A 72,089-nucleotide genomic window follows, 5' to 3' on the forward strand; every position below is an offset into this window, starting at 1 on the left:
GATTCTTCAGAAATCACTTTAATATGCTAAATTTGCTGCTTAAGAAATTATATTTTTCTGGATTCTTTGATAAATTGAAATCTCAAAGCATTTATTTGAGATTTAAATCTTTTGCCACATTATAAATGTCTTGACTGCTACTTTTCATCAGTTTAATGCATTCTTACTGAATTAAAGCATTAATTACTTTCTAAAAAGCAAAATTTCTCAGACTTAAAATTTTAAATGGCATTGAAGCTTATGTCCAAAAAAGCAAAACCAAATACTTAGAATACAATGAACAATACCTTAATGACAAGCAGCACCCATTTTCTAAAGTTGAGATATTTATCCCATAAGGCCACAGGAGAAAAAGATATATGGTAAATTAAATCAAATCTGTGCAAATAGCACATATAAATAAATAAATAAAAATGCATTATCAATTAATAGTATATATATATATATATATATATATATATATATATATATATATATATATATATACACACACACACACACACACACACACACACACACACACACATATATATATATATATATATATATATATATATATATATGTACATACACTAAAAGCCATACTACATTGTGAATATGACGATGATGGAATGGGCTGCATCAGTTTACAATAAAGCCTCTTGTGTTGCATGCATTGTGTTATAAAGAGCACAGGAAACAACAGGTTCAGAAAAGATAAGCGCTTCTACTTTATTACACTTCAAGGTTCCAGAAGATACCATTCTTCTAAATAGGGGGCGGGGAGGGGTTTACACAGCCCTCTCCTTACTGCTGGTAATTTCATTCAATTAAAACGAACATATTTGTTTACAGGTGCATACATCCATTCATCTGTATAAACACTCATACTGTTTACATGTTTCAATTCATTCATTCATTCATTCATTCAAGAAGACCAATCATCTGCTTGCTTTGAGTATGCATAAAACCAAACATCACTGGTCAGTCCAATATCCACCAATCATTGGTTTTCATTTCTACAGTATTTACAAAGGAGAACAAGTTTGGTTGAGATGTTGAAGGTTTGGCCACATAATCGTGGGAAGAGTGATGCCCCACACCCTGTATCGCAATACAACCGCGGGGTGCTAAATCGACAACTGCAACCTATCGAATGAAAGGTAACCTTTAGAACGGCCTATCAGGTTTCAGGAACACCACTTTTACAGCCAATCAGAACTAAGGAAAACACAAGTGTAACAGGTTTCCAAATGCAATTCCATCCGGAGTTAGTGGGGGAAAAACAGAACTCCCTGATGTGCATGATACATTAATAAGCATCTTTTAAAAAATTAAGGAAATTCTACAGAAGCGTACCATTCTCTTAAAAAGGTTGGATTACACATTTTACTATAAAAGCAAATATTCCCCACAAAAAGATTGAGCAGAAGAACAGTGGACACATTTTAAAAATATGTTGAGATTATACAGGCAAAAAAATTATAAAAATTGAAACACCAACCTTGAAATGTTAAATACTTTAACTGTTTAAAGACAACCAACATTTCTATTCATTCAATAATTTACAGATTGTTCATCATATATTTAATTTCAGCAGCAAACATGAGACATTGAGTTTATTTTTTTTTTACTTTTTTTTAAACCGGTTACTGTGAACTTACCATCGCCCCAGCAAGAGTTATTTTAAGCAAAAATAAATCTTATGAAATAAAAGATAAATCTGCAATGAAATAAAACTTTAAAATAGTAACTTTGACTGGCTTCCAAAGTTTAACAGCAGAATGCTTAAAAAAAAAAAAAAAAAAACTGCACTGCTGCCTGTAAAATCGACTTACACCACAAGGTTTAGATGTTTACGTGAACTCTTACTGCACTTGTTCAGTTTAATACAATCTGATCAGAAATGTTAGTTCAGTCCTGGGATTTACACACCCATGAATGTGAAGCTCTTTATTGAGCCCAACCAGGACTGTAAGGCCTCATTTGTGACGATAATGATAGAATAAATAAGTAAAAGTCTGCCCCTCATCATTCACAAAATCTCTGTATTGTTCATCAGGTAATAATTTAATGAAAAAATTAAAATTATGGTAACCATACCTGTGCATATATCATTGAAAACTAAAAATTAAGTGAAAGAAAATTTGTACCAAAATGTATATATTTCTGTGGATGGGTTCTGTTTGCAAGCCAAAAAATATCTATGAGATATGCTTTAATTACATTAGCATGGAAACAATAAACAAATTAAAAAAAGGTTTTAAATATATAATAATTTTTTTTTTAAAAGAAATGAAATAATTAAAAAAATGAATAGTACCAAGATGATTCATAGTTCTGTTTGGAAGCCATATATACTCTATATGAGATATACATTCATTATTAAAAATCGTTTATTGATTTTTGTGCGAAAAAAAAAGTTTTTAATAATAAAATAAAAATAGAAATAAAATGATTTAAAATAATAATAAAAAAAAAATGGGGGTGAAGTTCTGGAGGCCAAAATAAACACCACGGGATATAATATGACTAAGTATGAAATGAAACATGGGTTTGACAGACATCACAGTGTGTGTTTGGCAGCATGAGGGTCATTCACTGCTCACAGTGCTGAAACACAGTGTGTGTGTGTGTGTGTGTGTGTGTGTGTGTGTGTGTGTAAACTCTTGTAAAATCCTGAGGTGAAGTCGGGGGGTGTTTGAGGTTCTCTGTACTGGGTGTATGAACGTGTCTAACTGAGAGCTGTATCACAACATGTAATTCCAGATGGAATGGAAATATCTGGCAGAACTGACAGAAACAGGTACAATCAACACTGTTGGGTACTGTCGTACAAACCCAACACAATATGGCTGCTTCGTAAACTGCTTTGTACCAAAAAAAAAAATTGTCGTACACTGGCTACTAGTGAAGTAACATCATTTACATAAATATTATTAATGGGACATTGCTTGAGAGACTACACTACTGCAGTACCATTGGCCTTTATCTCAAAAGGTGCTGTTTTACCATGTTTGATGGTAGAAATTGATTTGTACCGAGTCTGTAACAGTTGAACAGTAAAGTCTGGTAATGTCTGAAGAGGGGAGCACAGTGAAAGTCCGCTTGAGAGAGATTTATGGTTAGTGGAATCCAGCATTTGCGGGATCCGGATACATGATGCTATGAGGTCTGATTGTCCATATGGTTTTGGTAGCGTCTGGGTGATAATGTGGGTCTGGAAGGTTAGTGAGTTTATCGAGATCATAGGTCCGGCTTTTGGTGAACAGGGAGAGATGTTGAGTCTTGACGCTTGAAGATGCGGCGGCTTTATACTCTTCATTCTGGTGGAAAAAAGGAGAAACGAACGTTAGTCAGACGATCAAAAGCTACAGACAACACAAAATAAACCCGAAAAGCACTATTTAGAGTAGAAACACACTGTTAATCTGCTTTTTTAGGAACACGCTCGTCTATAGCGTCCTCTCACACACAAAAACAAAGAAATCCTCCCTTTCTTCGTTTACTTGAAAACACCTCTCTTTCTTGGATCCTTCTTTCGGCCTGAGGAGTAACTGACCTTGACAACGGTTGATAAACAAGCATCATTGTTTCCCTGGAAACACTCAACACAAATTTGAACAGCTTGAGAGGAGCCAGAAGTTTATGACATCATTGCGTGGCACAAACACAGAGAGAGAAAGAAAGAGAGAGCACAAGACCTGATGCAGACAATCTGCTCTCTTTCTGTTTGCCTCTCTTTATCCATTCACAAGCGTATGTGAGCCTCATCCGAAAGTGGCGCTCCTGACTCCTGCCCTGTTCAATCGCACGTCTAATCCGCTCAGACGCACACAAACAACTACAAGCTCTTCTCATTATATAACACTCTCACTGTCTGTGATTAAAAGATCAGAATGTAGACAGTAAGCATTAGTGCACACACACCTGTTCACCATCAACTCTGAAAACAAAGTGACGGCATTAAGACGTCACTCATATGTGCTGTAATTCTGGGCTTATGATTGGTCGTGACTTCAGACACGGGTTTAAAGTCAACATGAAAAGACATGCGCATTTCTAATGTGATGTGAAACTGGATATTTGATAACCAAAATTGTGCGGTCACTTTAACTGTTGCTCTGTGAGATTTTGCAGCCGTACCAGATCATGGACTCAGTGAGTGGAATTCAAGACCAGACTCAGTTTAATTTGTTAACCGAATCATTCAGTTTTTGTGAAGTGAATCAAAAGATTCATTAAAAAGATCCAACTGAAAAGAGTGAGCCACACATGCTGTAAAGCCTACTTTGATAGTGCATTTGCATCTTGTATGCTCTCCTCCCTCATCTTTTTATTTATGCATCACAGCAGAAAGAAAGAAGTACAGAAAGTAAATAAGGTCAACTGTGACGTTCACTTTTATTAAGTTTACAAGTGTTTATATCCGTGTACATGTGTTCCTGTACAAACCGCTGCCCTCTTTCCATCCAGCTGACATTATTTTGACACCAGCTGGACCCTGGAATACACAACCTTGCCTGTATCAGAGTGAGCTTATTTGTTTAGACTGGTCTGATTATGTGCCCAAACCTTTTACCTGAAGCTGTCGTTGCTTTGGACACAGTGGTCATGATGTCATACATGAAAGAGAACTAGCCATTACAACACGGAACGACTGACCTGATTTGTTATTTACATTCAAAACAAATACAGATTTAATTCCCCACTTAACCTCTGAAACCAGTTCTGGGGTACTTTTCCATTACTTATTTTAATTGCACACAGAAAGCATGACAGTAGGCCCTGTGATGGAGCCGAGGAGAAGTAGGCCCCAGCACGGAGTTCATGGTCATGATTAGGCCCCAGTTTAAATGTACGGGAAGGACCAGGGCTGAGCTCAGAGCTGAAGAGGCAGTGGCTTGAGACAAACCTCAGCTATAAATACAGCACTGTGCAGCAGCAGAGCCGAGAGCCGCAGGTCTAATAGTGCAGCGCTGAGAACATGAAAGCCCCCTTACATCTCTGCAGCAAACCCGACGTCAAGCGTTTTTATAGTGCAGACATTTTTAGGGCCTCCTTTCTCTTTACTTAGAAAACCAGAGAGATGGAGAAAATTGCAGAGGGTGAAATTATAAGCTGCCGGACTGTGCAAAGACGTAGCGTGGGAAAAAAAGAGAGGGAGCACCACTCAGAAATGCCGCTACCGGATGTCACAGCATCCCGGAATGAGGGGCAGGAACTACTGGTAGTATTCTGCATTTCCAGAAGTCAGATTCTAAAATTCTGTACCAGGAATTAGTGCACCACAGCATGCATGATGTGTCAATCACAAAATCATCTTTATGATGTCAAAAAAGACAAGACTACAGAACTATATAGCCATTCATCTATGAACTTTATTCCAGTGTATGTTGCATCACATATGAACGAAATGGACAAAACTGCAGATAAGGAACGTGTTATAAATTAATTCAACAAGGATACATTAAATTGACCAAAAGTGACTGTAATGACATGTTTGATGTTACAAAAGATGTCTTTGTCCAATAAATGCTGTTTACCAGAATAAATTACATTTTAAAATATATTTCAACAGAAAAAGTTATCTTAAAATTGTAATAGTATTTCAAAAAGATTACTGTTTTTGCTTCTTTCAAAACAGTAAAAACTTCTCTACTCCAAACTTTCGAGTGTAGTTATACTAAATAAAAATATCTATTAATAAAGTACCTGGAAAACACCTTTTCAAAAAGGTAAAGTGTGTAATTTCTCTACCACAAGTGAATTACAAAAATGATGTTTCCAAACAGGTTATCCCAAACCAAATCTCACACCATTGTCTAAGCTCAAATTATATCTGGCCCAACTGGAGGACTTAAACAGACCATTTCCATTTGGGTCTGCTAATGACGACTGATATCTCATGATATCTTTCCCAAAGCTGGGACGTGTGCCTTTTTCAATGCCGCCAACATATAACATGCATCACATGCATGAGTTAAAATAAGCACATGTAATAGAAGCCCGCATTACAGCGTACTGTAACATCACACACACCCCACACTACAGTAAGTTATCTGCATACTCGTACAGCGTCTGAAGAAGCTCTGCAGAGAACCTTATAAGGCCACGAGTGAGGGGTGGTGCTCATCCACCATGAGCTCAATGAACTAACGTCATTCAGCCTTGTAACACACACACACACACAGGCATGCTGTGCCAGGACCTGGGAGAGTGGAGACATTTTTAGCCCGCTGAAACTTCCACACACATCCATCCCCACGCGCTGCGAGGGATACTGTTACAGATGTGTGCCACAGTGTTTGCGGTGATTCGACTCAGCTGACGTCAGTACACAGGTCGTATTCGCTGAGCGAGATCATTCAACGCTGATGCCAACACACACACACACACACACACACACACACACACCACAGGCTCTTGTTGAATCCCAGACTTCTGAAGTGAGAAGTGCTTACTTAAAGAGATAGTTCACATAAAAAAAATACTAATTGTCATTTACTCACCCTTCCAAACTCATAAAACTTTAGTTAATCGTTAAACTAAAGCAGTTTTTAGTGAAACCTGAGAAAGTCCTGGTAACCAAAATGTAAAAGATTCAAAAAGGTTATAAATGGGGATTCACCAATACATAGGCCCACAAACGATATCGGTCGATAAAAGCAATTAACCAAACTATTGCAATTGGCTAATTGTTTAAAAAAGCTGAGGATCAGGGTAGGGCTGTGCAAATAATCAAATGGGATTGTCATGCGCATCTCATCAGTAAAGTCAGTTCTGTGATTGGTGGTAGATCTCCAGAACCTGCTTTCAGATGGAGCGGCATTTACACACAGAGCCGTAGTTCATTGACAAGCTACGCAATATTGTGTTTAAAAATCGAATGCGATTCATTGGCGAGATGTGCATTTAAAAAATATATATATAATATAAAAAAAAAAAAAACGCATTCGATTTTTTGCACAGCCTTAGATCAGGGACGATTATATCCTGTAAATCTAAAGGGGCAGAGAAACGAGTCTGAATGTAACTTTTGTGTGAAGAAGACCTTGTGTAGAATTTAGGGCTGTCAAATGTTAAATAAATAGCTCAGTTAATGCAGGTTCAATTTGACCCTATGAATCACCCATAATTCAAGCCAAGGCTTCCAGGTCAGTGTTTTTTCTCTTCACTGAACATTATTTACAGCACAACTCCCATCCAATAGTCATAAAAAGCTTTGTGCTTTGTTACAGTGATAAGAAACAAAATATGTGCTCTAAAATTATGTAAATCTTTATCACAAATTCAAACAAAAAATGCCATTTTGATGCTCTTAAATGTGGCATGACAGATCGCTGAACCCATTCAAGACATTTTCTTTTTTTTACTGAAATGCACATCCAATGGACACTTTACTATCCCATGAGGCCAAGGGAGACGCCTGGTAGGTCAATGACAATGAAAACATAGCGAATACAGTAAATCTGGATTAAATTCATGCTATATAGAACATATATTTTTAGTAATTACTTGTTCAAAAGTAGTACCCTTGCCCACTCAAAGAGAATGTGATTTTGAATGCAGCCCATATGTGTAAGAATGTATGCGTCAATCATTGTGCAGATGTAAATAATAACCTAATGTAATATTGAATCATATAATGAAATCATATCTCTTTACAAGACTTGGATTAAATCACTCGAAACATATGGATTGATTTTACGACGTGTTTATAACCTTTTTGGAGCTTCTAAGTTTTGGTTACCTGGACTTTCATTGGAGGAACAGAAACCTCTCAGGTTTCATAAAAAAATATCTTAATTTGTGTTTTGAAGATTAACTTTATGGGTTTGGATCAACACAAGGGTAAGTAAATGGCAGAATATTCATTTTTGGGTAAACTCTTTAAAAACCAAAACACATTGACAACCCCCCACTCATACAGTAACAAAACGATGACTAGGAACTTCCCGGCTACCTCACGATTGGGGAACTTCACGTTCCCACAGCACTGGGGGAGACACCACACACAAAACCACATCAGAGGTTTCCACAACACACCATGAAGCAACACACCAATGCAGAATTTAGATGCAGTTTGATTATCAGAGAAAACGACTGATAAAAAAAAAAAAAAAAAAAGGTTGAAAACATTCCGAAACAAAATGGGGATTAAAATGTTGGTGTTTGTGACAAGCAAACAAAATGGTGCAGCCTCTTTAGGGGCCAGAGAAAAACAAAGCGGCTGTATCAGCTCTGTGTGTGTGATGTGGAAGAGACAGTCTGTGCCAAATACCATTCCCTTTAGCAAAGGAAAAACTTCCATCTCCCACACACACACACACCAGATGTTTTGCCTACTTCAGCAAGTTGAGACACACACACACACACATTGGGTTTCTCCTCCCCTCACCGCCGCACTCATCCTAGGAGCTGTAAACTACAAGACTCACAGCAGATTTTCCCTCTGCCCAAGATGGCCATCAACCGCTGGCCTCTTTTGATATGGATGTGAGGTGAAAGTGGCAGTTGCTGTTCGTTGTCTCGGACTCCATGCATTTTCCCGGACGTGAGAAACGGCAGATCTTCAAAGAACTTATCAGAGGAGGTTTATGGAGACCCACTTCACACGGCTCACAAAGGCTCTCTTTGGTTCGGTCACACTTTGAACATGGTTACATGTTTTGATAGAAGAATTTTTGAGGGGGAGAAAAGATATGACTTATGACCTTCACAAAAAAACATGGTAAAATAAAGTTCTTTTGGATATGGTATCCAAGCTACTTGCCACTGTATTACCATGATACTGTGTCCAAGAAACATCGAAATATTGAATATAATGAATCCAGCAAATATATATACAGTTAAAGTAGTAAGTTAAGTTATATATCAAGGTAATATTTGATACGTTCATGTTTTTGGACACAATATACAATGTTTTTAAGGCATTACCATGATGAAATACTAAGGAATATATTAACATACAAGGATATTATCGTTCAATGCCACAGAATGTTTTTGTGAGAAAAGACTTTGAAAGTGGTAGCTGATGTTCTAAAGAAATAAAGTCTTGAGACTGATACAAAAAGTACCACGTAAATACCATATTATGCTTAATACCATAACAGTAAATATATACAGGATTCGTTGAAGTTTGGCATACATGGAATTATAATTCTTAAAATACCCTGTGAATGAGTAAATTAATATGGTTATGACACTTCCTTACATTAAATTAATACTGTTACTTTTTAAAGATACATGAAACTGATCAATAGGGACGGCAGAGATAAGAGAAGATTTTTATTTTATATATATATATATATATATATATATATATATATATATATATATATATATATATATATATATATTATATGCTGCTCTTTTGAAATTTCTATTCATTAACCCTCTGAGGTCTAAGGGTATTTTTTGGGCCTGGAGAAGTTTTGTCATGCCCTGACATTTGTGCTTTTTTCAGTTGCTTATAAACATCTAAATGGCTAAAGTCAAATCTCACTGTAATTAGCACAAACTGGGCTAGAATAATATGTGTGCAGCAGAAATTGAGAAAAACACATATTGAGTTATGTGTGGTTAATGAAAAACTAAAAATATGTTAAATCAGTTGAATAAGGCCATAAAACACATACAGAACATTGGTTCCCGGGACTTTTGAGAACTGGAGCTTGAAGCCTAGAGTGGTTTTTTCTAAATTATGTGAAAATCATCTTGTTTACTCACTCACAGAAAACAATATATTGATTTAAATTTTCAAAGACACTTTTTTTTTGTAAAATTCATATGCGAGTAGGCGTCAACTATCATGAATATCATTGTGATTTACATCTGAGAAGACAAAGGCCCGCATAATGAGCTGCATAATGAGACTTTCAGTCAGGTGTGTGACTGAGAGGGAACAGTTACAAGAAAGAAAGGACAAAATAAATGTATATAATTTTATGTTTGTAGTTTATTTAGAATATATTTAATTATCCCACAACATAATTTAATTATATTTATATTCACTTGCGAGAGCAGTTAAACAGTTTAGGAACAATCAAAGCTGACTGTGAAACTGAATTTTTTGCATCATTACTCCAGTCACACAATCCTTCAGAAATCCTTTTAACAATCTGATTTTCTACAAAAAAATGTACATTTATTTGTTACATTTATATTATTTATATCAAGCTTTTGAATGGTATAGTAGTGCATGTTGTTATTGAAACTTCATAATGTTTCACTTGATTATACATTTAGTCAGGAATTATAGTTTGGAAAAAGTCTAACTAGTAAAATGTTTACACGTTATGTGAAACCTAATACAAGTATATAAATAAATAAAAAGTGACTTACTCATGTTTATGATCACTGCTGAATAAAGCGCTTCATTCTTTTTTTCTGAGGATATCCAAATCTCAAATCCTGCGGTAATCCACATCTTTTGGGGTGAATTATGTCTTATTCCTTTCATCGCGAAGCAAACAGTAAAATAAAAAAAAAACTAGAAGAACAGTCTCGCTGCATTGTCTTCAGTTGTGTGGGCGTGTTCTAGCCGCGCGCTTCAGTGAAACATTATAATCTGAATAGTGTGTTCAGCGTGGTCGCATCAGAAGATAATGAAGGGAGACATGAAAAACGGACATTGCGTTGTTTTCATATGGATTACTTTACCACAGAATATTTGTTACTTAGCGTCATTCTTTTAGAGATCTTGCCTGTAATATTTAGTGGTTGGACGATATATCGGCCAATATTTGGCATTTTGCAAATATCAGCATCGGCCAATAAATTTTTCTGCTTGGCCAATGTGTTCGAGGCCTGACTTTTATTTGACGGCGTGCCTGACTTTTATTTTGAATACGCTGAGAACAGTACATTCTCCCTCGTTCGCTCACTCTTTGTATGACTAATGAACATTTAATATCACAAACCTTGCCTCTAGCTGTGAAATCTTGTGAAGTGTGCATTTTTATCCAGCATGATCGTGTGTTGTCTGTATGACGGTCGGTCCATGTTAATTGAATGCTTTAAACGTTAAACTCGTGATTTCAAATTATGCTGCGCTTTATGCATTCGTCCCCTGTCATATTCATGTCATCACTGTGTGCTGTAAGTAAAATGAGAGTTACCCTGGCTTTATTTGAAAAATATGATTTCCAATGCACACAAAATTCCCAGAATACTGAGCGCCCTGTTGGTTACCGTGTTTACTTCCTTTTTAATTATATTTTTATTCAATATTTATTCTATATTTATTCAATATTTATTCTATTTTTATTCAATATTTATTGTTTATTTTACAAATTTATTTGTAATCCACTGTCAAATGATTTCAAATATGTCAAATATAATACATTTAAAAAAAAATAATAATCGGTTTTATTTCAGCTTTCGCATGATGTGCCCTTAAACAAAAGGCAATGGATAACAACGAGATTGAACACACGACTCTAAAACCATGTTACACAGAAAAAGGGGGTGAATAAAAGAGAAAGATTAAAATAAAAGGTAGCCTGCTTGAGGCGCAGGCATGCCTGAGTGGACTCACTTGATAAACTTTCCACGGACGCTCTGACCTCAGCGAAAAGGTCAGACCTCTGACCTCACACACACACACAGAGAGAGAGAGAGAGAGAGAGAGAGAGAGAGAGAGAGAGAGAGAGACAACTTCACAACAAATGTCAAACTGACAGAGACGACCTATAAGCACTCATGCAGTATGTAAGCCTCTCTGTGAAACATCCCAGAACATCTTTCGGCTTCATGCCAAGGTCATATTTACCGCCAGAAATGCAACACAAGCAAAAACAAATTTCAGTCTGTGAGTTTGCCACAGCTTCATTTGGATGGCGTCTACTATGTTGTTGTGGGGAGAACTGAGAGGAGAAATGATTTACTGCCACCCTCTAAAAGCAAATATACCGCCGTAAAGAAGAATTCAGAGTCGTAAATATCGCACATCACCTAAAACAAGTGCTCTCGCTCACACTGACCACTTCTCCTGTCATATCTTTATGAACTCTCTGTTCTTGCATTGGCCTTGCCCCAACCCTGACCAGAGAGAGAGAGAAAGAAATAAAAATGAGTGAGAGAACGAGTGTGTGTGGCTGGGGTGAAGTGAGGACATGAAGCTGAAGGATCCAACTGGGCCATGAGGAACTCGTCCAGACCAACGGAGCTGGGCGGAGTGGAAGAACAGTACTGCTTCTCTCTCAAACACACACACACACACGGGCTAAAAAACAGATCCAACTTACAAACAAAGACTCAGCACTTTTGCCCAACAGAACTACACAGAAATATGAAAGACACATAGAAACACGTACTAGGGATGTCAATATACTAAAATGTCAGTAGTCAATGCAACCAAAACTATAAACAACAATTAAAGCAATCACTAAATCATACAGGTTTTATACTTTTCTGGACCTTGACAGTGTAATTTACTTGGCAGTTAATGGGACGGTCACAAGCCTCCCGGTTTTCATCCAAAATGTCTTAAATTGTGTTCCGAAGATCAACGAAGTATTTACAGGTTAGGAACGACATTGGGATAGGTGATTAATGAAAAAATTTTCATTTTGGGGTGGAGTATTTCTTTAAAGCATTGAAGCATTTGACATCCTAACATGTCTTGACGGCATCTGAGGAGCGAGCACATCTAGCATTGTCAAAGAACAAAGTTTTATTAAAGCTACAGATAGAACAGGTTCCACTTTTACCTCATCAGTCCAGACATTGTGATCTCCTAAACAGACCCATTTGTCCCGTTCAAGAGACCATACCGTTTCAACTTGCGGCTGGCACCTATCAGTGCATGACAATGCAAAACACTCCACTTTCATTCAGTCAGTTCAAATGCCTGTCAAGCATCGGTGGAATAGCGGCACAGATCATTCCCTTACAAACCCATGGCTTACGTCCACCTGTTCGATGCCAAGTCTCGTTGGTGGGGGCTTGAACACTCTGATACCTGGCCAAGCTCACCACATCCTTCCATTCTGACCCTCACCCTAAATAGTCAGCAGCACATTAGCAGTGTGAGTACTCTGTGTGAAATTACTGACACACTTAGAATGACTTTGAAGAACAAAACGGGATGTGGGAGTTTATGTGGTTCTATATCTGGCGGATAAAGCTGAACGCAAAGCTCTGATGTGGAAATGATACAATAACCACATGAAATTCAACATTAATGAGATAAGCAAGAAGAGTAATCACAAGGATATTGGACTACACAACACTAGACAGAAACGGAGATATATTGTTACTTTTGTCGACATTTCTAAGAAGGCAAAAACATTTTTTTCTCCATTTATTTCAATTGAAATGAATAATTCACTCCAAATTCAAATCCTGTCATTACTTTCTCACCCAAAACTTGTACAACGTTCTTCAGATGAATACAGAAAAACAAAAAGAAGGGAAAAAAAAATTCTGAAGAATCTCTGCTAAGCTCCTTTACAGTGAAAGTAAATAGGAAAAAGCTCCAAATAGGACAAAAATGCATAATTCAAGACCTATAAAAACTTAACGTACGGTGCATATCAAACTGAATGAAGCCAAATGATATCTTTGTGTGAAGAATATTTCACAATTTCGAAGCTTACATTCAACGAGTGCTGCTGCTGACATCAAACCCTGGAAGTCTAAATCAGTTCCCTTGAGATTTTCCTATGTGTTTTTCAATTCATGAGTGAAATAAGGCCTGTGGTAAACATATTTGGACATTTTGTTGTACAACATAAACTGCACACACTCACACTACAATCTGATTTTTGTAACGTATATGTACTTTGTACATCTTAATTTCTACTTTTGTCTTTCTTTCATGGAACAAAATTATATATGTTTGAATTTTGAATAACTTTTCCATTTGAAGACATTATTCAATACACATTCTTAATTATAGTTACACGCGATATCAAATACAGAACTATTAAGTCTAAAGACAAAAACAGTATGAAACTAGACAGAACTATAATAGAATACTTCAAATAGAGGAATCCATGCATTTCACATTACTCAAATATTTCTCATTTCGTTGGCATTTGTGCTCTAAGCATCTGCCAATATTTGACCTTGGGTACTGTTAACAATTTGTATGGCTGAAAGGGGCAGGTTAACCCTATTAAGCAAACATTTTACTTGCTGTCTTAAAACACTTCAAAGCAAAAACTATTTCTTTGTGTTGTATGGATATAGATGATAGGGTTGTTCTACATGAAACACTGATTGGAGAAATTCTGGTTCCTCTTATACACAGCCTTGATCAGTTAATCTCTTAAACCCTCCATATTTCTCTCTCCTTTTCCTGCTGTGTGCCCCTTTCTACCTCTCGCTTTACTTCCTCTCCATCGCTACATATCTCTGCCTGTGTCTACTTTAACAAGCGGCTCTGTAAAACAGGCCCAAAAGCTGCGGTTACATTCCAACTGTGGAGCTACTCTCTCTCTCTCTTCCTCTCCCTCACACACACACACACACACACACACACACACACACCTCTCATTTTCCCGTTCACACGCATTCCAAGAATCTCATCAAAGAACAGAGCACCAGACCTGCCAACCTCATCCCACTACTGATGACCTTGACAGCGATCTCTAATTTAGCCATTTTTATGAACATGCATCCTGCCTGAACTCTCTTTGCTCATGTATCAACTAGAGATTTTCATGAATTTCTATATTCAGTTGTAATATAAGTTAATGATCAATGCATAAATACAGAAAATGCACTATTAATGCTGATCATATTGAGGCATTAGAAAAGATTTAAAAGTACAAAAAAAGATAAAAAAGATGCATAACTGCATCATTTGTACTATAAACATAAATAACAACAGCTCAAAATGTGTCATTTATTGAGAAAAAGTGTGCTTTTACTTTACTTTTAACTATACATTAATAATTAATATGTTTGCCTGGTCAAGGATATAATACATGGTGATTATTTTAAAACAGAAATTATAAAAAAAAAAAAAAAAAAAAAAAAAAAAAAGATTTACATTCCTTGGGATGATTTTCAGAATATTTCAAACTATTGGTGTTTTCTGAAGTATTTTCTGAAGATTGCTAATTACGTTTTTTATAAATGTATAGGTGTTACAAAATTTAACAAAAAAGGTTCAGAAATATATATAATATTGGCATTTTCTCTGTTAATAAATATTCAGACATGCATTTACACTACCATTCAAAAGTTTGGGATCAGTAAGATTTTGTTTTGAAAGAAATTATTATGTTTGTTCAGCAAGAAAGCATTACAATTTTTTGACAGTAAAATGACATTACATTGACATTTACATTGGTGAAATATATTAACACAGAAAACTTATTGTGGAATGTTATTGCAATTTAAAACATTACTTGTCTTATTGTATTTTTCTATTTATCAAGTGAATGCAGCCTTGGTGAGCATAGGAAACATGAAACAAATCTTACAGGCCCTAAACTTTTGAATGTGAATATATCATTTGCATTGATTTAAAAACGTTAACATGAAATGATCATTAATATAGATTACAGAATTTGGGGTACAAGTGACTAAGGCCCCGTCCACACGGAGACACGTTTCTGTGAATACGCACAAATTTTTTATCGGATAGGCGTTTCGTCCACACGGATCCGGCGTTTTTGCAAGGTGAAACCGGTACTTTTTGAAACCGGGTCCCAAAGTGGATAAATTTGAAAACGCCGTCTTTGCGTTTTCGTCTGGACGGCTAATCCGTATATTTTCTGAAATGATGACGTCATCAGCCCACGTCTCCCCCCTAGTCAGACAGCTCTACGTCACGTAACAGCAACAAAAACATGACAAAAACAGAACGATTGTCTTTTTATTAACTAACATTAACACTGATTAATAAATGTATAGTTCCATGTTCGTTTGTGTACCACGCGCAATGTTTATGAGCATAGTCCAAGTCTTCTTCTCTGTTTTTAGTGTATCTCTGTGGCAGAATTACAGCGCCACATACTGGTCTGGCATGTATACTACATCATTTTGCGGTTTCGTGTGGACGCGGATATTTCTTGAGACGAGGAAAAAAAAAATCGGCTTGGGGTAAGCTCCGTCTCCGTGTGGTCGGGGCCTAAATTAGCCATTCATAGGCTTCAAATGAATCAATGTCAATTAAACAATAGCCTAAATTCAACTCAAAACATATCCTGAACTGATGCTTTCGTACTACCCCGGATACCCAGGATTTCTTTCTTATCTGATCCCAAAGCTCCGCCCCAACCGATCATGCTGCTGCACAGTACTTGGCACTTCAAATCTCCTAAAGGATGCAAGAAAGGGAGGGAAAGACAACAAAGAGGAAAACGTGGTTGAATTGGAAAAGGAGGGAGTGAGAGGGAGAAGGGGACAAGAAGCCACTCTGAAGGGTGACTCCATCACGGTGGCCTGAGGTGGGCTGGGCTTCTAATCGTCTCACTCTGACCAAACCCACCAAAGAACTCTGTCACCCCGCCCCACCCCACCACTGCCCAATCATAATGTGGCTTTCTGAAGCCCCCGGCATCTCAGTCTGTGGCCCCTTAATTCACTGTGACATGGGGAAAAAGCACTGCGGCAATAGCATTACCATAGAGATGGGTGGCACTGGCACGGAGCCACACAGAAGCATGCCATGAGCAGAACATGTGTCAGAGGAGACAGATGAAATTAGGAACTGGAGCTTTAGATAGACATCATGCCAAAACTGACAACAGCACATGCAATAAATGCACCAAAAATAACCCCTGCATCAAGAACTACATCACAAAATGCACAAGTACACGTGAAAATAAGCATAGATAGTAAGAGGAAGTGTTTCCGTTTTTGCAGATGTCGACATCATCAAAGCTCATCTCCAGAGGAACACAGGGGGCTTTACTAAGGCACGCGCACACACACACACAGGGCTTCCCAGAGTCAAAAAAAAAATTGTTACGCAACACTGAAGCCCCTGTGCTCTCTCTCACCCCCCTAAATATCTCAAGCCAAGCTAAAAACACCCTCACACAAAGCGACCAATCCAAGCCAAGAAAGCATATGGGTACAGGTTCTCACCCCATCAAAACAAACGCCTCCTTAGACCACACTAGGGCAAATTTACTAAACAGTTGCGCAGAAACAGTCTGACTGAAATGATAATTCTGTCATCACTTACTTATCTTCATGTTGTTCCAAACCTGTATGACTTTCTATGTTCAGTGCAACACAAAGAAAACATCTCTGAAAATGTCTCTGTGTTTTTAGACCCCATTGACACTGTACGTACAAAAACTGTATTCTTACAGAATAACTAAATAAATCAGGCAGATTTTTTTGGATGAACCATCCATACCCATATCCTCATTCATTTTAGTGAAAACAACATCTTTATGAGCTAAAACAACAAAGACAAATAAGAATGGATGCAAATAAGAAAAGCTATTAGAAATTATTTCATTTCTGTTGACACATAACAACAGGAACAATGTCTATAAATCTATCCATATGCTATAAATTCTTAATAAATATGAAAAAATGGCATTGTCGTCTATAAATAAATGTGCACTTTAGTATCCACCTAGGTTTGTCACTTTGCACACATTTTTTCTGAAATTGATTACATTAATGTTTTGTTCCCTTAAATGAAACTGGTAATAGAAACTACTATCAATAGTAGTAGCATTGTCATCACTCGGGCAAGAAGTTTAAATGCATCATGGGAAACCCACACTGCTCTGCTAAAACCTGATATGCAATCATTGGGATACAAAAAAATACAAATAAAATACAAATAAATTCACATTTCGGAAAAAAAAGAAAGGGTGGAAACCCTACACTTGCTGAAAGGCAAGTAAATAAACTAAAACAACGGTAATACACAGTCAACCAGGCATGACACACAAACCCTTGGGCAAAGTGGAGAATGCACAGAAGTGGCAGCTCTGTAGACTTCTCACAGCGTTTGCTTAAAATCAAAGACATCTCTGAAGAGTTGACTCACATACTAAGTAAACTTCCATTCAGGAAAAAGACATCCTAGAAGCTGCTTAGTGACTCACAAATAGATATATGTGCTGTTTTTCCTTTTGTTGCATTGAGAACAAGTGTAGACATGCTAACCCTTTCTGCCTCCATTCACAAATATGTCCATTTATCAGCCTAAAGAGGGCCCAGTCATCAGTGGGAGGAAATCTAAACCCCCTCACCTCTCTTCTAAGATTTCAGTAAGGGATTTTCCACCAAAGACTCAAGCTACACAAACAAACGGGGGCTGTTTTTTATCATTAATAACATGATATGCATGTTATCAGTTGGCTTGATGACACAAAGACACTAAGAAATGTATAGCTCACACATGCCAATACTCAACCATTCTTAAACAAACACTTGGTCTTACCTTCTCTACTTGTGAGATTCCCTCTGTTCTCACCCGATTTCCGGAAGTTTATACTGGCGTAGGCACTGAGCTCTTCTATACCTTCGACAGCTCCCAGCTCCACTGGGCGAGATTGGAACGCATTCCAGTCTGGAACATGCTGCTCTCCATTCTGCACTAGGTCCAGATCAATGTAGTTCAGGCCGTTCTGGTCATGGTTTGTTAATGTGGGAATTGTGCCTGAAGAGGTTTCCCTTCGTCCATTGGTTACTGTAGATGCAGGAGGAGTGATAGAAGTAGCAGAGGCCTCACCAGGTCTTAACCACACGTTCTCGAAAGAGGCTGAGCTGTGGCGCTTTACTTCACCTGACTGACAGGTGGCCAATGTGTCAGCTGACCCTCTGGTTGTTGTGGAAGCAAATGTTTCTGAACTGTGTCGCCGTCGACCCTGTGGGTCAGCCCGGATTACTTTAGCCCCTTGGTTTCGCCCAGAATTGGAGTTTACACGTGTGAATGCACTAAGCCCTGACAAAGGGCCGATCAGAGACGATCTCCCTGGGGCACCACTTAACGCAGTCACATCATGATTGGGTGATACAGAACAAGAAGGGGCATCATCTCCATCTGGCAAGTCCTTGGTCATCAGCATCATTTGAGTATCAGGAAAGCTAGTGCAGGATGCTAACTGCATGCTAATGTAGTCATGGTCACATGTACTCTCACAGGGCAGTGGAGGGGAGGATACAGAGTTTGATGGAGTGATTATGGCATAGTCTGAACAGGAAGTGGAAATCTGCATTTCTGGGCACAAACGCCCTGTCTGCAACCCCAGCTGCATGTTCATGTACTCGGATGATGAAAGGTCTGATGAGGCCTCAGCATCACTTCCAGAAAACCCAGGTGGGAACAGCGATGCTAAGCTCGCCGAAAACACCTTGTCATTGAATTCAATGTTGACATACTCGCCAGGACTTTTGGGCTCAGCGGGAAAGGGACTCTCACGTGTTCGTGGAAGAGTACTTGCTTTGCTGGTGTCCAGTGACAGCCGTGTTGGACGTGTCAGCCTCCCGTTGCCCTCTAACCTTTTGGGTTTGACAGCAGACTGCTGCGAGTTGCCTTGACCACCCAAGCTGTCGCTGCTTGCTGAAGACGAGGAAGAGTCTGCATATGCCAATCGACTCGAGCGTAGTGATATCCGAAGAGAGCTCTGGTCCTGCTTTCTGTTGGGATGTTTGAAGGAACGGGGCAAAGAGAAGTAAGCGTACATTGGCCTGGGAGGATCTTCTACAGGGTTGAAAAAGCAGTCTGGAGGTGTACTGGTCGTTGAACAACTAGCTGAGGACATGTTTATGTAGTCTCCACAAGATGACACTTTACCTTCCATACTCTCTATGGAGAGCTTAGGGTTGATGCCATTAGTCCAGATCTTGCCATAGTTTGTTGTGCCATCTGGAGAGCAGCTGCCACTTGGTGACATCATCATGTAACCATTAGAGTCAACATGTGAGTGTTGCCGGGGGTTGATAATTTGTTGTGGTGCAGACACACTTTTTGGACTCATGGGCATGTAGTCACTGCTTTTCAATGTTGTAGTCGCAGGCACAATGCCTGGCAACATGGGCATGTATCCGTCATCTTTGAGATCTGGTCTACTGTGGTTTTTAGCTTGTGAGGTGTCTATACTTTCCTCTGGGTATGAATGTGTAGGCATGAAGGAGTGCCTGTGGGTTGACGACGATGATGATCCAGAGTGGCTTCTTGGGTATGTGGGCATCATTACAGTATATTCCTCTAGTGATGTAGCAGATGATTGTGAGGGACTCTTTTGATGGCATGGCATTGGCGGTGATGCACCAGAAGAATGCGTTCGCTTCCGGAAACATTTCTCCAGCTCGGGCTCCTCCAGTCTTGATGCCGTTCCCCTGGATTGACTTTGCAATTGGCTCCCAGTGCCAGGAAGAGAACCAGGCTTGGCCATGCAGATGTAGTTGTTTATCTCCTCCTCCCTGGCAGGAGGCGTGTGGCCAAGTGAGTCTGGAGTCACGCTACGGAAGGAGCTCCGAAAGTCGCAGGGGCTAGATCCATATTCATCTGAGGAGATGAAACCGCCATCACTTGGTGATCCAGATATGGAGGCACTAGAGCGGCGTGGAAAGAGGCAGTCAGATGTGGATCCGTGGCCGCTGGTGCTGCTGGATGACAGGCTGATGGGGCTGATGGCTGAGGGGGAGCACCGTGAAGTGGGCGTAGGGATTGATCTGCTGTGATTGAGTGGCGGGTGAAGTCTGGATCCACCCCTGTGTCGCTGCGACTGAGGTCGGGCTGTGCTCGGACTGCCATCAACAGATGCCGGTCTGGACATGGTGCCCTCCCCATCACTGGACGCTCTCACTCTGAATGAATGGCTGTGTTTGCCAGGTCTAACAGGAGAAGTGGTCGTCACACTCTCTGCCCGAGAGCGTCTGCCTAAGCCAACTTGACTGGGGGGAGGATTGTTGTTATGATGCCTCCTGACAGGCACTGAGATAGGGTTTGAGCAGTTGGAAGATGATTGACTTTTGCTGCGTGGCCTGAACTCCTCACTCATGGCTTTCATGGCTTCTAATATGGTTTCATGCATGTTCTGAGCCACAACCGAGTCATCCACTTGCATCCAAAACTCCCCAGGCCCGGTAACGGCAGATCTCCCAACTTCAATGAAAAAGAAATTTTCAGAGTGACCACATCTCCTAATGTTCATTAACTGCAGGACCACAGCGGCTGCATCAGAATTGAGTTTCACAAAACTGATAGTCTTATTGGTGAGGCATAATCTGTAAACACCTATCAAGTTCTTAGTGTGACCCAGACCCTTTGGTTTCAAAATAACCTGCCAGACCTCTTTGAAGGCAGGTCCCGGCGTGGCTTCGCTGTAATTATCCTCGCCATCTCCATGGCTCGCAGCAGTTTCGTAGACCTTACCTCTGTTATGAAGATCAACCAGGGCTTGATACCATGACTCCTGCTCTACCTCGCTGTCAGCAGCAATGGCAAAATATTCATCCTTGGTATAAAGAGCGACGAGATGTTTGTTTTTAGAATCCGCTCTTTTGTTGATGTTAAAGCAGCTCTCCAGCGGAATGGACTTTTTCGGTGCTCCAGACTTGTGTCTCCACTTCTTCTCGTTTTCGTAGTACTCCAATCGGGACGGTCTGGAGGCGCTCGCCACCCTCAGTACAAAAAACCTTTTGTGCATGCTTTTGGGTTTCCTTAAATAACCCACCTTTTTCACGTCCGAAAAGCATCCTTGCTCCGTGGTCGGACTTGCCATGGTATACAAAAAATAAACTATAGAAAAATTGCAGGATTGAAAGTCAAAGCGTTATGCATTTAACGACAATCTTCTTCAAATGTGAGCACTGAGATAAAAAGGGTTCCATTGAGTGAAAATTGAAAAACAGCACTTAAACAAGTCACTTTTATGCGCTCCGTCAAGCGCTTCAATTATAAAAGTTCATCGACACCGTGGTAGACTTAGATTTGTTTGTTTTGTTTTTTTCAGCAGCATTACATTGTTACAAATAAGTTTAAATAATCTATCGGACATCCTCAAAAATATTGCAAGTACCGGAAAGCACCAGGTTTATGATGTAAAAAAAATACAAAAGTGTGAAAATGACAAAACAGCGTCATTTTCAGTCCGGAGATCCGAATGCATTATCAAAACAAGCGCAGTCAGCAGCACACGACCCCGTTTACCCCGGAGATCAAAGCGTTGTCTGCAAAAATCCCAAAAGTGCGATTAAACAAAGCACGAGCGCAACGTATGCATCTGACCGTTATTTACAACGGAAACGTACCAAATCAATTTGAACCGCTGCATAAGTTCCTCCTAAAGTCGCTGAGTTTTCTTTTTTTTGCGAAACCTTAACAGACCAAAACAAGGCACCACTCGTGTATGTTTGTATGGAGGAGTCCAGACTGGGGGGTGTTGCAGCCTAGCATGTTACGAGACAACTAAGAATCCCGCCCCTTTTGGAACTGACCTCGTTTGATTGGAAGAGATCTACTGTCAATCATCATGGGGGCTGTGAGAGACATGTGATTCAAACGTACTGGTGGGGTTTTGGATTCTTCACAGTGACTCGACTCTTTCGAATTAGTTCACTAAAAAGATTCATTTTCGCGGATTGTTTCAGCGAACTTTTCTGCAGGATGCTTCAGGAAGCATACTCTTTGAGGATGCCAGTAAGAGAACGATTCGTTTACTTAAAAGATTCATTCAAATGAATCATCCACTGTATGGTTTTAGTTAGAGGCGGTGATGAAAAGACGCTATGTGAGAGTAATTTATAAAACACAAACTTGTCAAATAGAAAGTCGGTCATACTTTACACTGTTGAAGTTACTGTCTATTTACAAAGATACATATAGCGAAATAACAATATGTACTTCAGGTGTAATTGCATAGCGGAGGTGCTTTGAAGTACACAATGTTATTGTTATGATTACTATGGGGATTAATTATAGTTAACGTTACATAATGCGTGTAACATGCAGTGTAATAAAAGTGGAATTATTTCTTTACAGCTGGCGGAGAATCGGAAAGTTAACTGTCTGGATCACAGAACTGTCCAATGGTAGCCTATTTTCAACAACAACAACAACAAAAACAAGAAAATATATAGATATTTATTAACATCAATAATCATTTGAAACGAATCCTACATTTCAAAATATGGTAACATGCAACTGTTACCTTAAAGATTTATTTCTACCTATTTTAATAATTAAAATGACTGATGTAAATGATAAAATGAAATTAGGATAGATAGATAAATATTAAATAAATAAATGTACATAGGAAATTCATATTATATATATATATATATATATATATATATATATATATATATATATATATATATATATATATATATATATATATATATTATATTATATTATATTACTGTAAATAGGCATTTTTTAAATATGATTCTTCTTTGATCCGATTAAGAACCTTTAAGGTTGTATCCAAACTTAAGTATGTAGGATCCAAAATCCTGTAATAGTATTCTACACATTCCTTGTGTTTTATTCCCTATAATATCTCTGACAATAACATTACATCTTTGAAAATTAATTTAAATTAATTTTGTAAAAAAGAGTAGGCTTTAAATGAAAATTGTAGCTAGCATTTGTAATTCAGTTCATCCTGAACTGCCATATAGACAAATGCTCACTTACAAAGTAATTCAAATGGCACTGTAAGGACATGTATCTATCTGAAGATATAAACCTGCAAATTGTAGTTTTCTGTTTTAAGAACGCAATGAAAATCTGTTGAATTCATTGAGCAATACTGCCACCTGCAGGCAAAATACAAGGTTGAAAACGTATTTTTGTTCATGAAGTTATTTTTTGTAATCGACTTTAACTTGTAAAACGTGTTGTATTCATTACTGCTTAATTACGGCTGTAATAACATTACAGAAACTGAAATGCAATAGTCAATCTCTATGAATAGGTTGCAATATAGTGTTTATTGTTTTATGTATAACCTATGCTTAAACATTACATTGATTGTTTTCCTTTTCCTCACATAGCTTTGGAATTGGCATTTGCTGTTATAATAAATGTTGTGTTAAAATAACCATACGGTACATTATAGGTTATTTTTACGATAAATAATACTTTTATCAAAATATATAATAGGTTCCACAACATAACATGGGGCCTATTTCTTATGCATTAGTCATCACGTGGACTGTATTCGTGGAATTATTAGCCAGTTAAAATGTATGGAAAGGTCATACGGTTCACTTCTCGAAAAAACTACAAACGTCAGCAGCGATGAGGTCACGCGACCAGAAGCCCGCATTGCATCACTTCCGTGTTAACCACCTGACGAAACTAAACATGAAACCAGAAGCGAAAGTGAAATCTGGGGTGTCCTGTTGATAGGACTCGGGAACTTTCCCTTTACTCACACTACTACAACATCCATGGAACGTCAAGGATTCCAAACAGAAGCTTTTATTCAGATATTATGGTAAGTGATAAAAACCCACACAGTAATTTTGCTTTTCTAGATTAGTACATTAAGTTACACTTCAAAATAAAGAGCCTTAAATGGTGGGGCGTCAAACTGAGTTCCCGGACGGCCACAGCCCTGCAGAGTTTACCTTTCAACCCTAATTAAACACACCTGATCCAGCTAATCAAGTCCCTTCAGGCTTATTTGAAAACTACAAGCAATGTGTGGAATTGAGTTTGACAGTGCATGCATGATGTTACCCAGAAAATTCTCTTTAATTGACAGTTTAGTATGGAAAATATATCATTATTTATTTATTTTGTTTATAAAGAAAGAGATAGATTTCTCGTTTTGATAATTTTTTTCTTAAAGGCTATTGTGTGCACTACTTACCGTCCATGCTTGATAGTTTTATTACCAAATGAAACAAAATAATTATTGTTATGATGCAAGACCCAATTCCGACAATGTGGAATTTACATGTTGTACACAACTGCATTTAATTACCCTATGAAAAAAACGTTAGTCTATATGTTAGCTTTGGTGCTAACTATTTGCCAAAATATTTTTGGACAAATTGAATAAATACACTTAAAATTTGGAGAAACATTGGAATGATTCTTAACTAAATCCACAATATTTATGAGCGACAAGTAGTCTGTCAAGAAATGTAAACAAACTTTTATAATACTTTTGATAAAACCCTGCCTCTGTGTGTGTTTGAAGATGATGGTGATTGTGTATTTTAGATGCTAATACTCTACTGTGTTTTTTAGATGCGTAATAGACAAAGGGGATCCAATCTTGGCCTGCTCCTACTGGCCTGTCAGGTTTTCCAGCTGGGAATCGACAACATCCCACCTGTCACTCTTGCTGCGCTGGGTCTGAACGTCTATTTGTTCCTGCTTCCTGCCAAACCCCTCCTACAGGTACATGTTATTATAACAAACTTCAACACCAAAAATGGGTCACATCTGCTATCGAGTCAATTGAGCAAAGGCAAGGTAAAGGCAAGTTGTAGAAAGTTCTTAAAGGGTTTTCTGGATTGTCTGTTTCTGTTTTGCAGACGTGTTTGAGTGTTCAAGAGGCATACTGGCACAGAGACTGGAGTCGTCTGCTGCTGTCACCATTTCACCATGTTGACGACATGCACTTATACTTCAACATGGCCTCTCTCCTTTGGAAGGGCATTCAGCTGGAGAGGAAACTGGGAGGCGCCTGGTTTGCGTATCTGCTGTCTGTCTTCTCTCTGCTCACCGGATTGGTGTACCTGCTCCTGGAGACAGGACTGACACACATGACAGAAGACTCATCATATAGTTTACAGTGTGCAGTGGGCTTCTCGGGTGTGATGGATCAGGATGGATTGCACATGCTTTAAAATTATTGTTTTCAATTATAATATATTTTTAAATGTAATTTATTCCTGTGATGCAAAGCTGAATTTTCAGCATCATTAGTCTCAGAAATCATTCTAATTCTAATAAAAAAATTTTTATTGTCAAGTTGTTGATTCTTTGATGAAAGAACAGCATTTATTTAAAATAGAAATCTATTGTAACATTATAAAAGTTGGTGGTAAGAATAAAATATGGAGCGGACTGATTCATATATGTCTACTAAGAAATAATCATTGGAGCTGTTGATTCATTGATTCATTTCAGGTGTTCTGTTTGGGCTGAAGGTGGTGAATAATCATTATCATCCAGGAGGGGCCACATACATCATGGGGCTACTCATTGCTAATCGCTATGCCTGCTGGGTAGAGTTGGTCCTCATCCATATCATGAACCCTGGGTAAGCATGAAACACATTTCAAAGATCCTAGTTTAATTTTATTATTATTTTTGTATTATTTGTTGTAGGCCTAAGACCTGATTCACAGCTTGTATTAACAGAAAATCTCTTGCAGGACGTCATTTGTCGGACACCTGGCTGGGATTCTGGTTGGTCTGCTCTACACTAATGGACCACTAAAGAGTCTCATGAAAACCTGTGCAGGTATACACAACATTTTCAGTGTTTATTTTTAGTGGTCGACTGACGTGTGTTTTTTGATAGCCGTTTCCGATATCTTGGAAAGCAGGGGGCCGATAGCCGATATAAAGCAGATATTATTATTTTTTTAAATGTCAAATATCGGCCGATATATCGGTTGACCACTATTTATATTATAAGTGTGTTTGACCTCTTTGTAACTTCACTATGTTAATATGCTTATACAGTATACACTTTTATTCAGCATGGATGCATTAAATTGATCGAAAGTGACAGTAATGATATTTATAATGCTACAAAAGATTTATATTTCAAATAAATGTTGTTCTTTTGAACTTTCAGAGTCACGGTTTGCACAAACACATTAACTGTTTTCAACACTGATAGAATAAAAAATATGTTTCTAGAGCAGAAAATCAGCATATTAAAATTATTTCTGAAGTATCAAGTGACACAGTGTTGTGCCTGAACGCGTTCATTGAACGATAGTTCATGAAGTTGTTCATATTTTGGGCGAACATGAACTGAACGTGCTGTATTAATGCCTGATAAATGTTACTGTCAACTCGTTCATTCTGGTGTCTGTGAACGGCATGCTCTCTCAGGTTAACTTCGTTCAATAGGGTGCCAGATTTCTGTAGAGCTTTCCAGGCGAAAACCCGGCTAAAATACACCGTAAACGGGTCTTAATATGTAGCGGAAAAACACCCAATCTGGCAACACCAGCCACCAGTGTCGCACCGCCGTCTGCCGCATGCGTGACGCGTCATCAAAAAAAAAACAATAAAACATGGAGGCGACAGCAGCATGTAGCAAGAAGGCGTATGATAATTTAAAATAATTTTATGATGTTTATGACAAGGTCGGTGAGAATGGGAGACAAAGTATTAAAGCAACAATGCCGTCCCCTCAATGCCAATGTAAACCCTGGTTGGATAAGGATTCAAAATTGGATATGAAGATTAAATCTGACGCATAGCTTCATTGTTAAAACTGATAAAATAATTGCTGTCTCTGATTCTATATGGGCTGTGGCAATAATTTTGAAAAATAATAGCTCACAGCAACATGGAAAAAAAGAACTATGAACTAGTTCATTATTGGAACTTAGTGAACTTAGTTCAAAATTTTGTAGTTTGAACTATGAACTGAACTAGTTCATTTTAAAATTTGTGAATTGAACTTTGAACTAGTTCATGTAGAAAGTGAACTTTCCCAACACTGGTGACACAGAAGCCTGGAGTAATGATGCTGAAAATTCAGCTTTGTATCAAATGAATACATTTTTAAATTAAAATAGAAGCATAAGAGACTTTCAAAAACATAAACTTTTAATTCAGGATTGAATGCATCCAGCCACATAAACCAGAGCCATGACTCTGTCATTTCAGGCTTTTTGGCATCGAATGGACATTATGGAGGGCAACGAACATACTTTAACTCATCAGGTAAACAGTTTTGCTCTTTTTGTTTTATATGGAAATATTAATTTAGTTATAATGACTGCAACCTGATTTAAAATTTCTACTGTCCTAGAGGTGGCTCTGAGAACCAATAAAGATCGAGTGATTTAGGGACTGTTAACTAGACCATTGTAGCATCAGTCTGTCGACATCCTCATGATCTATAATGTGTATGTCTGTGTTCACAGGATACAGTGGATATGGCATGCCTTATCCTCCGAACCCCCATTATGAACAGCAGTCATTTATTCACAGGCAGTATGGCGCCCACTACAGGGAGCCATATGACACAGCAATGCCCTCTGCACCATCCCAGCATCCCTATACAGCAGGACTGTCAGAAGAGGAACAGTATGCAGCAGCTGTCAGAGCCAGCCTGAAGGACAGAGGTTAGGTGCTCAAAATGGCCAGTTTATAAAAAAAAAAAAAGGTTTTGTCACAAACAATTTTGTAAAGAAAATTATTATATTTTTGTTTTATTTTTACATACATAGAGCAAAACAGCAATAGATATTTAATAGATATTTGAGTTAGAAGTAATCAAAGTAATCTTTGATTGCTGACCACATGCAACACAGCTAATTCATTCCCACATGTTCTTACTGAAACTGAGGCTGCAGGAGCAGTCTGATTAAAGGAATAGTTCATCCAAATGAAGATTTAGTGAAAATGTACTCGCCCTCAGGCCTATCAAAGATTTAGATGAGTTTGATTCTTCATGAGAACAAATTTGGAGAAATGGGGCATTACATCACTTGCTCATCAATGGATCCTCTGCAGTGAATGGGTGCCGTCAGAATAAGACTCCAAACAGCTGATAGAAACATCACAATAATCCAAAAGTAATCCACACAACTCCAGGAGAACTGTTCCTTTAATTTTTTTACAGTACTAGATTTTACAATGTGTAACATTGTTATTTTTGTTTTGTAGGTATTCCTATTCATGGGACATATACCCAGTCTAACCCAACTCCTGAAGAGATCCGCTGGCGACGACTTCAGAGATTTAGACAGCTGAACAATTGAAGAACGTAACACATAATGATAATACTACTAGATTGTTCACATCAAAGAGAGCACTAAACAGCCAATTCAAGCTAGCGGAGAAGATTCTGTTGACTGGATGTGTCACTTAATATCTTTTATGATGTCATCAATGTGAGGTTTCAAAGACTGCTGGCTGTATTTCTCATTGCACATGTTTGTATGCACATTTGTTTTTGCTGTAAATGCTTTTCTTTGCATTAACGTCAAAAGTTGAACATTTATAAATTGAATATCCATGAACAATGGTTGTGGATGTGCCTTTATGTGTAACCTATACTTTGTTTCTTAAGTATATTGTTGTAAATAAACATAAATCATTCTTATTATGGTGCGTTCTTGCTGGTTTTCCATTTGTTCCATCACATAAAATATTTAGTAAACATTAAAGATGATTGTAATTACAAATATATAATTAAATTCAGTTTACATGTATTATTCAAATCACTGTGTAAGAGAGAATTTAGATGCATAATAATCCATTTTCATAGTACATACACAGTACACTTCTATTCACATAAAATAAAAAAATTACTTTGCAAAAATGCTTTAAATGAATGAAAACTGACAGTAAAGATACATACAATGTTACAAAATATTTCTCATGTTTTAACCTATACTTAAATGACTAACTATATCAAAGGCACAGAAGTGGTTTATAGAAGATTTAATAATGGTAACACTATACAATAAGGTTCCATTTATGTATTAACTAACATGAACTAACAATGAACAATACTTTTATTACAACATCTATTAATCTTTGTTAATGAAAATACAATTGTCCATTGTTATTGTTAACAAGCACAACTTTTGATTTTAATAATGCATTTGTAAATGTTGAAATTAACATAACTGATATTAATAGATGCGGTAGAAGTGTTGTTCATGCTTAGTTCATGTTAACTAAAGAACCTTGTTATAAAGTGTTACCGATTTAATGGAAAGTGCTGAAGGGACATTCAATTACCAGTGTATTCTTGCCAAAAATCTGAAGGTTTTAGAAATAATGATATATATGAACTTCCACCACTGTACCACTAGTGAGTGTACTTTATATAAAGTGCTCCTAAAACTCAAGAATACTGTATAAAAAACAACAACAAAAAACAGAGTAAAAACAATAAATGATGTAGTGATGTGAAACTCAATGCAGATTTTTTTAGGTGTCTCAGTTGGGTGAGTTTATATTCTTTTTACCAAGGTATTATTGCGCGTTATACAAATATCACAATTTATTAGACATTTAATACACAGTATGTTGAACCTGATTGTTAAAATGTAAAAATGCACGTGACACTGAACAAGATCAAACTTATTGGGAAAGAGTTTTAACAATCCTGTTATCCTTATGTGTGCATCCATGCACAGGCATAACAGTACAGTAATCAAGACATTAAAACGTCCCCAAACAGTGAATTTCATTTCTAACCACAAAATTAGACTAAAAGAATAACTTATTTTTATAAGGGAACGTTTTCATTCACTCTTAAATTTTTAATTTCCATCCAAAATAAAACCAAAATAAAATATCTCTAGCTAAATAAATACTATTGACATTTCATAAAAATATAAAGCTGTTCTGTCAACAGTGCAATCTTATGTACATACAGAAGAATATATCATGTTCAGAACAAAAACTGCTTAGGACCCCTTATGTGGACTGTAAAATACTGAAGGTGTTAGTTCAACGCTATCTCACGACCAATTCATACGTATTTTACGAGGTGGATTATTCGTACGAATTTGTACGACCTCACTCGTATGATTTTATACGACCCCAGTGACGGTTAGGTTTAGGGGCGGGGTTAGGTGTAGGTCATTCGTACAAATTCATACGAATTGTGCAAATCGTAAAATACGTATGATTTGGCAACAATCGTATGAATTTGTACGAGTGTTGTCGTACGAATTCGTACGAATAAGCCACCTTGTGAAAAATGTACGAATTGCCGTGAGATCGGGTTGGTTAGTTACATTTAATAGTTGGTGTTAGTTTAGACATATATATATATATATATATATAAAAACTAAACAGTGTCCAATAATGAAGAATGGGACTGGCAACAGACCTTTCAGAACACCAGAAGAAGAACTATTTTTGAGGATAACCTCGTTTAACAGTACTTCAAAAAAAGTAACTGGTTTGATTATAGTAGAAGTGTAGTAACCATGTTTTATTTTCATTTTTATGACCACAGTTTTACTACAAATACCATAGTTAAACTATGGTTCATGTAACAAAATCATGGCTAATTTGTAACTAAAATAACCATGATTCTTTGGTTTTATTTAGAGTAAAACCACTGTTAATTTTCTTAATGGACATACTGATAACATTGCTTGAGATGTATCTTTCAAATGAAAAAATTTTCCTTGTTTTACAAACCAACAGCTGAAAAAATGTTGTCTTGGTTTCCTCTAGTTCCTTAATTCAGTTAAAAGAGTTAAACAGTAAAGGGGTTATCACATGCAGGCAAAATATCAATTGTCTATTGTTAATAATGTAGCAATATTTAAAGCACAGCACACACAGAAGCCACTTTCAAAACAAGCAGCTGATTCCCTGAACCAGGAGCAAAATCTGCATGAAAAAAATCTCTAAAAATGATCAAAGAAATTCATTAATTTGTTAATACCTATACAGAAAAAAAAACTGCATTTACTGTACACTGACAGCAATAGCAATTTAGTTATCTGCAGCTAGCAGACGGTTCTATTAGATTTCACTGGATCATGTGAGTTTTGTTCTCAAAGTTCAGTATCCATGCTTTGTTTTGCTATAAAATGGTACCATAGAGCTAAACTAGCATTACAATATAGTGTTGATAATGTTTTGATGTGCACAAACATAATACTTGCTTATACAAGGAACTAAAGAGAAAATGAACATTGGTGTACTGAGATTTGTGCAAACGGTCTTGGTTTTTGCAAGAACCAACATGTAATAAAAATGGGAAGACATAAAGAAAGTAATGTTAGACTGAGCCATGTGGGAACAAATCCGGTGAAGGAAAAAGTTCACAGCTTCTAGTTGAACAAAAATGGTCACAAATGATGTCCTTTTTATCGTCTCCAAAATAAGTGACCAAAAGCATCTCAATCACTTCCACTCCAGTGACCTATGAATGTGCATTCTCAGTGCAGTTTTTTTTTTAGAAAACACAAGAGACTGTTTTAAGTCACGCAGACGCTGCATGTGCTGATGCTATCGAGCTGGTTTTCTTCAGTGAGAACAGTACTGTAAGGATCAGAATTAAAGGGCTCCATGTTCACTCTAGTCAGCCAGAAACTGTAGAAGGTGGGGGAATATTGGCACGTGCCAAGCGGACCTTGGCACTCCACAAACGGCTGACTGTGGAATTCCTGCAAACAGCTTCCTGTTGATGCCAGAGACGGTCCACCTCCCTCGTCCCCTGATCCTGTATGCTGGAACAAAGAAATAAAGTTGCATCATGGGATTTGTTCAAAATGTAAAGAGATACACGGTACCATCAAAATGTAACAGTAAAAACTGCAATATTGCGAAATATTTTTACAATTTAAAATAACTGTTTTCTATTTTAAAATATTATGATAAGTAATTTATTTCTGTGATACAAGGCTGAATTTCAGCATCATTTCTCCATTCTTCAGTGACACACGATCCTTCAGAAATCATTCTAATATGCTGATTTGTCTAGAAACAATTCTTAACATTACTAAACATTATTTTCATAAAAAAAAAAAAAAAGAAATCAGTGTTGAAAAGAGCCTAATAGATTCTTTTACTTTTCTTTTCCAGGATTAAGTAGAAAACTTCTGTATAATGATTCATGTTTTTACTGAAAGTATTAATTTTCTTACATACTGTACATAGACTAATGCTTATAGATTATTCTGACTGAAAATGATATCAGCATGCTGCAAACATAACAACTAGCAATGCTAGCATAATAAATCTTGAATGGTTCATGTTTAACCAAATGTCTTTTTAAATATATATTTTAACACCAAATATTTTCTTTATTTAAATGTATTAGTATAAAGAAATTTACTTCACCAAAATTAGGTAATTTAAGGCAGTAGGAATGCATCTAAATGGCTAAAAAAATATGAAGAGTCGTACTTCTCTTCCCTTACCATAAGAAATGAATATCCGACCCAGAGTGTTCTCCAATTGAATGGACACTCTGGTGTATTCCCGTCTTGACTGTGTAATGTAATGGCTGGCGATGACACCTCACACACCACACACCTGCTGATGTGTGGTTGAATTTCCATCCCCCTCAGGGTGGAATTAGAGGGAATGGAGGCATTTGTAGACAGCCAATAAGATTTGTCATTGCGGCTGGCATAATCACATCCATTCATATTACAGCAGGAGAATGGTAGTGTGCTGAACATACGTAAACAGGAACCTGCTTGGCCTGGTGAAAACACACAAAAATACGTTTGAACATTATTGTTATCAGGGTTATTATAATTAACTAAAACTCTAAACTGAAAGTTTTATTGTTGACTGAAATAAATATGATCTTTTTATATTTCAGCTATTGCCAAAGCAACACTTCTCATTTTCATTTAGTTTAACTTGATGCACTAAAAAAACTAAAATTAAAACTGAAATAACAATTAATTAAAACAAAAATAGAAATATTTAAAATAAATAAAATGACAAAAAAACACTTAAAAATTACTAAACTAATTACAATATATATTTTTTTAAAGTCCCACAAGATATTCTCAAAAACATTTTCATTACTTGAAATAAACATTAACTGAAATAAAATTAAATAATAATAATAAATAAAAAAATCCCCAGTCGATTTAACTAGTAAAATTTTTTTTTTCATTTAATCCACAAAAAAATAACTAAATAATAATTGACACACACACACATACAAACACACACACACACACACACACACATATATATATATATGTATGTATAAAGAAATGACAACAAATAACTAAAACATTAACTGAAGTTATGAAAAAAAAATTAATGATATAAAATAAAAAAATAAAAAATAATAGTATTTCAATGATACTAAAATAACTGGTTATTATAGCTCTGTTTCAAAACCTAGTGAGCTTTACCTAGACAGCATTTTATGGAATCATAGGTGCTTTTGAGTGTGATTGTGTTTATTAGCCACATACCCAGGTCTTGTATGTGTGCTCTTTCCTGAGCCTCCAGATATAGTAGACTGTAGCCGTTCCATAACTCTGTTAGACCCGAAGGACAAGTGGGCACAATCTCAGACTGGCTGTGTATCACCAAAAGGAAGCCAGAGGAAGACGGTCCAGGAGGACCCTCATCACCAACTGATCCTTGTGGTCCTGGCATGGAAAAATAAATTTATGGACAAATGGTTGGGTCGATGTGAGTCACTCTGGACAAAAACATCTGCTAAATAAATGAATGTAAATGTAGTGGATGAATGATGGCAGGAGGAAACAGGATACAGCAGTGGCACGCACAGTTGAGTCAATAATCACTGTAAGTTGTTAACAATATACAAAAACACACCCTGAGATCCTTTTGCTCCTTTCTCGCCGATCTCTCCAGGGTTTCCAGATAGTCCCTGTGGTCCTTCTGGCCCAGTAGGTCCAGAAATCCCAGAATCTCCTTTTTGTCCCTTAATACCTGAGCAAAAATAGGCAGTGTTCATCCAAACACAAACAATTCTGCTCATTTACTTACCCTCTTTTGCACTTCTGCACATTCAAACATTAATATTCTGACATCAATGTATACACACACACTTTATTACTTATATACATAATAAATTAAATTAAATTAAATTAAATTAAATTAAATATATATATATATATATATATATATATATATATGTATATATGTATATATATATATATATATATATATATATATATATATATATATATATATATATATATATATATATATATATATATAATTTTAATAGCAGTCTTGGCATTGAAGAAGTACGGTAGTGTTATTTTGGTATTACCATATTGACCCAAATATAAGACGACTGATTATAAGAAGACCCACCTTTTGTCAGATTTACCTTTTTGAAAACCAAATATCTTTTTTTCTCTCTCTCTTTCTCTCTCTCTGTAAACCACCTTTTTTCTTAAATTATTTTCATATTGCATATTTTTCCTATTTTAATTTTAGTTTTAAAAGTATGGTAAATACTGATAAAATGTACCAGCAATAGCCACATTTAAAAATATACACTTTTTTATATACCATAAAAACAACAGGTAGCCCATTTGAATTATATTAAATTTAGTCCATCCATCTCATAGTAGCCTACCGAAATTCTACTAAATGTAGAAGTGAAATCTTATTGTAGTCTTCAAATCTGGGTACTTATGTCTTATGTTTTAAAACCCCTTGCAGACAAAGTTTGGTCACATCAGGCTAAAGACAGTCACAACACGATTTTGTGGGTGTATTATGGGTGTATTTTATGGGTGTATCTTATGAAAATAAACATGCAGGGATTAAATTGAGCTGTACCATTTGGACCCTCAGTACCATTAGGTCCATTTTCACCAGCTTCACCAACCGGGCCAGGTGCACCAGGAGCACCAGGAGGACCCGGAAGAAGGGGACAAGGAGTAGGGGGAATTATGACAGTCCCAGGGTCTCCTTTAAGCCCTACACATAGAAAGATATAAGGTATAAATCATAACTTTTCTGATTCATAAGATGGTCAGCTTGAGGATCTGAAGGCTTCAATGACCTGGGTCCCCTATGTCTCCTTTTGGACCACAGAGTCCTCGGGGGCCACAATCGCCTCTGGTGCCAGGGAGTCCTGGAAGGCCCATAAGTCCACATTGTCCTCTTTCACCTGTGGAATAATAATAATAGAACAACCTGAATGACACAACTGTGAATTTAAAAAGCCTTTTTAATGCAATTATATATTTGTCCATTGTGTGGTGCTCTTGTATGGTATATTAGGACATTTGGTGAATGAGACAACAGGTAACAGGTGTGCATTGGTAGTAGAGAAGCACACAGTTTTTGACTGTTCAGGATCATGGTAATACAGTAGATGCTGACCATGCTTATTGAATTAGATGTGTTAGAATGAGCTGAACAGCATGTGCTGAATCTTAAAGGTATAGACTTGATATTCACATTCTGTGAACTAGAAAATGACACCACTCCTATTATACTAATACCAGCAGCTTAGTGAAACGCTAATACAGTGGCCCCAAAACATTTCGGACTCATAAGCCAAACTTTTAATGAAAGCTGTTTCCTTTACCTTTTGGACCTTTTAGTCCCTCGCACCCTGGGAGGCCACTGGGCCCACACGATCCTCTTTCTCCTTTACACCCTGAGTCTCCTTTACAACCTGGGTCACCACAATCCCCGCTCACTGTGAACACACAGCCTGCCTCTCCTTGCTCTCCCTTGGGCCCTGCAAACAGCAAAACATTCACCATAAGCATACAGTAATACACAATTCTATTTATAAACACGTAGCCTTCATAGGCACATTAAAGTTTGTCTTCCTGATTTGTCTCAGTTATATCCAACTTAGACCTCAAATTCTATTCGTACGCAACATTTGTGCCTCCAAATGTCCACACACACCTGGAGGTCCATCTGGCCCAGCACAACCCCGTTCTCCACATGGTCCATGTTTAGGAGTCTTACATTCTGGACCACGACAGCCTGGAGGACCCATTGGACCAGGGTCTCCTATGAAAAACAAGAAAAGTAGAAAGACAAGGCAGTGTGGATTAAAGTAGATCATGAACATCTGATTGTGCTGCCTGATTTACAATCTACAATTCTGCTTGTTAAAGGGGGAGTGAAATGCTATTTCATGCATACTGAGTTTTTTACACTGTTAAAGAGTTGGATTCCCATGCTATTTCTGTTCCAAAAATACTCCTTCCGGTTTGTCACAAGTTTCGGAATTTATTTTTCGAGTATGGCTCTGTGTGACGTTAGATGGAGCGGAATTTCCTTATATGGGTCCTAAGGCACTTCTCCCGGAAGAGCGCGCGCTCCCGTATAGCAGAGCACTGAGAGCACAATAGACTTCACTGATCAGAGCGAGAGCGTCGCGAAATGTCACAAAAGGAGTGTGTTTTTGGTTGCCAGGGCAAGACAACCCTGCACAGATTACCAAAAGAGAAACAGCATTAAGGGACCAGTGGATGGAGTTTATTTTTACAGAGCATCGACAGAGTTGTGCAAGTGTTTGTGTTTGTTCCCTGCATTTCGAAGATGCTTGTTTTACAAACAAGGCCCAGTTTGACGCCGGATTTGCACATCGTTTATTTCTTAAGGATAATGCAGTCCCAACGAAAAAGGGTCACGATCGTGTGTTGGAACCGCATGCGGTAAGTAAAACTGCTTCAAATATCTCTGTGTTGTTAACTTAGCTATCGGCGCGTAAGCACATCAAGTAAACAACATGCGATGTTGTCATCAAACTGCACTTTCCACATGTACAGCTTAAAAAAAAAAAAAAAGACGACAAAGTGGAACTTAGTCATTTTCCAAAACCGCTAAGCAAATATATACAGTTTCAATACATACCACATTGAGACGTCGTTGTTGATGCTGCTCTTGTTAAATTTCAGCCTCTGGATCTGATTCTGGATCATAAATATACGGATGAATCTTACTGTTAGCCATGGTTTGTTTTGGATGATGTTTTTTTTCCTCAAGGTAATGTCACAGCTACCAAACGCTCTCAACGCAAAAGCCTACTGGCGCTCGTGATTCTTTAGCTCCGCCCACACGTCACGCCTCCAGCCGGTCGTGTTTTTCCGGGAAAAATCGGTACAGACTATCTTTCTCTTATGAATATAATAAAACTAAAGACTTTTTGGAGTTATGAAGGATGCAGTACTACTCTATAGGTACTCAAGATTAACAGGATAATGGGTCTCATTCATGAAACATTCGTAAATATACGAGTAAATATCTGAGTGATTTGCGCGTAAAGAAAACTTCCCGAAAACTCTTCTCCTGATTCACAAAAACTTCGTAAACGTCAGATGTGATAGTGAAATGTGTGTGTGTGTTAATGAATTCCAATCAGTCGTAAATGGGACGCGCGTGCACGCTCACTCTCAATTACCATAAATCCCGCCTATTAAATCCGACTGACAACTATATATGAGCATCATATTATGACACCAAACGAAGGATTTCAACATGTCTTCTCAAAAGCGACTGAAAAAGAAACATTTCTCAGCTGCAGAAATTGAAGTTTTATTATCAGAAGTTCATTCAAAACGCCACATTTTATTTTCAAGCTTACTAGTGGCGTATCAGGTCCTAAAAAAGGAAGTTTGGCAGCATATTACAGATCCTCCCTTACGAAAAATTACCATGGTTTTATTATAGTAAAACTGTAGTAACCCATGGTTTTTTGGCGTATTGACTCCCATTTGTCTAACCACAGATTTATTACATATAACGTGATTAAACTGGTTAATATAGAAAAACCATGGTTAATTTGTGGTTACCATGGTTTAACTATAGTAACCATGGTTTTTTGGTTTCATTTGTAGTAAAACCATGGTTAATTTCCGTAAGGGCTATTACTGGCTCTCATAATAAAAGTTAAAAGAAAAACCGTATGTAATTAATTTATATAATATTTTTTTCAAAATGCTGTGTAAATATGTACCCGATTATGAATTAAAATGCAGCCGTATTAATGAGCAAAACGTTCAGACGTTAAACGCACTATTTACGCGTGGCTGGGAGCAGGTGTAGATTTATTTCGTACCAACTAACATTTGGAAAATACGAACGTTTTAATGAATCCGAAAATTTACGCCAAAACCACTTTACACGCGATTTACACACAAATTCGTTCTGCTCGTGTTTCATGAATGAGACCCATTGAGTGAAAACTAGCATTTCACCCCCCCTTTAAGACATTGAAATTAGCCAACAGTATCATAGAAACAAAGTGTACTACCATTCAAAAATGTTCAGTCGGTACACATTTCATTAGCGCATTTTTATGAAACTGAAAGGGAAGCCTCCTGTATAGTCATACAGCAATCGTCACTATTAGAAATTATTGAATAGGATTATGAGTTATGTACCTTGGCACCCACACATTCCATTGGGACCTCGAACACCTGTTTGTGATGGGCCTCGCAACCCTGGGTCTCCTGGAGTGCCCTTGTCTCCAGTCAGCCCTTTATTGCCCCTACAACCGTTTATACCCTGTCCTGAAGGACAATGAAAGAGAGAGGGAATGATAAGGATGTTTTCAAGCTGGCGATATCAAAACGAACTTCTGACAGCACAAACAAATTGCGAATGAATCTCACCTCGACACCCCTTTTCACCGTTGTACCCCTCCAGCCCATCCAGTCCATGGAGTCCTGGGGGCCCCGGAGGTCCTGAATATGATTTTTTTGTTGTTGTTTAAAATGTATATATGATTGTTCTAGTTTTAAAATTTGTGTCAGCATCAGTTTATTTGAACATAGCATAAGTATTCAAACCTCTAAGGCCAATCCTTCCTGGGTTTCCCTTAGGGCCCGGGGGACCTGGACATCCAGGGGGACCTTCTGGACCATGTCTTCCACAAGGACCTGGGGGCCCAACGACTCCTGAAAAGCATAAGGTGCATTAATATAGGTTTAAGATGTTCATTCACATCTATGTGCATATGTTAATTTAGAGCCTGATGTATCCATTTAACAATGGGTATTTTACCTGGAGGTCCAGTCAGGCCATTGTTCCCAGGTGGTCCAGGTGGACCAGAGCATCCCCTAGGCCCTTGTGGGCCAGGGTCACCGCAGTCTCCTTCACCACCAGGAGGAGCTATTGTGAAGAAAGAGACTGTTTCTACAGCTCTATCAGTTTCCCCATGCATTAGTGTATTATAGAAATATATATTAAAGTACATAAACAAAAGAGGACAATAGGATGAACATTACCTGACACGCCTCTGTCTCCACATGGCCCTCTCTCACCTATTAGTCCTGGCTCACAAATAAATTCACCTTTGTCTCCTATACAAGACAGTACAAGGAGGTTTTTCAATAAATATAACTTCAAAGGAGAGTTGAATGTGCAGATTGAATATAATAATAATACTGTGCACTCATTGTGTGGGTCATGTGTTGGAATATGTACACATACATTGTTCAGAGGTTTGAGGTCAGTATGACTTTGTTGACAGTAAAAACTCCTACTTTGTTCCAAAAGATTCTGTATTTTAAATAAATGGGGTTCTTTTAAACTTAAAAAAAAAAATTAGCATGGTTTACACAAATATTAAGCCGCAAAAGAGTTTTCAACATTGATAGTGATAAGAAACATTTTGAAGGGTTGTGTTGGTTTGAGTATGCAAGGTTTCAAGCATTGTACTGTATTTTACCTTTAGGACCATCAAACCCAGGGAAACCAGGGGTTCCTGGCAGACCACACAATCCAGGATCACCCTACAAAGAAACAAGCTTTAATGACTACGATTTACATATAGTTATAGTTCATTTACATTAGCCCTGTTTACCTACACATATACATACATACATATACATATATCTGTCAGGACAATCAAACAACAACAAAATTCAAATAATTTGACAAAAAGATTCATATTTAAAAAAAGACCTTCCACTCACCTGATCACCATTATCACCTGGGAATCCCACAATTCCCTTTGGCCCACGCTGCCCACGTGCACCAGGCACACCGCACAGCCCAGGAATGCCTGCCGGTCCACACTGGCCACATTCAGACCCAGGAGGTCCATTATGTCCCGCACACCCAGGTTGTCCAGGCGGACCTGGGTCCCCCTTATTACCTGCAAGTAAACCACAAGAAGTGGTGAAGTTTTTTTTCTCTCCCAAGGTTAAAAACCTTTATAGGATTTGAGTATCTGTTATAGATTTACCCCTTTCTCCACAGAAACCATTCTCTCCAACAGGTCCAGGTGGCCCTACCTGGCCTTTCAATAGCACTGGAGTTATGTCTCCCAGAGGTCCTGGAGGTCCAATGCATCCTGTGAAATACAAGAAACATTTAAGAACATGTATATTTAATACATTTAACTGCCATCATCACATTAGAACTGACCTAAAGCATGACAATATAGCATTTTATAGTGTTTTAAAGGTCCCCTTCTTCGTGATTCCATGTTTTAAACTTTAGTTAGTGTGTAATGTTGTTGTTAGAGTATAAATAATATCTGTAAAATTCTAAAGCTCAAAGTTCAATGCCAAGCGAGATATTTGATTTAACAGAATTCGCCTACAAAAAATGACCCGTTTGGACTACAGCCCTCTAGTTCCTGCAGGAATGACGTCACTAAAACAGTTTTTTTGACTAACCACCGCCCACATGAATTCACAAACAGGGGGCGTGGCCTTATTGCGCTCCGACGGAGAAGAAGGAAGAGCTGTTTGTTTTTTGTCACCATGTCATTTAAACGCTGTTATTTTCATCTTGGAGTCCAATCATCTTTGTTTGGGCTTCCCAGGAACGCTGTACTTTGAGATTAATGGTTACAATTTATGTTTAACTCGGTTCCCGAAAATTATAATGCACATGTAAAACTATGTGCAGCTCATTTTGCTGAGGACAGCTTGCTGAGGACAACTTTCTCAATCTCAATCAGTTTAAAGCCGGATTTGCACAAAGATTATTCCTGAAAGATGGAGCAGTTCCCTCTTTGTCTGAAGAAGGCGTTGTTTATGGACCACAACTGGTAAGTGTATTTTATTATTTAAGTTGGTGCGTTTAACAGTTTCTGTAATTTATTACACAAAGGGCAACGCTGTTTAGCTTTGTTAACTAGATGTTAGGGCTGTGCAAAAAAACAAATGCGGTTTTCATGCGCATCTCGTCAGTAAAAACGCTCCTCCTGTGATTATAAATACATCTCCAGCACGTGCGTTCTAGCCCAATCGCATTTCCAGGAGGGCAGCCTGCTCTCAGCTGCTGTCGAATCACAACACAGGTACCACTGGCCCAATCAGAACTCGTTACGTATTTCTGAAGGAGAGGCTTCATAGAACAAGGAAGTCATCAGCCCGTTTTTGTGACAGTGAAAACAGCAGTATACAGATAGGTGAATTGTGTGAAAAATACTGTGTTTTTTTTACACGCGAAACATGAACACATGTTATATTGCACATTGTAAACACAATCAAAGCTTCAAAAAAGCACGTAAAACGGGACCTTTAAAGTACCTTTCTGGCCCTTGGTTCCGTTTACCCCTGGGCAACCTGGATATCCGCTGAAACCCCTGATGCCTTTCGGTCCAGGAGGCCCTAAAGGGCCAGTCCTCCCTTTGTTACCAGGACAGCCATCTTGACCAGGACATCCAGGCAAACCTGAGTTGCAATACCACATGAAAACTGAGAAAACCTCTTTATATCTATTTCTAAATAGTTATAATGTACATACTGTACATTTAAATGGGAATTTGATATAACACACTTCAAAAAAAGAAATAAAATATTTTAGTGTTGAAACTAATGTCCACATAAATATAAACAGTATACAGTACTTTGCTCAAAAGTTTGTATATATATATATATATATATATATATATATATATATATATATATATATATATATATATATATATATATATATATAATTTATTAACTATTAATATTAACACAATAATAATGACGTTTAATATCAATATCATTAATAATAATTATCATTTTTGATATTAACAAATTAATGCTTTTATTCAACAAGAATGCTTAAATTTCACAAATCCAAACATATTTCCTCAAAAATATTCAGCAGCTGTTTTTGGCTTTTTGATAATAATATGAAATATTTATTGATCGGCAAATCAACATATTAGAATAATTTCTGAAAGATCATGTGACATTAAAGACTGGAGTAATGGCTAATACAGCTTTGCATCAAAGGAATAAATGACTAAATAAATTAAATTCAATTATAAATGAAATTAAAATAAACAATTTTTATTGTAATAATATTTCACAATATTACTGTATTTTGTATTAAATAAATGTGATATTGAGCATAAGAGACTTCTTTCAAAAATGTAAAACTAAAAACTAGCATCTCAACTGTACATTTGTTCCAGTTAAGCAAAATGTTGCAAAACACAGTTATGCAATTTGTTTAAATGTCACATGACAGATCACATTTATTGAATGAAGAGCCGCTCATCAGACCTGTGGAAAGATTCTTTACCCTTTGGTCCAGGGCATCCAGGGTTTCCACAGTCCCCTTCGAATCCTGGAGGTCCCTGAAGGCCTGCACAACCTTGATTGCCCGGGGTACCAAGCATACCACATTCTCCTTTGGCTCCAATGCATGAAGATCCTGGCTCCCCGGGCGATCCTTTCTCTCCAGGGCACCCTAACACAGAAAATTGACATAATTATGAGAATAATCTTAACAAGCCTCTGTTCATACAGTGGTCTCTACTCACCTCTTGGTCCAGTGAAGCCTGGTGGTCCTGTATTACCAGGTGGACCAGCTTGTCCTTTGTCACAGTGCTCTGGTCTCCCACCTGGGCAACCAGGGGCTCCTGGTGTACCATCCATTCCGTTTTCCCCTTTTCTACCAGGAAAACCAGGAACTCCACAAGCACCTGCAGAAAAAAAAAAGATTAAAATTGATTATACTAGTATTTACTGGGATATTTTCAGATATTTTCAACCATTATTGCTGTTTTCCAGATATTAATCAACTCTCAGTGTCTCAGTGTGGTACCTTGCAATCCATTTGGTCCAGTAGGTCCAGGGACACCTTTAGGGCCCTGACATCCCTGAATTCCAGAGGGCCCTTTCGGTCCTGGAGCCCCTGTAATACAGTCACCAGAACACCCTTTCAGACCCTGGCATCCACGATTGCCAGGTGTGCCAGGTGAGCCACAAACACTCTGGCCATCTGGGCCAGTGTCACCAGGATCTCCTGAACATCCAACTGGACCTGCGGATGAGATAATAGGGATATTCGATTTTTGTAATACTTTCTAACTTAATGCGCTCTAGTCGAGTTGATAGAGAGGATATATCATGCAGGTACAGAATAATTAATAAATGCATGCTGAATAGAATAAAACCTTGTATGCTCTACCTGTAAGTCCTGTTACCCTACAGTCACCAGGGTCTCCAATCTCTCCCTTGGGACCACATGGTCCATTTTGTCCGATGCATCCTGGATTTCCAAGCTTACCTTTCTCACCTGGAAGAAAACATGAAGGTTTTGGTCATACGCAGTATCCTATAACTACTCTATCATCAGTGTCATGATATTTCTACTTTAAGAATTGGTCCCCTTTCAATTCATATATTTGTAGTTTAAGAGAAAGAGGAATTTAGTCAAAAAAAGATTTACTTCATTAGTTCAACATACATTTTGCAACAAAACATCAACTGCATAAAGTATGATCTTGATATGTAGAATACATTTGGAAGTTAAGAAATAAAGACCATATTGATTTCAAATTTACAACTATTTCTCTAATTTATCTTATTTCTCTAAACTAAGTTTATTTTGTCAAAGGACTTAAAAATCACACATTTTTGCACAGATTTTGGGACCACTAAATGTCCATCTCATCGTTTTCAATTAATTTTATTAACGTCAATAAAAATATCCATATTTTAATCTACTGATTTTATAATTTACCAAGTTATAACCACAAAAGTGCAATCTATAATTAATCAAACTAGATCTAGAATTAAAAATGGGCACCCAATGAGCAAAAGTATGTAAAATACAATTCAATTTGTAAAAGACTTTGAGGTAAATGTACACTTCTAAGGTACTCTACTCTTATTCTTTCAGTTGTGTCTTTTTTTCAACCAAACTGAGAGAGGTCTCACTCTTTCATACAAAAAATACCTTTACAACCAGGCATCCCTTTGCAACCAGGGGCTCCACGTATGCCAGGTCCACAGGGCAGTGTATCACCTACCAAACAAAAAAAATTGAGATGTGCTTAGTTTTATTTTATTTTTAAAGAAATTATTGCCGACTTTTGAATGGTAGTGTGCATTACTCATCATTAACAGATTTCAACATCCTCCATACTGATGCTGGTTTTCAACATATTGTATAACTGTACAGAGCTGAAATAGTGGCTGGATATCAATTTATCATAAAGTATAAATCTTACTCAGCTTTGTGACTCTTACCTTGAATGCCTTTGGGACCAGGAGGTCCCGTCTGGCCTTGAGGTCCTTGGCACCCTTGTTGCCCCCGTCGCCCAACTGACCCCATCATATTCGGGCCAGGAAGACCAGCTGGACCTCTTACACCTCTCACACCAGCAGCCCCTGGACACCCCCTGTTGCCCGGTGGACCAACAATACAATCTCCCTGGGAAGGATTTTAGTTTTTTAAAGAAATTAATTAATGACAGTAAATTATTGTTTATATAAACCATCTTAAACCATCCTAAAGGGAAGGTTCAATAATGACCATTCCAATAACATGTCATTGAGTATTACAGGATTTATTTATTCATTCATTTAAAATTTTCAATGTTGACTGATACTTAGGTCAGCCACTAAATTTTACCACAGCTTCTATATATACTATATATATATATATATATATATATATATATAATTTCATAATTGTTTAAATGTCTTACCATAGGTCCAGGATCTCCAGGGGCACCAATCTTCCCATCAGCTCCTTTCCTCCCACTACATCCTGGTTTTCCACATAATCCAACAGATCCTGCATCACCTTTATCCCCTTTAACATAACGCAAAAATGTCTTAAGTTCTGATAACTGCATATCAGTTTGTACGTAAAATAAAGATGAGAGATTTGATAGATAACTTAAGAAAAAGAGAAGAAATATACAAATTCTGACAATGCTTGGGGATAAAGAAACTGCATTATAGTTGAATTAGCAGGCATTTAACATAACAGTTCATTCTGTATTATAGTATCAAACTTTTACTTAGATGTTAGACCATTGTGAGTCTTAAAATGTTAACAAAATTAAAATAATCTATTAAGGGCAAATATGTTTCACCCTTTCTGCACATCATCATCACATCTCCTTTCTCTCCTTTAGCCCCTCTGACACCTATGAAGCCTCTGGGACCCTGAGAAACAACAACAGACAAAAATAAGTACACACACATACACAAGTACCATACAAAAAAAAAAAAAAAAGAATTCTACATTTATTTCAACCACGTTTACGTACAGTTACACCTCTCACACCCATCTTTCCAGTGGGTCCAACATCGCCAGGAGGACCCTGACAGCCTGTTTTCCCAGGACAACCAGGGACACCAGGAGGGCCTGGAGGGCCCGGATCTCCTGGTAAATCACCAAGTGGGTCACATGCACATCCCCCATCAGGACCTGAAAGGAAACACAAAGAACATAAGTGCATGTGCTTATACTTGGGTTAGAAAAGATGCACCCTTTGCTGTCTCCTAATGGACACTAATATACACTACACACAACGTTATAGTTGGGACAAAAGAATGAAAAATATTCAGCACCATGGACAGCACAATATAAGACCTTCCTCTGTTCAATTATTAAAAGATTTTGGCTAACTTGATAATGCTTTCATCTACAAATGAGATACATGTTTAAAAAATTCATGAGATAAAGTATAGACAGTAATACACAGTATAGTACAGTATGTACACTACAAAAGTGGCACCAAAAAGTGCAAAAAAGTTTGGACAATTAGGATCAATGTGACATTACATAACAAAATCGAAAATTTTAAGCAAAACATTCATAGTAACGTTTGACAAAATAAAACAAAATATATACTGTATATATTTTGGCAATAGCCAAAAAAACATTGTATGGTCAAAATTATTGATTTTTCTTTTATGCCAAAAATCATTAGGATACTAAGTAAATATCATGTTCCATGAAGATATTTTGTAAATTTCCTACCGTAAATATATCAAAACTTTATTGTTTAAAAGTTAAGGCTAAGATTTTTTTTTTCATGTTTTTGTAATACGTCTCTTATGCTGCATTTATTTCAGTATTGTGAAGTATCATTACAATTTAAAATAATAGTTTTTGTTTAGTTTTTTAATTTTGATAGATTTTAAAATGTAATTTATTCATATTATGCAAAGCTAAATTCAATGCACATAATCCTTCAGAAATCATTCTAATATGCTGATTTGCTCCTCAAGAAATATTTATTATTATTATCATCAAACTTTTTAAACAATTGATTAATATTAGTGTTGAAACCATAATGCATTTTTTTTTAAGTATTCTTATTATAAAAACTCACCTTTTCTTCCCTGAACACCTTTTAATCCAGGAGGCCCTCTATTTCCACCCTGTCCAGTTTCTCCACGTTCACCAGTCAGGCAGTAGTAACCTGTATCACAGACCGAAAGTCTCATCACAGTGTATTAGTTGTATTTCTTAAGAATGATAGTGTTACTCTCAAAGTTGCGTGTCTTACATATTTAAGGTATGATGTTACATGCTTAAGGGTGTAAGATAAATGTATGTAGCATGTGACAGTCTAAACATTGTGCTCACCACAAACTGTTCACTCGAAAGACATGACGAGACAAATGTTCACACCGTAACAGGATGGACATACACACAAAAGACAACATGCAAACAGGCAAACAAAAAATAAGGATGAAATGTTTTTGAAGGGCATACAATAACTTCAGTGTTGATGCACACTTATGTACATTATCAATAATGTCAACAAATTGAGACATAGGTTAGTGTGTCTACACTAAACATGCTAAATGTTTTATTAATATTAAGAACAAATTAAATAAAAACAGCAAAATATTTCAAAAGACATCTCAGTGAAAAAAAAAGGCAATTTAAAAAGTCAACAAAAACATTATTGGAACTAAATAAACATGCGTGCATTTTATACAGGTTTGTACAGATAGTTTCAATTTGACAATTCGTCAGGGCTGATTAAAACAGAAAATGTAACAATTTGAAGGGGGAAAAAATCCACATATACTCACCAGAATTCCCAGGATTTCCACATTGTCCTTTGGGTCCAGGGCAGCCCGGTTTTCCAGGTTCCCCTAGAGGAAAAGAGATTGTATGTTAATAAATTATATTACAAAACCATAAAAAATATCTTCTTCTATCTTTTTTTTTTTTTTTTTTTACATTTAAATTGAAAGAATGAGAAAATAGTACACTACAGTAAGAAAGTTTGGGGTCCGAAAGTTTTTTATTAATTTATTTATTAAAGAATGGATTGATTAAATGCAAAAAAAATTAAAAAAATACATTTATAATGTTAAAAAAAGATTTATATTTCAAATAAATACTGTTCTTTTGAACTTTCTATTAATCAAAGAATTCTAAAACAAATGCATAATGACAAAATATATTGCAGAATATCGCAATATATTTAAAATCACAATAATATTGTATTGTGACACAAGTATCGTGATAATATCGTATTGTGGGGTCTCTGGTAATTCCTACCCCTAACATGCATACTTATCCTATTTTGGACAAAACTACTGATCTTTGAATACGATTATTAATAAATCCACAAAGACCTACAGCTTTAGTGTCCCTCAAATCCCAAAAATGATGTAATTTTTCATATGATTAAAGCCAAAAAACTGTAATGAAAAAGTACCGTCAGTTCAAAACAAGAAAAAATAAATAAAAATAAATGTATTACTGGCCCTAACATGTCAGTCACACAAATAATATAATACGTCTTTCAAATCATTAGAATGTCTATTAAAATTAAATATTTTGGCAAGCAAACAAAAAATCTGAAATATTACCATTTAAGAGTGACCCGCATAGGTTTCCTGGGTCACCTTTTTCTCCTTTGAGTCCATTAAGACCTGGCAGACCACATTCACCCTCTGGACCTAAAAGCGGAGCAGAGTTAGAAAGAGAATCGAGAAAAGAAAGAAAAACGCACACTAAGACGTCTAAGACCACACTTATGATTTACAATATATAAATAACATACAACAAAGATAACATTTAAGATAATTCACACCTGTTATACATGCTCCTGAATCACCAGGGGGTCCAGGTATACCCAGCATCCCTCGATCTCCAGGAAGTCCCGCTGCACAAGGAAGCCCACGATCTCCAGGTGGTCCTATATCACACATAAAATAAATACACAAAATTGAATACTTTTTAAAATAAATATAATATTTACATTTTAAAATGTTCTTGTATAATTTAAATGCACATTATACATCAGATATATATAAATACAATGACGTATAAAAAAAGATATATCAAAAACCCAAACAGACCTGCCTCATCTGAAACTCTCAGTATAAAGCATTCTAGCTAATTTAAGTAAAGTGATACACTCTTCATGCTAAATACTGTACCTAACCACATACCGTACAGTACATTTCACATGTGTTTGTTCTAATCTCAACTCCATTACCTATCACATGGTTGTAATAGCACTCTGGGTTTCCTTTAGGTCCGGGGTCACCTGAGCAGCCCTGTTACATATTCACAGTTGCAGTTTCAGCAGACAAATTACAATATACCGAAGGCAACTCTTTCTAAAAGAGTTCAAACTCTGATTAGTCAGAATCTGTGTCTGACCTTTGGCCCTTGGATGCCACATAGACCAGGAAGACCAATATCCCCACATGGACCCTGTATATGTAAAAACATAACATCAGAATTGACATGCAGTTTAATTCAACGAACCATTCATTTCAAAAGTCATTATTAATAATAACAGTGAAGGATTATGAAGTGTACCTTAGGTCCTGGAGAGCTTCTTCTGCCTGGACATCCAGGAAGGCCCTATTGTTTAAAAAAAATAAAAAATACAACAACACATATAACTGAAAAGTAAATAAAGAATGAATATAAGAGTTTTGGTTATAAAATTTGAAAAAATTATTTTCTGGCTTGCTTTCAAAATTGCTTTTTACTATTACATGGTTTATAGTCTTAATTATTGATTTGGGGTGTTATGTTCGGCTGAATTGTGGTGTTGGTTTGTAGTGACTCAATTAATATGGAAACTAGTGAAGAATCTTACTCTGGGACCAGAGAGCCCAATTATGCCTTTCTGTCCTTCTTCTCCTGGAGGCCCTTCACAACCCTTTACAAACACATAGATGAATGTAAAACCATATTAACGAGCTTCAACTAACACAGATCACATATCAGGGCTTGATAATCTGATACATTCAAATAAATATACCGCAATACTCACCTCTGGCCCAGGTACTCCACAAATTCCTCTCGGTCCCTTTTTCCCCTACGAAAAAGGTTATAAAATTCCACCATCATTTACTTCTTGGAAGGGCATCTTTATAAAACCTCAACTACTGAAAACTAATTTCACATATGCAAGTATTACCTTATCGCCTTTTACACAGTCTTCTGGGTTAGGCTCCACATATTCAAATGGACCTGGTTCCCCCTGAGGACCGTGGTCGCCCTGTAAGAGAATCAAGACTATGTTGTTTGACACAAATTCATGTATGATGTAAAGCTAATACTGTCATGCGTGTTACCTCATCTCCTTTCGGTCCTGGTAGTAATCTTCCTGGGTCTCCCTATGGAGAAACAGAACAAAATATCATCCAAGAACATTTATAATAATCTAAACGGCTTCATATCATGCACAGGTAGCAGAAGTGAAGCAGAAGCAGGAGTGCAAATGAAAAAATGTGATGAAATCTAGGGCTGCTGCACTTAAAGACCAGGTTTTCAAGCTTATAAACTGTAAACTTTAGATAGAGAATCTTAAAATTCATTTGGTAGTACATGCAAAACTCACCGGTGGGCCTCTTCGACCTGATAATCCTTGTAAACCCTACAATAATACAAGAAGAAGTAGACATTAAATTAAATATATATAAATAGATATATAAAGATACTTTTTTGTCAAAACATTTAAACCTTTATGCCAAAAGTGCATAAAAAGTCTCAGAAATGTGATAATCAACAAAAAACTTGTCATAATAGTATGAATGAATCAAAAATGGTGCTCTTTTGAAGAGTAAATGCTTTTCTCACCATAAATCCATCAGGTCCCATTTTTCCTGGAGGACCTCCTGGGCCACATAAACCTTTAAGTCCCTTTTTGCAAATGCAAACACAGACACACACAAACAAGCCTAACTAAGCAATAAAACTGCGCTAGTAAAGATCACACTAAAGTAATGCATTACAACTCATAAAAGAACTGTTTTTTTTGCACCCAGTACATACTTGTGGTCCAGAGATGCCAGAAAGTCCATCATCACCCTGTGAATGAGGTTAACAGAATTGTTGAGCATAAAAAATTTACAAAAATATTTCACTGTTTAGGAAATCAGCTGTGTTTGCTTATACATGAAAGAGCACTGCTCATCCTCTGGACTGCATGCAGAATTTTAGTCAGCAGAAATAAAATATAAACACATAAACTTAATTTCTGGCATTACACTTACAGGTGTACCAGGAAAGAAAGTTAAACTTGTAGACGTGTCTCCTTTGGCTCCTTTTAACCCAGGTAGTCCCTGAAACAAGAAAAAAAAAAGTGTCATGGACGTCATTTACTGCGGCAATGAACACACAAATTGAACCCAGTCAACACAGAAGATAAAATACAAATAATATGAAATACAATTAATATTGTAGATTAATTGCGTGTGAAGAAAAAAATGCCTGTAAAGTTTCTCATACCTTGGCTCCTGGGAGCCCGGGTCGTCCTATCTCACCATTCAACCCTAATTTCCCTCTGGCTCCGTTACAGCCATCCTTCCCTGGAAACCCAGGAGGACCACCAGGCCCTGGATGACCCTGGAAGATATCATTTCATATAATATGATATAATTTACAATTAAGAAAAAAAAAATACATTTCACACATGCTTCCTAATATATATATATACACATATATATGCACATACACATATATATTTCATACTAATCACTCATTACACAGAGCATTTCTGTTGTTGAATATTGTATGCAGACTGTCACTTACAGGCACTCCATCTAATCCAGCATGGCCTTTTTCTCCTTGAAATCCCTAATACAAAAGAGTGCTTGAATCAAGGTCCTTGTATTACGTTTAATAAGAATTGTGTATGGATGAATATATATTTCTATGTACCTGGTCTCCTTTCGGGCCGGAGACCCCAGGCAATCCTACGGGTCCACTTCGACCCTTTTCACCATTAAGTCCTCGGGGGCCAGGCAAACCCCGAGGCCCCTGTGGGCCCTGCTGACCTAACACACCAGGATTCCCCTAGAAAACAATGAAGGAGAAGTTGAATTTTAATATAATGATATTATAGTAAAACTCCATCCAACTCAACACACTCAGAAAAAAAGGTACAAACTTAAAATCTTACTGACCCCAAACTTTTGAAGTGTAATGTATTTTTACGAAATTACCACAAGGGTGTGACAAAACATCAAGAGCATATTACTGTACATTAACAGTGCTGTTGTGTTTCATCAGATACTGCTCTTAGCTTGAGTGTGATTGGTCATTGATGTCAAGTGCTCTCATATTGTTTCAGAGTGAATTGACATTTATTTTAAGTGCTTTCTTAAGTGTTCTGAGTGTGACTGGTGAGTAGCTGTGTTGTATATTTTTGTATGTAATTGTCTATAATTGCATGTACTACATAAAAACAATTGTATCGCATCTAATTAGTGCTATAAAAATATATATTTGTTTAAAAAATGGAGGCAGAAAATACAAAAATAAAACTACATACACTTGGTGAGAATGAATTTGTACATTTCATGAGTGACTAACTATATAGAATAACTCTGACTGAAACAACACACTGATGGGAACTAAGAACACACACACACACACAGATAGGAACAGCACTGGAGCATTAGGAATTAGCAGTGTCTATACACACACAGCAAAAATCCTCAAAAAAGTTCAGTGGCAAACGTGAAATATTTTAACACTAGTTAATTACCTACTGCATACTTTTTAAAAATAGAATGTAAAACATTAAGCAACATCATAGTAAAATATATATTTTTTTCAAAACTGCATTTATTTGATCAAAAATAGAGCTAAAAATATACATATATTTTTAAATGAAACTGTTTTCTAATAGAATTACATTTACATTTAATAATCTAGCAGACACTAATCTATCCAAAGTATCACCAATTATAATATTTCAAATGTAATTTATTCCTGTGATGTAAAGCTGAATTTTCAGCATCATTACTCCAGTCTTCAGGGTCACATGATACTTCAGAAATAATTCTAATATGCTGATTTGCTGCTTAATATTCTTTGGAAACCATGTGTAGAGAATTCAGAAGAACAGCGTTTTTTTATGTAGTTTTTTTAAATAACATTATATGGTAAATATCTTTACTGTCACTTTAGATCAGTCAAATTAAATCAATGATTTATTGCACTGTAAATAAAAATATAACTTTCCTTCTTTAAAAAAAACAAAACATATTAACATAACAAATAATTGAGCCTAATGTATAAAAAGCTTTGTTAAATATTAAATTAATCATCAGTTCACATGTGTCCACAGGTTGACAACAATTGGACATTCCCAAAACATGATACAGTGTTACAGAAATGACAGTTATAGGTTGATTGCGGTTTCATTTTAAACCTCTTGTAAGGAGTTATTTATGCTCTATGGATGACTTTGAAACGGATAAAACAATGAGACGAAGTTTTAGAAGTTAGATTAGACCACACCCTCTCCCACTCGACTGATAAGTAAAATCGGTTAGTTCATGATTCCAGATATGTTTAATAGAAAGAGGCTTTGCAGTGTGATCATTAAGTTTACTATATATTAAAGAAACAGATGGCTGACCAGAGGATGGTGCGATCAAATCCAACATAAGATGAGAGGAAATAGGGGATGCCCAGGGAACTCCATAGGCACTGAGAGCAGAACATAACTGAAAAAGGACAAAATATAATAATGCTGGTAAACAAAAGTCCTTGGTTATCATGTAAGTCACCGCAAATGTGTATGCGGTGTATTTCCTGTGCCAGTAAGTAAAAATATCTTGGAGCCTATGTAGTTTAACCTTGTCAGCTTCCATAAGTCTCCGTGAAGTTTCCATTTCAATTAAGTTGAAATGACAAATAATATAATTAAAAAATTTGGTACAGCCAATCCTCCTGAAAGTATAGGACACTGCAAAGTGACAAGTTTTATTCTGGGTCATTTACAATTCCAGATAAACTGGGAAAACATGGAATTGATCTCCTTAAAGTAGCCTGGTGGAGGGGAAAGAGGCAGCATAGAAAAAAGAAAATTGATTATAATAAGTAATGTTTCTTGAGCAGCAAATCAGCATATTAGAATGATTTCTGAAGGATGATGTGTCACTGAAGACTGAAGTAATTATGCTGAAAATTCAGCTTTGACATCACAGGAATAAATTACATTTTAACATAGCCTAAAATAGAAAACAGTTTTTTTAAATTACATTAATATGTCCCGATATTACTTTGTTTAACGTATTTTTCATCAAATGCAAATGCAGCCTTGGTGAGCATAAGAAACTTCTTTTAGAAACATAAAACAAATTGAAAAGTAAGAAAAAAAAAAGTAAAAAAAAGAAAGTAGTTAGTTACTCGTTATCACAAAACAGTCTTGTCTGGTGTTGAATGATGTCAATATGAAGATATTATATTTCATATTGATTATGATGTCATATTGTCCACAAAGTCAAATTCATGTAATGGACTTACCCTCTCTCCTTTGGGGGGGAAACACTGGCAGACGCTGCAGTCTCGACCATCACACCTTTCTGTCTTGTCTCCCTAAAATACAGAAATATATTTTCAGATATGGAATGAAACATACTCATACACATGTAGGCTCATATACACTGTGCATTCATGATGGAAACTCACAAATGATCTGTATCTATATTTGAAAGTTTTAGAAGTCAACATTCATTGCTTGTATTTAATGCCTTCCTTAGATAGCACATGTAGATGAGTAGTGTTTGCCTGTGGAAAGCCACCATCACAATGCTAGTGTGTACATATAATGTGTCTTAGCAGGGTGTGGACACAACCACCCTTCAATGATAAAAATCCATTCACATTTTTTTTAATCCCCAAAAAGCTAAACAGTCTTAATAATCAAGCAGTTTTGATTTTTTTTTTAGAGCAAAAGGAAGCCATACTGCTGAAGCCCCGCCCACGATGGACAGACGTACTATCCTTTTTAGCATATCTTTGCCCTCTTTGGTTATACACTGTCCCCCATTTTTTCCATGCTCAAGCAGCTTTAGCGTAAACGAAGATTCGAAAGCAATGCAGGTGTTTTATAGTCAGATTTAAAAGTGAACACAAGATCATTATAATCTCCCGACATGAGAGCCACTTTGGATGCTGTGGGTTAGTTTTGTTTTTGATGGTAATGTGCCAACGAATACACCTAAGTTAAATTTGTTTATGTCTGCTCAAATGTTTACTCTAGATTGCTTTGTGAACGTGGGACATTTCAAGGCAGGTTTTCCTAAATGACCACATGACGCACAGAGAGGTACAAAATAACTTTCCAAACTTTAACATTCACTGTTCCTCTATGGGTGAATGATATTTCCAATGTACCTGGACAGCTCAGTCCTTTGCAATATTCAAGAAAAAGCTCAAATTGCATCTTTTCCATGAGCAGTAGTTCACCAAAAAAAATTTATTTGCTTAAGATTTTCTCACAATCAGGCCATCCAAGAAATGTTGCATTACATCACTTGCTCATCAATGGAGCATCTGCAGTGAATGGGTCAAAATGAAGACTCCAAACAGCTAATAATTATTTTAGCCATTTATTTTCAGTGATGCTTTAATAAGAGTTCAATGAATAAGTAGTGATGTCCAATTCAATAATTAATTGTTCTTTTGATTCAAATCATTTCATTGAATCTTTCAAGAGAGTTCACTGGAGAAGTGATGCTTGATTCAAAGATCAATCGTTTTTTTTAATCAGATCTTTTCGGCCAATCTTTCAAGAGAGTTCACTGGAGAAGTAAAAGTAAAAGTGACGTGACATTCAGCCAAGTATGGTGACCCATACTCAGAATTTGTGCTCTGCATTTAACCCATCCGAAGTGCACACACACACACACTGTGAACACACACCCGGAGCAGTGGGCAGCCATTTATGCTGCGGCGCCCGGGGAGCAGTTGGGGGTTCGGTGCCTTGCTCAAGGGCACCTAAGTCGTGGTATTGAAGGTGGAGAGAGAACTGTACATGCACTCCCCCCACCCACAATTCCTGCCGGCCCGGGACTCGAACTCACAATCTTTCGTAATGACGTTCGATTTGAAAATCATTAGTTCTTTGCACTCTGATCTGTGATCTGATCTGATTGTCTAACAGTTCAGTAGAAGAAAAGATTATAAGAAAACAAGATCTTTAATCGTTTCTATAGATTTCTGGATCCCTTATGCCATCATAGCTCCTTTGGATCATGTGACACGACTTCAAAGGCAGCTCTATACCAGTGAAATCAAAAGATGGGCGCATGTAAAAACAAATATTGCTTCACCGGTTAACATTTTTGTTTTGCATCAACACATGATGACTTCATCAGTACCTCAATCTCACAGTCAAACTAGAGGGGTGATCACACTAGAAATTTTGCCAATTAGAAAAAAAACTAAACTGTATTTCAGTGCTTTTGCAAGCAAACACAACATTTATTTTTGAGAGAATGCTAAGTTTCTCAGGAGAATGCAATACTTTTGCAATAGAATGCATTTTTTTGGGGGGGAATGCAATATTTTTGGTCACAGAACACAAACACAACGAAATATAATTTTTCCTCGAATCATATTTGTTTTCATCATCAATAGGGCTTCCGTATTTCAGTACGAATCCGAGTGTTTGGGAGTTTCCTGAGACAGCAATGTATTGATGTATTGGGCCCAAAATTTAATACGCTTTTTTATTTGAAGATATATGAAAACATTTTAACAAAGTTACTTGCACTTTCCGTTGATCAGCAGTTTCTAGCCATGCAGCCTTTCTCTCTGATTTTATAACAGCTGTACCTTTCATGAATTAAATATGAAAATAAATAATAGAAATCAGACTACATTTTAACTGATAAGAGGAACACACATTTAACTCATTTAAGGATGTATTATCCTTACATTTGATTTACGGTTACTGCTATGATAAAAATACACTCATATGTAGGATTAAAATTCAACATGTGTCACATTTAATGTCCACCAACAAATATTTTAGCGGAATGCATATTTTATTCAGAATTATTGCGCTATTATTCTGTTTAGTTTCATCTGTCTAGTAGTACACAATGTCTTAAATGCATTAAACAGCACAAATATTCGCTGTTTGCCATTGTGGATCGACTTGATCCATGATTGACACTAAGGTTGCTTAAGAAAAAGCGTGCACACTTTAATTCCCACTGTTCTTAGCGTCTTTTATAAATATCTTCTTTTTATGTCCCACAAAAGAAAGAAAGACTTGAGGATCAGTACATTATGACAGTTTTTTTTTTAGGTGACCTATTCTATTAACATGTTGCAAAGCTAATGACAAAATATTCCAATAAGCATAAAAATATGCAGCACATACAATCTCAACTTTTAATATGTCCATCTGAACTTTGTAGGAAAAAAAGCCTGACTTGGCCAGCAGTCTTATCTTATCATTGTGAAACCATTAAGACAACTTTATTAAGATAATACAAGGTAATACTCACCCCCAATGCTGTGTGTATCGTCATAAGTGCAAATAAAAGCCTCCTGCTGGAAAATAAATGAATGAGACATATTGAATAAAACATAAGTAATCAAGACAGAAAAAAAGAAGTTACGAGGCTCTTTTGGAGACCTATACAGTAGTACCATTCAAAGGTGTAGGGTAGGTAAGATTGTTTAATATTAAGCTCACCAAGGCTGCATTTATTTGATCAAAAATACAGTGAAAAATAATTCCATTGTAAAATATTATTACAATCACAAAAAAAAATGTTTTCTATTTTAATATATTTCAAAAATATATAATTTATTTCTATAACGGCAAAGCTGTATTTTCAGCATCATTACTCCAGTCTTCAGTGTCACATGACCCTTCAGAAGTCATTCTAATATGCTGATTTTCTGCTAAAAAAAAAAAAACATCTATTCTTATTATTATTAATGCTGAAAAAAAGTTGTGCTGCTTCATTTTCTGTGAACTGTCATACATTTTTTCAGGATTATTTAAAATAAATCTTTTATAGCATTAAAAATTTATTTACTGTTACTTTTGAATTTATTGCATCCTTGCTGCATAAAAAAAAGAAAAGAAAAAAACACTTTTTAATGCATTATATGCTATTGTCTATGTGTCATGCTCATAAAAGCAACATTACCCATGCCAGGTGATAGCAAACATAAATGCTGCCAACAGTGCTTAAATTAAATGTTTCTGATAAATGTGTTATTAGCAGTAGGGATATAATCAGCTGAATAGGATTTGTTTGATTTGACAGAATTATGTTAAATTTCAAAAGACAGCCTGCATACAAAGATACTAGGGACAATGGGGACTCTTACAAGAAATGGTGGCTGGTGGAGGCGTTCCGGTGGGGACGTGACATCTCAGCTGCCACTCAGGGCATGTGCTACCTGTTGATATATCCACCGCCTCAGAATGGTGTGGTCACTGATGTAGCTACGACTCCTGATGTCCCCACGGACAACTCATCCACCTAAGGGAAAAATCAAGAGATGGATGGATGGATGGGTAAATCGCTGCATGCATATATTAATAAATAATGGTGTGAAAATTAGGTAAAGGCAGACAGATATACATTTAGATGTTACAGATATAATATTTATATCCAGTGGCGGACAACACGGCGGGGATGAGAATGAAAGAGACTGTATCAATACAATTGATGGAGCTGAGAGAAAAAGTTGATCTTTCAGGATGGCTTCTTTTTCATGGCACACAAGACTGACAAAGATTTTAAAACGAACTCGCTGACACAGACAATGACCAAACAAACTAGACAGCATGACAGACAGATGTATATACAGGATATATAATCACATTAAAATCATTACATGCATTCATGGCTGAATTTACCAGACATCGGCTTCACGTGCAAGCTATTACATTCTCATACTACTTTCTGACCATTGTTATTATTGCTAACAAACAGTTATGGCGGATATAATATTTCCATATGTGTTGGCTATGAATTCAAATTGTTTTCAAAACTACAGCTGATCTTAAAACTGTAAATTAATGTCAAGTACAAAGAGTCCTGCTGTAACCCATCCCATTATCTATGGAAACCTGATAGATATATACATGTTGTCTGAATTTAATGTGGTACTCAAATTATTAAGCCACTCACTTTAAAAAATAAATAAATAATAACATTTCAATTCAAAATGGTAAAAATCTAGGAAATGTATGCATAATAGCAAAACAATAAATAAATGAAAAATATCTAGGAAAGTCATACAGAAATACAAAAACATTGGCTAAAAATTCTAAAAACACAACAGACGATGTTTGTGCCAACTGTAACAAATATGGCCAATACTGTCCCATTTTGTGCAATCTTTATGGGACCAGTAGAAGTACATTGAAAAGTTTTGCTCAGCCATGATGAACAAGTAGCTGACAAATTTCTGCATATGTTATATATCAAATGAAACCAAAAAATCGGCTCATTTAGCTCTGTCATTTAACATCACAAATCAAACTGCATCAACTTCTGCTTTATTAACTCAAAATTGTTTCCGCAACAAAAGTCGAACTCCTCACCTGCTCCCGTAGTGTCCTGCGCCACCGCAGTTTTACATTAACGCGCAAAATACAAATCCATAAAGAGAAGGTGCACGAGGAAAACTTTAAACGCCAAAATTGATCCGGTGACCGCTGCGACTCCGCTATTCATGACGTTATGGGGTGTAAAAAATTACAAAGCAGGTAGGCTACTGCAGAATATGGCAAACATGATGTTCTTAAGGATTCGGTATAAAAAAGGTAAAATCCGTTTCACTACAAGTTTACGATTTATTTCTGAGATGGTCGCAGTGCGTCTTCAGGTGGCACCGAAGGCAGATCTGGAGATCTTGCTTTTCCCTTCAGGACGCCTGAATAACTTGATCTGAGATAGTTGCCGATTGGACCGGTGGGAATTGAGTCATATGGGTGTCCCTTAGTTTGCATCGTCAACCCTGCATGACAAACTTCTGTGGATGTTTTAGTTTTTTTTTAATTACTTTGCTCAAATTAGGGCTATATTTATTTGTCCCATTTTTAACTAAATCATTTAGCATTCATTTATGCCAAATTGTATATGACATTTTTGATTATTTATAATGTATATATTTTATAATTAATATAAATGAATAAATAGGGTCTGACATTAATTATAATCTATTAATTCATCTGTCAAATAATGTCTAAAATATAATAATTATGTCTACCAAGCTCTGATAATGTATGGAATATTACATTAACAGACTATCCAAATTTCTATAAAACAAAAAGACAATACTATGTTCTAAACCTGCATAAAGTTCTTTTTTGTTTTCTGCTGAACACAAAAGAAGACACTTTGAAGAATGTGGGTAACCAAACAGCTTCTGGTCCTCAGTAAAAAATAAAAAAAGTCATTGGGGAACAGCAACTCTTTGGTTGCCCACATTCTTTAAAATGTCTTCTTTTGTGTTCAACAGGATAAACAAATAATTCAAGTTTGTAACAACTTGTGGGTTTGTAAACGATGACAAACTTTCATTTTTGGGTGAACTATCCCTTTAAGTCAGACAGTCCACCGTGAGCAACAGAATAATGTTCTGCAAACTGCGCGTTCATCATTAGTTACTGGACAGACACATTGAGAACTTACCCATTCAGCCCTACATCCAGAGAGTCCTCTAAAGGGCAGATGTGGGCTCCTATGTTCAAATCCGCGCAGGTATGTTTGAGCTCGGGCTTTAACGCGCGCGTTTAACTTTGAATAAGGGACGATTCCGTATTTTAAGGGACGGGTGGCAACAGCAACCCTATCTGTAGAATAATGAGAAAATTGATTCTTGCCTATCGCGAGCGACACTTGACGTTTCTGGACTTACTCCTGCGCAAAATGGGGTGAGTTTAATAAATGACTGTCTTCTAAAAACGTCATTTTTTAAATGCTAATCTTTTTAGTGAAGAAGAAGTAGATTAACTTATTCAAGTAAGTGGAGAGAGGACTGAATTATTTCATTCATAACTCAACTAGCTCCGGATTTTAAAGATTGGAGATATCTTGGTCCATGACAACAAAGACAGCAGATATGTGTCAGAGCACTGTAGTGAACTATTATGAAAATATAGCCTAATGGAGATAGGGTTGCTGTTGCCACCCGTCCCTTAAAATACTGAATCGTTGCTTGGTAGACATATGTGTTTTTGAATTATGCGGGAGAGTTAAAATATAAATGGGAGTTTTCAAACAATATTTCAGTGTCTGCAAAAGTCAGACTCCACTACATAAACTTTCGCGTAGAAAAGCTGTTTATCATATTGTTACACATTTATTTATCTTAATTATATGACAATTTTTTTGTTTAGAAATGTATTTTATATAAGCCGGAGCCGTGCTCAATAGCTCCAACTTCTTACTGTAAGTCGTAGTGTATTATGTGACAATGTCAAGAGCTTCACTTTTTTGATGTGTTTTTTCCTGTTACCATATTTTTGGACAGAATGTGGCTCAGTGTTTGTGCAGTTTCGATTGGCAACATGTAACGTGATAATATACAGTAAAGACTGATATTAAGCTTGTTTCATAGACTCTGTGTTGACTTTGGGGTATAGCCAGAGACTGAAGGTCTGGAATCTATGGCAGCATTCATTGGCCAATGAAAGGCCAGTCAAAGTTTGTTTTGTTCATCGTCACGTTTCGAGTTGTGGAAATGACAATAACAATAACAGACCGGGTGAGTAAACTCTTAAACACATTTTTAAAGAGCAAATTCTGCAAACTTAAAATATTTCACATACTTTTGAAAATCCAGCGTTTAGTTTATCCTGATAAGTGCGGTCACAGTTGGCTTTGTCTTTGACACAGTAGCTTTCTTTTTCCATGAGGGGATTTGGCGATATGTTTCCAGGCGGAACGTTTAAGAATGCTACACACGTCTCACCGATCCGATAATGAATTCAACATTCTTGAAGTGTTTCAAGTAGAATATAATCCGTAATTATGTCCCGACTGGATGCAGTCAACATATGGCTCCTTCGTAATTGTTTTTGTCTTGTCTTACACTGGATAGCTGGCCAATCAGAGCACACCTTGCTTTTCTGACTGTGTCTCGGTTTCCAGCTGGTTTGTATTCTTCACTTTCACTTCACTTTCACTTTATCCTGACAGCATTTCCTGCATTTCCATTGTGTTGTGTTCAGTGTAATTGTTTTTGTATTACTGTCAATCAGCTTCCATGGGCATCTTAATACACATTAGGGTTACTGACAGTCAGCTTGTGAATTTTACTAATTTTCTGTTGACATCTGTATGATGACTACAGGGACTTCACAGGCAGATGAACATCAGCTTGAGTATTTCAGACAGGTATCAGATAGATGCCAAGATCACCTGCATTCTGACACACAACACTCAATCTTTATGGTGTCAGTCTCAGCCTGTCTGTGTGTTCTGAGACTAGTAGGGCATTTATGAATATTTCCTATTCATCATGGCACTGCTCTTAATCTGGGCTGGACAATACAACTAAAATCTGAGAAATATGAAAACACAATATAAGAGAGCACAGGATAACCCAATATTATTATTATAACTAGATAAAAGCTATTGACAATAGATGTTTTTTTTTAAGCAGGGACTACATAAGCAGGGAATGATCTGATGGTGCTTAATTATGTAGAGATTTAAAAACAAAAGTTAAAAATTTAAAAACAATTCAAAATTTGATTAATAGCGATTTTAGTGAAATAAGGGTGAGATGTGATCGAACGTCTGTCTGCTTGTCCTTGTAGCAGCGTTTTAAACCAACTGTATAGGTGAATTAAATAGGACTGGCTTATACTATAATATAGGGAATTACAGTAGTCTATATGAGAAACAAGTGAATAATCTGTTCAAACTGTTTTACAGAAAGTATATATTTGATTTTCATTAAACACTGTAAATGGAAAAAGCTTGATTTGACCACTGCACTAATTAGTTTTTAAAAACTCATGCTAAAGTAAAGAAAACACCAAGTTCCTCTTCAGGAACTTGAGCTGCGTCGAGAACGATTGGGGAACGTCCCCAGCGTGACGTCTCTGAATCATGTGTGTAATCAGTCCAATGGATGGGCGAGACGTCATAGGCAGGTGACGTCAGAGACCAGGAAGCATAAAAGCCGGAGAAACACAGCCGGCCCCAGCCTTTCTGTCTTCAGCAAGCGCTCTCTGTGTGTCTGTACTGTTCAAAGAAACTTTACGTTTGTGAGTCTTATTTAGTGTTGTTTGTCATCCCCAAAGTATGCCAAAAGCACCCTCCAAGACCAAACACAAAATGGGCGAAGGCAAGCAGCGTTTCAGACTGTGTGTTCCTCCCTGTCCTCGCTATATCTCAGGCGGGGATACACACAGTTTGTGCGTTGTTTGCCTGGGAGCGGAGCATGCAGAGTCGGCTCTCGAGAGAGCCGACTGCCCGCATTGCGAGCGGCTTGCCCTGCATGTTCTCCGTTCCCGGAGGGCTCTCTTCACCGAGGGAGCCTTCGCTAGCGTTCCCCGCGGCGCTGGTCCCGCTTCTGCCGAGGCGGAGCGGCGATCTCGCTCGTGGGGTTCGCAGTTGGATTTGGCAGAGGGAATGGAGACGGGCGAGTCCCTATCTTCTTCCTCACCTGCCAGATCCAGCGCCCGCTCTCAGGGATCGGAAGCGCGCTCCGGCGCTACTTCTCCCCGGGGAGCGGGCTCGGCGCTTCATCTATCTTCCTCCGAGGAGGTTGATGTGGTGAACGTCACTGAGGATTCGCCCCCTCAATCGCCCCAGTATGAGGAGCTTTTGGAGGTGGTTACTCGTGCTGTGGCCAAGTTAAACATAGAATGGCCAGCCGAGAAAAAGGCTGAACCGCAGAAAAGTAAACTTGATGAGCGTTTTCTGCGAACTAAGCCGCCACCTCCGCGCCGAAGCCTGCCTTTTTTTCCCGATTTGCACGCCGAGGTGTGTAAATCGTGGGAGAAACCCTTCTCGGCCCGCGTCTTTATCCCCGTTTCTGATCACTACGGCAACGTAGCGGGGATGAATGAGCGCGGTTATAAGGCGATGCCCCGGGTTGAACAGACGCTCGCGAGCTATCTGTCTCCCGGCGCGGCATCGTCATTAAAGGCTCCGGCGCTGCCCTCCAAGCCGCTGCGCACAACATCAGCGCTGGTGGGCAAGGGGTACTCGGCAGCGGGTCAGGCTGGTGCGTGTCTGCACACCATGGCGGTGTTACAGGCGTATCAAGCCGACCTGCTGAAAGATTTAGATGAGCAAGAGCACGTGAGATCTGAGGATATTACGGAGCTCAGGAGGACCGCTGATTTGTCTCTACGTGCTACCAAAGAGACCGCTCGTGCTATTGGGCGGTCCATGGCAGCAATGGTAGCAGCAGAGAGACATTTGTGGCTCACCCTGTCTGACATGAAAGAGAAGGACAGGGTTTGTCTCATGGACGCCCCGCTTGTGTCCTCGGGCCTGTTCGGCGACGCGGTTAATTCTGTCGTCGACAGGTACCAGGAGGCTCGCAAGCAGGCGGCGGCGTTCCAGCGGTTCCTCCCACGTCGCTCTCTAAATCTGGAGGCTGCCGGGCGGGGGCAGCCTTCGCCGAGTACCAGCTCCTCATACAGGGAGGCACAAAAACAGAGTGTCGCCTCACGCGCTCCTCCAGCTAAGCGGAGCCGTGGGTCCAGACGACGCTCTGGGTCGGGGGCCTCTAAGTCTAAGCCGGATCTGCGGACCGTACTTAAGGCTAAGAGGTCTTCGGCCAATAAGCCCTGACGCCACTGGCCCAGGGCTTATGAGGGCAGTCCCCTCTGTGGTGCAGCGGGTTACACCGCATTACACGGTGTCCGTCTCGCCTCAGTGCCCTCAGGAGATCGTTCTGCCAACCCTGCCGGAGTTACAGGGCGCAGCGGTCTCCCGCGAGCACCACGCCCAGTTACCGCCCAGAAACGTAGCGGTGCTGAGTGGCTCGCCGCCTCCGCGGAGGTCTCTAGAGCGGTTAGTTCGGTTGTCTCCTGCCGGTCCGCCGTTACAGGGCACCGAGCTAGCCGCTCTGATTACACTTAGAGGTCAGTCTCGAGAGACTGACTCCCTTAGTAGATCATTTAGCAGCGTGGAAACTACTGCCAAATGTGTCTCAATGGGTCCTGCACACTGTAGAAAGAGGCTACACGATTCAGTTTGGTTCCCCTCCGCCTCGTTTCAACGGGGTTTCACCCACGCTGGTGGGTCCCGAGCAGGCTCTGGTTATGGAACAGGAAGTGCACGCTCTTCTGAGGAAGGAGGCCATCGAGGTGGTCCCTCCTCACGACAGGGAGTCAGGGTTCTACAGCCGGTACTTCATTGTTCCAAAGAAGGATGGGGGGTTGCGTCCCATTTTAGATCTGCGGCTAGTGAACCGCTCAGTCAAGCGATTGAAGTTCAGGATGCTCACACTCAAACAGGTTGTGTCTCAGATCAGGTCCGAGGACTGGTTTGTCACGATAGATCTAAAAGATGCATATTTTCATATCTCCATCCTTCCCCTACACAGGAAGTTTCTGAGGTTTGCTTTCGGGGGCGAAGCATACCAATATCGAGTACTTCCCTTTGGCCTTGCACTCTCACCCCGCACTTTCACGAAGTGTGTGGATGCAGCCCTGGCTCCACTACGACTCCAGGGCATCCGCATACTGAACTATATCGACGATTGGTTGATCTTAGCTCAATCAGAGCAGATGGCGGTTCGGCATCGAGATGTCGTTCTCGCCCACATGAGAGAGCTGGGGTTAAGACTGAACGCCAAGAAAAGTGTGCTTTCTCCAGTACAGAGAACCACTTATCTGGGCGTGGTGTGGGATTCGACCACGATGCAGGCACGCATGTCACCTGCTCGGATCGAGTCGATCCTCGCCGCAGTCGCGAGAGTAAGAGAAGGCCAGTCACTCACTGTCAAGCGGTTTCAAAAACTGCTGGGTCTGATGGCAGCTGCGTCCAACGTGATACCTATTGGCCTGCTGTACATGAGACCCCTACAGTGGTGGCTCAAGACCAAGCGGTTCTCCCCGAGGGGAAACCCACTTCGCATGATCAAGGTCACGCGGCGCTGCCTACGTGCCTTGGATATGTGGAGGAAGCCTTGGTTCTTGTCTCAGGGCCCGGTGTTGGGAGCTCCTTGTCGCCGCGTGATGCTAGCGACGGATGCCTCCCTCACCGGCTGGGGTGCGGTCATGAGTGGCCACCCTGCCCGTGGTCTGTGGAGTGGTCGCCATCTGACATGGCATATCAACTGCCTGGAGATGCTGGCCGTGCTGCGTGCACTCCGTTATTTTCTCCCAGACCTCAGAGGTCGCCATGTGTTGGTGCGCACCGACAACACAGCGGTGGTCTCTTACATCAACCACCAAGGAGGTCTGCGCTCACGCCGTCTAAACAAACTAGCGTACCAGATCCTTGTGTGGGCCCAGGACAAATTCCTCTCGCTCAGGGCGGTTCACATTCCTGGGCATATGAATATGGGAGCAGACATCCTGTCGAGGCAGGGGCCGAGGCCCGGGGAATGGCGGCTTCACACCGAGGTGGTGAAGCAGATTTGGAGAGTTTTTGGCCAGGCTCAGGTGGACCTGTTTGCGACTCGAGTGACATCGCACTGTCCCCTCTGGTTCTCTCTGACTCATCCAGCTCCACTGGGGCTGGATGCCATGGTACAGACTTGGCCGAGGCTTCGTCTGTACGCCTTTCCCCCGATTGCTCTGCTCCCGGGAGTTCTGGAGAGAGTGCGCCGGGACGGAGTCCGGCTGCTGTTAGTAGCCCCGTTCTGGCCGGGACGAGTATGGTTCTCGGACCTGATTTCCCTCCTAGACGGCTCTCCCTGGGAGATTCCCATCAGGAGGGATCTCCTCTCACAGGCGGAGGGCACCATAGTCCACCCCCGCCCGGAGCTGTGGAAGTTATGGGTGTGGCCCCTGAGGGGGCACAACTCGTAGCTTCCGGTCTCTCAACCGAGGTTGTTGAGACCATCCTCCAATCCAGAGCTCCCTCTACGAGGAAACTGTATGCCTTGAGGTGGAAACTATTCACTTCTTGGTGCGGAGACCGCCAGCTCGACCCAGTTAACTGCCCGATTGGTACAGTGCTGGAGTTCCTGCAGGCCCGTTTCTCCACAGGGTTGACCCACTCCACCCTGAAGGTCTACGTGGCGGCCATTGCGGCCTACCACGCCCCTCTCGGTGGCCAGTCAGTGGGCAGACACCCCCTTGTTACACGTTTCCTCCGTGGTGCGCTGAGGCTGAGGCCTCCAGTACGTTCTCGTGTCCCCACGTGGGACCTGGCCGTGGTGTTAGAAGCTCTCAGTAGGCCGCCCTTCGAGCCTATTGAGGAGATCTCCGATCGCCTTCTCTCTATTAAAACTGTCTTCTTGTTGGCGATTTCTTCTCTCAAGAGAGTTGGGGACCTGCAGGCCCTCTCTGTGGCCCCTTCTTATATAGACTTTGCGCCCGGTCTGGCTAAAGCTTTCCTTTACCCTCGTGCAGGGTATGTCCCTAAGGTTCCCTCCTCTACACCACGGCCTGTCGTACTCCAGGCCTTCAGTCCTCCTCCCTTCAGGGAGCCAGACCAGAAGAAGCTTAATTGTATGTGTCCAGTGCGAGCATTGGACACATACGTCCACAGAGCTGCCCTGTGGAGAAGGGCGGACCAGTTGTTTGTTTGTTATGGTCCCCCTAAGAGAGGTCTTCCTGCTACTAAACAGACCCTCAGCCGGTGGATAGTAGATGCTATTTCCCTTGCATATGAGTCCTCTGACCTCCCCTCTCCCCTGGGGGTCAAGGCTCACTCCACTAGAAGTGTGGGGGCCTCCAAGGCCTTCCTAGCAGGTGTCTCTATGCATGATATCTGCGAGGCTGCGGGGTGGTCCATGCCCTTGACCTTTGTAAGATTTTATGGTCTAGATTTACGAGCCGCTCCAGGCCCCTCTGTTCTCTCGTCCTAGTTGTGCAGTTTCCCACACTGGCAGAGATTTGTAAGTCTGGCGGCGTGGGCATTCTCGTTCCCCAATCGTTCTCGACGCAGCTCGAGTTCCTGAAGAGGAACGTCTAAGGTTACGTATGTAACCCTGGTTCCTCGAAGGAACGAGACGCTGCGTCGCAGTGCCACACTTCCGGCATCTCTGGCCGGCGCTTGCTTCATCCTTTGAGGCTGGGGCCGGCTGTGTTTCTCCGGCTTTTATGCTTCCTGGTCTCTGACGTCACCTGCCTATGACGTCTCGCCCATCCATTGGACTGATTACACACATGATTCAGAGACGTCACGCTGGGGGCGTTCCCCAATCGTTCTCGACGCAGCGTCTCGTTCCTTCGAGGAACCAGGGTTACATACGTAACCTTAGACGATTTTTGGCACAAGGTATAATCTAAGAAGAGAGATTGCAAGTAATGGGCGCAGTCCTCATGTACTTTAAACCAAACAAAATGATTTAAGTTATTTTTTTTCATTTAACACTAGAAGATTCTGCTTTAACCATAGCAGACACTCCATGTTTCTCAAATATAGCACCCATCAGTAGCATATATAAAGAAAATAAAACTGGGGCATGAATTGAATATGTATGTTTAGAATATGTAAATCAGATGTTTGTACACAGCAAATGCTTTCCCGATGAAGATATCTTTAATAGATAACTTGCAGACAGGCATGTGCTATCTGGGATTATTACAAAAACATAAAAGATGACTATCTCTGAGATTCACTTGAAAAATAGATCGTAGACCTCTTTATCTTGATATAAAATCGACAGATCACCCAACCCTTCATGCACGGTAAAACCCAAACAACCCAAACAGATTGTCTATCACACAACGCATCTAACCAGCGGTATGCAGAATCTACAATTTCTGTAGAACTGCATAGATATATTATATCTATACGTCTGAACAATGTCAGACAGATTCGGTTACAGAGAAACAGTTCTAGCCAAATGGTCTCTGAGATCATCAGGATCATCAGGAGGTATATTTTGTTGTGTATGTGAGACAGACAGCTCTACCCTGTGTATCTGAACTTTGATATCAAATCGACAGTCTACTCCTGTGAAACAATTAGAAGATAGTAAGATAATAACAAGAAAATAGTAATTTTAAATAGTATTTCACAATTCTGTTTTCAGCAAACTGGAGCAGGAATTGATCCCTGTGACACTCCACATGCAAGTGGGCATGAGGACGAATTATATTTGGCTAACAGAAACACTAAATCTTCTATTTGTTAGAAAAGATTGAAACCATTTTAACATCATAATCTGTTACCCAACACAGCTCTCTAACCTGGAAATCAGGGTATTGTAATGGACCGTATCAAATGCAGAACTTAAATATAAAAGCACCAAAGCCACAGCACTGTCTTTATCAGTTCTTAGTATCAGTACTCTTGTTTCTTTTCTTCTCTTTTTTCCTCCTGTCTCGTCAAATCTCACTTCATCTAGTTTCTTTTGTTTATGAAATTGTTTTGGCCTTGCTTTTTGAAATAGACAATTATTTTACAAATGATTGACAAATGACTATTTAATGCAAGACATGCTTTGTACAGATATTTTGAGTATGTTGGTGTGTGTGCTCAGTGTTTACCTGTCAGAACGTGACTGTACTTGAGTACGCTTGCATAGAGGCAGTGCATCTGTGAGCACAAACACATGTATTCTGCAGGCCCCTTTGAAGCTTCCTGAAGCCCCCAGCACATGTGCATCAGGACTCAGATCTCTCAGTAGGCCACATATTTCATTACTCGTGGCTCTGTGTATTAAAGTCTGTGTCATGTCATATCTTATCTGCAGTGTCAGCATAGCACACAAGTATGAATCCAGATAGGTAATAAACTTTGTTAAAATTTATAGTTGTTTTAAAGTGACAAGAGAGCCAAGTATGGTGACTCATACTCATAATTTGTGCTCTGCATTTAACTCATCCAAAGTGCACACACACAGCAGTGAACACACACAATATTGTATGTTAGTTTTAGTGTAGGATTGGATTTAGCTTACAACAAAGTACCATGCTTTTGGTGGCACCATGCTACAGTGATGGAATCAGATGGTAATGTATGACTTTTTTTATTTGAACACCATTCTGAATATTGGCATTATTCAAATATCATGGCTTTAGCAAATTTGCCATGGAGTTCCCAAGGTTTCCAAATAACACCGTACAAAGTACCATGCAAAGAACAACTGATAGCATCACTGTATCATGGTACCACCAGAACCTTTGTGTAAGGATTGGCGTAATGCTACTCCAGCATCTGGGTAAAAATGCGCAAGGGTAGAAAGACAAAAACAGTTTATTTGTGACACAGAATCACAGTTGAATCCCTGTAATCAATGTTGATTCAGATAAGGAGTATCAACAATCATTGACATGATTTTAGCAAAGATCTCAAAGGATGCAAGGTTTGAATGTGTGGTTAAAGAAAATGGGTTTGAAGGAAACTGGATGTTAGAGTTCACCCAAAAATGAAAGTTCTGTCATTGTTCTGACAACCAAACAGTTGTTGGTCCCGGCCACTGACTTCCATAGAATAGTAAAATACTGTAAATACCCGGAATTATAATAATTTAGTACAGTACACAAGATGAAAACTTGATAAAGACAGTTGAAAGTTCTCACTATATCTCCACTTGCCTGTTATTGGAACCCTTTCGCTCACAGAATAAGTTAAAAATGACTGGTTGCTTCCCAAATGACACAAATTGCTTTAGAAATGTCATTCATTGCATTATTTGCATAGTTAATAATGGTACTTTTCTTTGTCACTGTTGCTTTGTGACATGGTGCTACATTAAGCTAGAAAATGGATGGATCACCACCAATTTGCTCATGGATCATTGGAAGAAGTCACTCTTGCAGGACGTTTTGATACCATTCTTTATTCATGGGAGCGTTTTTGGGCAGAATTGAGAGCCCACTCCATTGCTTGAAAAGCATCCCAGCACATGGATGGTCTCAGGATGTATCACTGTTGGCACAACACAGGACTCATGTAGTGCTCACCTGTTCTTCTCTGAACATTAGATTTTCCAGATGTCCCAAACAGTCAGAAGGGAGCTTCATTAGAGAAAATAACTTTGCATCAGTCTTCTGCTGTCCAATCCTTGTACTTCAGAATTTCAGTCAGTCGTTTTTCTTGGAGAGAAGTGGCAGATGTTCTCACACCAACCTGCTGCCATTCCTGAGCCAGCTCTGCACTGCTGGCGAGGAGACCGTCCTGGCACTTGCTGGACACTCTGGGACGTCCTGAAGACTTCTTCACTGCAGTCAAACCTCTCTCCTTGAAGTTCTTGATGATCGGGTAAATGGTTCTTTCAGTTTCAGCATTCTTTGTGCATGAGCGTTTGCTCATCTGCAAAACATCTATAGGATGTTTCCTATGAGATGTCAACTATACATTTAGAAAATGTATTTAAAATGGTTTATGATTTAGAATATGTAAAACTGACCTCATTAAGATGTCTATCAGATGTTTGTACACAGCAGATGCTTTCTGGATGAAGCGATCTTTCATAGATAACTTGCAGACATACGTGTGCGATCTGGGATTATTACAAAAACATAAAAGATCACTATCTCTACAGTTCACTTGAAAAGTAGATTGTGGATGTCTTCAAGATTGATCTTAATATAAAATCCTCCAGTCATCCAGTCCTACGTGCACGGTAAAACCCAAACAACCTGAACCCAAACAGATTGTCTATCACACACGCAGAATCTCCCATTCACCAGAACTGCACAAAGATTATAACTGCACATATTATATCTATACGTCTGCACAATGGCAGACAGATTCAGTTAAAGCGAAACCAAGCTACCCAAATGGTCTCTGAGATCATCAGGATCATCAGGAGGCATATTTTGTCTTGCACGTATGTGACACTGACAGGTCTACCCTGTGAATCTGAACACGCGTACATGCATTACAGAACAATTCTGTCACTGAAAAAAATGTAAATAAGTTATTATAGATTATGGAAAGTCTGGAAGAGGGATAAAACAATAAAATGTATACTGTAATTTTATATTACAATAGAAAATAGTTATTTTAAATAATACAAATATTTCACAATAATACTG

The 72,089-nt window shown here is 38.3% G+C and overlaps 3 protein-coding genes across 3 annotated transcripts; 1 reads left to right on the forward strand and 2 right to left on the reverse strand.

Annotated features, from left to right (window-relative positions):
* Positions 1 to 18,305: 18,305 nt before the first annotated feature.
* LOC113078802 (insulin receptor substrate 1-B-like) lies at positions 18,306 to 21,656 on the reverse strand. The gene has a single exon (XM_026251112.1). It carries the CDS (start codon positions 21,639 to 21,641, stop codon positions 18,321 to 18,323), a length of 3,321 nt encoding a protein of 1,106 aa, XP_026106897.1. The 5' UTR covers positions 21,642 to 21,656; the 3' UTR covers positions 18,306 to 18,320.
* Positions 21,657 to 24,262: 2,606 nt separating this feature from the next.
* Positions 24,263 to 29,150, forward strand: LOC113078808 (rhomboid-related protein 4-like). The gene is made up of 8 exons (XM_026251121.1): positions 24,263 to 24,362; positions 25,124 to 25,276; positions 25,414 to 25,693; positions 26,012 to 26,144; positions 26,260 to 26,348; positions 27,737 to 27,793; positions 27,997 to 28,197; positions 28,742 to 29,150. Exons 1-8 carry the CDS (start codon positions 24,360 to 24,362, stop codon positions 28,834 to 28,836), a joined length of 1,011 nt encoding a protein of 336 aa, XP_026106906.1. The 5' UTR covers positions 24,263 to 24,359; the 3' UTR covers positions 28,837 to 29,150.
* Positions 29,151 to 32,031: 2,881 nt separating this feature from the next.
* Positions 32,032 to 55,019, reverse strand: LOC113078816 (collagen alpha-4(IV) chain-like). Its single transcript, XM_026251128.1, has 47 exons — positions 55,008 to 55,019; positions 54,494 to 54,565; positions 51,896 to 52,030; positions 51,767 to 51,811; positions 51,464 to 51,580; positions 51,229 to 51,297; positions 51,008 to 51,043; positions 50,813 to 50,875; positions 50,574 to 50,609; positions 50,308 to 50,349; positions 50,151 to 50,231; positions 50,004 to 50,048; positions 49,827 to 49,889; positions 49,541 to 49,585; positions 49,379 to 49,432; positions 49,212 to 49,272; positions 48,804 to 48,908; positions 48,580 to 48,669; positions 47,791 to 47,853; positions 47,336 to 47,341; positions 47,079 to 47,168; positions 46,008 to 46,168; positions 45,831 to 45,903; positions 45,438 to 45,544; positions 44,977 to 45,160; positions 44,684 to 44,752; positions 43,913 to 44,020; positions 43,547 to 43,765; positions 43,263 to 43,424; positions 43,022 to 43,189; positions 42,031 to 42,174; positions 40,734 to 40,841; positions 40,462 to 40,643; positions 40,215 to 40,278; positions 39,772 to 39,846; positions 39,548 to 39,655; positions 39,334 to 39,441; positions 39,157 to 39,228; positions 38,926 to 39,054; positions 36,440 to 36,547; positions 36,108 to 36,263; positions 35,577 to 35,684; positions 35,351 to 35,491; positions 34,370 to 34,486; positions 34,000 to 34,179; positions 32,977 to 33,263; positions 32,032 to 32,283 (listed from the first exon to the last, which is right to left on the reverse strand). Exons 1-47 carry the CDS (start codon positions 55,017 to 55,019, stop codon positions 32,032 to 32,034), a joined length of 4,920 nt encoding a protein of 1,639 aa, XP_026106913.1.
* Positions 55,020 to 72,089: the final 17,070 nt, after the last annotated feature.

The sequence above is a fragment of the Carassius auratus genome, unplaced genomic scaffold (genome assembly GCF_003368295.1).
Source record: "Carassius auratus strain Wakin unplaced genomic scaffold, ASM336829v1 scaf_tig00026611, whole genome shotgun sequence".
In the NCBI taxonomy this organism is placed as follows: domain Eukaryota; kingdom Metazoa; phylum Chordata; class Actinopteri; order Cypriniformes; family Cyprinidae; genus Carassius; species Carassius auratus.

Excerpts from the sequence above, each read along its gene's own strand:
- LOC113078802 (XM_026251112.1), bottom strand. The coding sequence starts at position 21,641 with ATGGCAAGTCCGACCACGGAGCAAGGATGCTTTTCGGACGTGAAAAAG.
- LOC113078816 (XM_026251128.1), bottom strand. Across the intron at positions 50,876-51,007 it reads CTGGCATCTCTGGACCACAA|GGACTTAAAGGTTTATGTGG; the intron begins GTATGTACTGGG and ends ATTTGCAAAAAG. Across the intron at positions 49,273-49,378 it reads GTGGCATCCAAGGGCCAAAG|GGCTGCTCAGGTGACCCCGG; the intron begins GTCAGACACAGA and ends AATATGTAACAG.
- LOC113078808 (XM_026251121.1), top strand. Across the intron at positions 26,145-26,259 it reads ATCCATATCATGAACCCTGG|GACGTCATTTGTCGGACACC; the intron begins GTAAGCATGAAA and ends AATCTCTTGCAG. Across the intron at positions 27,794-27,996 it reads AACATACTTTAACTCATCAG|GATACAGTGGATATGGCATG; the intron begins GTAAACAGTTTT and ends CTGTGTTCACAG.